The sequence below is a fragment of the Pezoporus wallicus genome, unplaced genomic scaffold (assembly GCF_028554395.1).
Source record: "Pezoporus wallicus isolate ANWC-B61680 ecotype Strahan unplaced genomic scaffold, APGP_CSIRO_Pwel_v1 contig_3077, whole genome shotgun sequence".
Classification (NCBI taxonomy): Eukaryota; Metazoa; Chordata; class Aves; order Psittaciformes; family Psittacidae; genus Pezoporus; species Pezoporus wallicus.
In genome coordinates, this window is record NW_026641756.1 from 10,199 (window position 1) to 82,287 (window position 72,089).

Sequence of the window (72,089 nt, forward strand, 5' to 3'; positions counted from 1 at the left end):
TGCTGTGGTATGGAATACCCCTTTGGCTATTTTGGGTCAAGTGTCCTGTCTCTGCTTCCTCCTGGCTTCCCCTCATCCCTGGTAGAGCATGAGACTCAGAAAGTCCATGAGCAGAGTAAACAACTAAGTAATCTCAAGGGTACCCAAAGGCCATTCAAAACCTTCAGAACTCTCAAATGATGATGTAAATAGTCTGGTGGGGAAGCTGGGAATGTGAGGAAATGTCTCCTTCATAGGTTAACTACCCGAGGAGGGGAAAATAAATGTGTAATTGCTAACTACTTCCATTATATACCTCCCAAAGTATAGAGGTGATGACCACACTGGGAATGCAAGCCAGATCAGTTTCATGTTCAATGAGTCTTTTGTATTATAAATCATTACCACAAAGTACAGCGAAACAAGAACCTTAGCCCAAGTCTCCCAGCCAATAAGCACTAAAACAGCAAATACAGGCTGTAAGTAAGGTACAACGTGATGAAACTCTGAGATCAAGAGCAACAACTTTGAGAGCCAATAAATCAGCATTGTGACGAGTGACTATTAATCTGAAACAATTAAAGTTTATCACAAATACAATTAGACACACTAAGGTCAGATCTGTCATTATCTCAATCCTTCATGCCCCACATTGGGTGCCACAAAGAACTGTCGTGGTTTAAGCCCAGCTGGTAAATCAGAACCATGCAGCTACTCTCTCACTCCCCCCCCTCTTCTTCCTCCCCCCACTCGTGGAGGGATGGGGAGGAGAATCGAAAGAATGTAACCCCATGAGTTGAGATAAGAACAGTCCAGTAACTAAGTCATAACACAAAACCACTACTGCCACCACCAATAATAATAATGATAAGGGAAATAACAAGGGAAGAGAATACAACCGCTCACCACCCACCGACCGATACCCAGCCTGACCCAAGCAGTGATCTAGACCTCCCGGGTAACTGCCCCAGCTTATATACTGGGCATGATGTGCTGTGCTATATCCCTTTGGTTAGTTTGGGTCAGGTATCCTGTCTCTGCTTCTTCCCAGCTTCCCCTCCTCCCTGGCAGAGCATGAGACTCACAAAGTCCTTGGTCAGAGTAAACATTACTTAGCAACAACTGAAAACATCGGTGTTACCAGTGTTGTTCCCAGGCTGAAAGTCAAAACCACAGCACTGCATCAGCTACTAAGAAGGAGAAAAATGAATGTTACCGCTGAACCTAGGACACATTTAAATGTTTCAAGTACAGCTTTTCAGCAAACAGAAAAGCCAAACTCAAAATACAAAGCAGCCCACTTGGCAGTTGCATGTAGGAAGCACATATTCACTCACTTGTTTCAAGGGGTTCATGTTGGTGTCAGCATGACCCTTTCATTTTTCTTGCAGAAGAAGATTTACAAGTACAAGAAGGTGCTCAGTAACCCCAGCCGCTGGGAGGTGGTGTTGAAGGAGATCAGGTCACTGGTGGACATGACGCTGACATCTCCGCTTCAGGATGACTCCATTCACCAAGCACCACTTGAGATTGTCTCAAAGCTGTTCTCAGAGGTATGACCTCAGTAGTGATCCTGCAAGACACTGTCCATTTAGATGAGAGACAAACAATTAAAAGTTTGTGGCGGATTTTGTTTTAACTTGGGCTTTCAAAATTCTGCCTTTGAGTCTGCTCCTGACTTCTGCTGACTTGAGTGGAATTTGTAATTGCTGGGGAGAAGGAGAATTTGACACTTATTAGGTAGATTTCTAGAAACAAAGCAAAACACATTTCTCTTGAGGCTTTCTGTTTGTTTTTGTTGATTGTTTGTGATAAATTTATCATGGATCTGATTCAGATCTTATTTCAAGTCAGTGACAAACCTCCCTTGGACTTCCATTGGCTTTGTTTCCATGACTGATAATTCTTGTAGAAATAATGAATATACCAATAAATTTATTATGCAGCTACTTATTATTACCAGTTCTGTCAAAAAAAAAACAAAAAAAAAGTTGTTCTTCAGAGGTTCAGCAGTATCTATCCTCCTTTTATGGCATCTATTTGAAATAATTAACTTTTCATGGACAGGAAATGTAATGCCAAGCAGGTTTTTCATGTCAGTTCTGATGTACAAAGATTTGTGATAGCAAAAATGTTGCTAGCTGCTTTTCTTGCAGTAAGCAAAGATCTTAGCAACTCACAACTCTATAACCTCTGAATGGATCATGCTGCTGAGAAAGCCAAAAGCAATCTCTTTTACTCATGTGGTAGCATAGGTGACTTCCAGTAAATTTATTGGCTTTCACTGGTTCTATGATTGAAGAAGGAATTTCAGAAAAACTGCAGCAGTTAGTTTGCCAACAAATGGTATGCAACACAACAATCCCATTATTAATTTTTGTAGGGAAAAAAAAACACAAAAAAATAAACCACACGCACACAAAAGATACAGCCTGTCGTAAGAAAACATTTTTGAGAAATGCATTGCTGCCTTCAGTTTTTCAAATTTTCAAATGATTGAGACCTACTCTGGCATCCTGGTGTTTGTACGCTCAGCTTTTGGATCCGAATGTGCTGAGGGATAAATGGAAGCTTGCACAAGGCCTCATATCAGAGAGTATACCACATTCTTTAAGAGAACGGTTTCAAGGCAATGATTTTCATTATGAAAATAAGCATTTGCAGTCTTGAGCTTTTCTGCTTGTATCGGGTGGTAGCCAAGAGGACTGTGTATGCTGATGTGCCAACTGAGAGTACTCTTTGCTTAGTCATTTCTTCTGCTCAACTCTTTCAGAACAACTTAACCACTCAAGACCATGAGAACATTATTGTGGTGAGTATCTTTCTGAGAAAATCCAAGGACAAATCTGTATTGTTTGTTAATACTTCTGTTAATGCTTGCCTCTGCCCCAGTGAAGCAGGCAAATATGAAAATGTTTCCACCAATGCTGGTGAACTTCAGCAGGATTGCACTCATTTGTTCTACTGGGATTTCTGTGGTTTTGTCATTTCTCTTTTATTGTTTCATAAATGAGTAACAATATCATTTCCTTGTCAAGAACAGCATGTTGAGGGTTAATGGCCTCCTTACTAGGCTCCACAGTGCAATGTTCACATCTATATATGAACCTGAAATAGTCAAAAAAAATCATAGAATCATAGAGTAGTTAAGGTTGGAAAGGACCTTAAGATCATCAAGTTCCAAACCCCTGCCATGGGCAGGGACACCTCACACTAAACCATATCACCCAAGGCCTCGTCCAACCTGGTCTTGAACACTGCCAGGGATGGAGCATTCACAACCTTCCTGGGCAACCTATTCCAGTGCCTCACCACCCTTTCAGTAAAGAACTTCCTCCTTATATCCAATCTAAACTTCCCCTGCGTAAATTTTAACCCGTTACCCCTTCTCCTATCACTACAGTACCTGATGAAGAGTCCCTCCCCAGCATCCCTATAGGCCTCCTTCAGATACTGGAAGGCTGCTATGAGGTCTCCACGCAGCCTCCTCTTCTCCAGGCTAAACAGCCCCAACTTTCTCAGCCTATCTTCATACGGGAGGTGCTCCAGTCCTCTGATCATCCTTGTGACCCTCCTCTGGACTTGTTCCAACAGTTCCATGTCCTTTTTATGTTGAGGGCACCAGAACTGCACACAATACTCCAGGTGAGGTCTCACAAGAGCAGAGTAGAGGGGCAGGATCACCTCCTTCGACCTGCTGGTCATGCTCTTTTTGATGCAGCCCAGGATACGGTCCCTCTGGATGGCAGTCCTTCCCTCCAGCGTATCAACCGAACCACACAGCTTGGTGTCATCGGCAAACTTGCTGAGGGCACACTCAATCCCACTGTCCATGTCAGCGACAAAGATGTTAAGCAAGACCGGTCCCAACACCGATCCCTGAGAGACACCACTCGTTACTGGTCTCCAGCTGGACATTGAGCCACTGACCATGACTCTTTGTGTGCGGCCATCCAGCCAGTTCTTTATCCACCGAGTGGTCCATCCCTCAAATTGATGTCTCTCTCCAATTTAGAGACAGTAGTGTGGGACAGTGTCAAAAGCTTTACACAAGTCCAGGTAGATGACATCAGCTGCTCTACCCCTGCCCATCAGTTCTGTAGCCCCATCATAGAAGGACACCAAATTGGTCAGGCAGGATTTCCCCTTAGTGAAGCCATGCTGGCTGTCACCAACCACCTTGTTGATTTTCATGTGCCTTAGCATGCCTTCCAGGAGAATCTGCTCCAAGATTTTGCCAGGCACAGAGGTGAGACTGGCTGGTCTGTAATTCTTGAAAATGGGGGTTATATTTCCCTTTTTCCAGTCATCGGGAACTTCACCTGACTGCCATGATTTCTCAGATATGATGGCCAGTGGCTTAGCAACTTCATTCACCAGCTCCACTAGGACCCACAGATGGATTTCATCAGGACCCATGGACTTGTGCCCGTTCAGATTTTTAACATGGTCTCAAAACAGTTCCTCTCCTACAGTGGGCGCATGGTCTTCATTCTCACAGTCCCTGCATCTGCCTTCCAAGACTTGGGTGGTGTGGTCAGAGCCTTTGCCAGTGAAGACCGAGGCAAAGAAGTCATTCAGAACCTCAGCCTTCTCCAAATCCTGTGTAGCTAGTTCTCCCGAGAGCTTCCAGAGGGGGCCTATGTTCTCCCTAGTCTGTTTTTTATTTGCTATGTACCTGTAGAATCCCTTCCTGTTATCCTTAATATCCCTAGCCAAGTTTAATTCTAACTGGGCCTTAGCTTTCCTAACCTGGTCCCTAGCTTCCTGAGCAACATCCCTGTACTCTTCCCAGGCCGCCTGTCCTTGCTTCCACTTATTATAAGCCTCTTTTTTCTTTTGAATTTTCCTCCGCAGCTCCTTATCCATCCAAGGAGGTCTCCTGGCCCTCCTGCTGTACTTCCTTCTAGTTGGGATGCAACACTCCTGAGCTTGCAGCAGATGATCCTTGAATATCAACCAAGAGTCTTGGCCCCCCCCGCCCTCTAAGGCTATATCCCTTGGAACCTTACTGAGCAGGTTCCTGAAGAGGCCAAAGTCAGCTCTTTTGGAATCCAGGGCAGTGATCTTGCTGCACACTCTTCTCCCTGTCCTGAGGATCTCAAATTCTACCATGTCATGATCGTTGCATCCAAGGCTGCCCTGGAACGTCACATTTCCAATGAGCCCTTCCCTGTTAGTGAGCACGAAGTCAAGCATGGCACCTCTCCTTGTTGGCTCCTCTATTACTTGCAGAAGGAAGTTGTCTTTCACACAATCGAGGAACATCCTGGATTTTTTGTGCTGGGCCGTACCGTCCTTCCAACAGATGTCAGGGTGGTTGAAGTCCCCCATGAGAACAAGGGCCAGACTTGCCCTCTAAAACCCTTTGGCTTAGTAGTTTTCTGAGGGGCTAATGCTACCATATACAGAATGTCTCCATTGCTGATGGTATGTGAGCAAGTGATTGTTTTTGTAAGTGTGGATATGTGTATGTGTCATTGCAGTTTAACCCCCTGCTTAATTTATTTATAAAAATATCTTCCTCAACTTTTTTTAGTTTGCACTTTTTTAGACATAGAAATAAGTGAGTCATATGGCATCTCTTTGTGCAACAAAATATAAAATCTCAAAAATTTATCAAAAAGGTGGAACTTGGTTCCCCATCACTGTAATTTAATTTCAGTCCCTGGCAATGTCGTGGTTTAAACCCAGTCAGGCAACTTGTTTACTCACTCCCAGTGAGTGGTGCCGAGCTGACAACAATCAAGGGCCGTCCCCCCCCCGCACCGGGGCTTTCCCCTTCCCCACTCCCGGAGGAATGGGGAGGAGGATCGAAAGAGTGCAACTCCTACGGGTTGAGACAAGAACAGTCCAGCAACCAACGTACAACACAAATCACCACCGCTACTATCAACTACAACAATGATAAGGGAAAATAACAAGGGAAGAGAATACGATACCACTGGCCAAGAAACTAGTCCCACCCGGAAGCCCGTATCCTTCCTGGTAACTCCCAGTTACCCCCCACCCAGGGCATGACGTGCTGTGGTATGGAATACCTCCCTGGCTAGCCTGGGTCAGGCGCCCCATCTCTGCTTCCTCACAGCTTCCCCTCCTCCCTGGCAGAGCATGAGCCTCACAAAGTCCTTGGTCAGGGTAAACATCACTTAGCAACAACCGAAAACATCGGCCTCACCAACACTGTTCCCAGGCTGGAAGTCAAAACACCGCACTGCACCAGCTACCAAAAAGGAAAACCATGACTGCTACTGCTGAACCCAGGACATTATCCACCCCTTATTCCATACCATTCACGTCGTGATCAGATCCCACATTTTCAATACACCATCGCTCTCCCACATATATACATCCATATACATACAGACCAAGAGGAAAAAATCATTTTCTTAGTGCATGGACCAATCCCTATAATGCTGCCGAGTCCATTCGGTCCATGATGTTCAAAGTTCATTCTCTGTTGGGATGATGGCTGGAGGGAAGTCAGGGCCAGTCGCTGGTGACCTGGAGACATCTAGTTGATGGGCTATAAAAGCATTACACAGCAGGCAACAGCATACAGTTGAGTTCACAGGCTGTTTTCCCCTAATATCAAATCCCCTTGAGGTATAAATCGGACTTCCCCATCTTCCCGCATTACCCACCAAGTATATCCAGGTCCCTGAGTGTCCTGGGTTCAGCAGTAGCAGTCATGTTTCTCCTCCTTGGTAGCTGGTGCAGTGCAGTGTTTTGACTTTCGGCTCGGGAACAGAGCTGATAGAGATGTTTTGGTTTGGCCAAGGACTTTGTGAGCCTCATGCTCTGCCAGGGAGGAGGGGAAGCTGGGAGGAAGCAGAGACAGGACACCTGACCCAAAACTGACCAAAGAGCTATTCCATACCACAGCACGTCATGCCCAGGATGTAACTGGGAGTTAGCCGGAAGGGCTGGGAGACTGCAGGGTTGGAGGAGGTATCGGTCGGAGCTTGGTCGGGCTTGGGGAGCGAGTTATCGGTCAGCGGGTGGTGAGGTGTTGTATTCTGTTCCCTTGTTATTTCCTTTATCATTATTATCATTGGTGGTAGCAGTAGTGATTTGTGTTATACCTTAGTTACTAAACTGTTCTTATCTCAACCCGTGGGAGTTGCATTCTTTTGATTCTCCTCTCCCTCCCTCTGAGAGCAGGGGGAGGGCAAGAAAGGGGGGGAAGTGAGCGAACGAATTACCTGACTGGGTTTAAACCATGACACTGAGCAAAAGCAATCCCACGAGTGGGTTTGCCTTTACCTGAAGCAGGAATAACCCAGACTGTCTTCCCCAGCAAATTCTTCATATGCACCACGGGAACTTTGTCCCCCTCTACAATATGTAAAAGTTCTGACTGGGCTGGTCCAGCCCTGTTGGCAGATCCTCTGGTGTTGACCAACCAGGTGGCCTTTAGTAAGTGTGTATCCCAATGCTTGAAAGTTCCCCCACCCATTGCTCTCAGTGTAGTTTTTAAGAGCCCATTGTACCGTTCGATTTTCCCAGAGGCTGGTGCATGGTAGGGGATGTGATATACCCACTCAATGCCATGCTCTTTGGCCCAAATATCTATAAGGTTATTCCGGAAATGAGTCCCATTGTCTGACTCAATTTTCTGAGGTCCTGGGACAGTTTTTTCACAGCTGAGATGATGGAAGGGGTGAGATTGTCTTCAAACTCTCGGAGTTTATGAACCATTTCATCCACTGTTAGTGGTGCTATGTCATTCCAGGTTACTGTTGCCAGTGAATGGGCATATGATGACGGTGCATTCCGTGTAAGTTTTCGCCACATGGGTCATGTACATTCAACTTCATCTGGATCTATAGGTGTATCCCCGTTATTCCGCTTGATGTGATAGAGCATCTCTACGATGGTCGATTCCCTCAGAGACTGGATGCCTTTGTCTATAGTAGTCCACTTGGCCGAACGCTTCGTAACATCGTCCTTGTACGGAAACCTTTCTTTCACAGCTGCCAAGAGCCGCCTCCAAAGGCTGAGGGACTTTTTCTCTCTTGCAATTGCTTTGTCAATTCCCCCTTCTCTAGCAAGTGATCCCAGCTGCTTGGCTTCTGTACCTTCTAGTTCGTGACCATCGGCCCCATTGTCCCAGCATCGGAGTAACCAGGTGATGATGTGCTCCCCTGGTTGACAGGTAAAATCTTTTCGCATATTCCGCAGCTCGGTTGAGGTCCGAGGTCGAGAAGTTGCCTCTTCTTCTTCTTCTTCGTCATGTGATGATGACTCCTGATCAGATTCTGGACCGGGTGGTGAATTCATTGGTTCTTCATCTCGCTTCACCCTTCTTGCCTCCTTTTTGCTTGTTCTCTTGCGTACAGGGGCAACCGATATTGGTACGAATTGGTCCTCTGGTTTGGCTGCAGTGATTATCACTGTGGTTTGAGTAGCGACTGTACTTGTTGCTGGGGGTGGTGTAGCTACTGTGCTTGGAGCTGGGGTAACCGCGCTGTCTGTTGCAGTTGAAGTTTGAGCAGCTGCTGTACTTGCCGCTGGGGTAGCTGCGCTGTTCATTGCAGCCAAAGTTTGAGTAGCGACTGTTGCTTTGCCCTCAGATCCGCCGACATTCTTTTCCTTTTGAAGGTGCTGGATAGTGTTGAACAAGGCCCTGTAAGCATAGGCCAAGCCCCAGCACGTTTCCATGATTTGTCCATCTCTGGTATGGCCAGAATGACCACACACCTCATTTAAGTGTTTTACTAATTCTTCTGGATTTTGCAGTTGTTCGGTAGTGAAATTCCAAAGTACTGGAGGGGCCCACTGACCTAGATACTTGGCCATACAATCCCACACACCCTGCCCCTCATGACTGTCCAGCCTCAGGGAAAATCTCTTGGTCCTCCTACATCGTCATTTGACCCCAGACAAGACTCAAACCTGACTCTGCTTAACTCTTGAAATCAGTCATGGGCAAAACACACTCTGTATGCGTGTTAGCATGGTGATTCCCATCACCATCAGCAAACAAGTCTCAACAGCATTAAAAGGCCATTCAAAAAATTCAAAACTCTCAAATGTAAATGGTCTGGGGGGACGACTGGGAGGGTAAAAGGATGTCTCCTTCACAGGTTGAGCACCTGAGAAGGAGAAAAAAATGTGTAATTGCTAAGCACCTCCATCATTAACCTCCCAAAGTATAAAGGTGGTGACCACACTGGGAACATAAGCCAGATCAGTTTCATGATCAATGATTCTATTGTATTACAAGTCATTACCATAAAGTACAATGGGACAAAAACCTTAGCCCAAGCCCCACACTTGAAAAACACTAATACAGCAAATACCGGATGGGCGTAAGATATGATATACTGAAACTGTGAGATCAAGAGGAACAACCTTGAGAGCCAATAAATCAGCATTGTGATGAGTGACTATTAATCCAGTCAGATCTGTTCTTATCTCAACCCCTCGTGCCCCACGTTGGGCGTCAAAAAGAACTGTCGTGGTTTAAACCCAGTCAGGCAACTTGTTCACTCACTCCCAGTGAGTGGGGCCAAGCTGACAACAATCAAGGGACGTCGTCCCCCCCCTACCGGGGCTCACCCCTTCCCTACTCCCGGAGGAATGGGGAGGAGGATCGAAAGAGTGCAACTCCTACGGGTTGAGACAAGAACAGTCCAGCAACCAATGTACAACACAAATCACCACCGCTACTATCAACTACAACAATGATAAGGGAAAATAACAAGGGAAGAGAATACGATACCACCGGCCAAGAAACGAGTTCCACCCGGAAGCCTGTGTCCTTCCTGGTAACTCCCAGTTACCCCCACCCCGGGCATGACGTGCTGTGGTATGGAATACCTCCCTGGCTAGCCTGGGTCAGGCGCCCCATCTCTGCTTCCTCACAGCTTCCCCTCCTCCCTGGCAGAGCATGAGCCTCACAAAGTCCTTGGTCAGGGTAAACATCACTTAGCAACAACCAAAAACATCGGCTTCACCAACACTGTTCCCAGCCTGGAAGTCAAAACACAGCACTGCACCAGCTACCACAAAGGAAAAAACATGACTGCTACTGCTGAACCCAGGACAGGCAATTTCCAGATTTACCCAGTAGTCTTATATAGAACCTCACCACCACCTGATCTTGTCACATCCTTGTGACACTTTCTGCAAAATTACAAGGTGGCATGTAGCTGCCAGTAGGTGTGACTGCTGCTTGATATACCATTTTAGCCAGAATCAGCCACTGAAATAAGTTTCTGAAGTGGTATTTACTTCTCTTTGAGATCTGCTGCAGCTTTCATTTTACCCTAGTGCCAAGGGCAATTCAGGCCTCAGATACAACTACTTGTTTTGGGGGAAGGATTTTTTAATAAAAGATACAAGGTGACCCTGTTGTGAGCAGGAAAGTTGGACTAGGTGGCCTTCTTAAGGAGACAAGAGGGAGGGCAAAAACACAAAGCAGGCTGCCTTAGTAAAACTCCTGATGCCATTCAGATTAAATATCTGGTGTTCACTTGCTTAATACGGTGTCCTATCCACTGTATTTAGAGTCTTTCTTTTTAAATGGGAACTGAGAATCACTTTAGCTCATGACTTGAAAAGCCAGAAGGCAGTATCACAAAGCGATAATACATTATTCTAGTTCCATTTTCTAATTTACCAAGGAAATAACAACCACATAAGTTCATTACACCCTCAGTGGCATGTATGAGCTCTAATGTATTTACTGAGTGTAAGTACATTGGTTTGCGTAGCAACAAAGAAGGAATGGTTGATCTCAACTTGCAAAAAGTTAGATGCTTGATTTTGATAAATAGGTTCCACCAAGGTAAGAACAGTGCTATGGTACTTGTAGTGACTTATTTCTCACAAAAAGAGCTCGAACTCTTTCATAAAGGATGTAAGGATGTGTGTGGTTTTGTTTTTTTTTTCTTTTGGGGAGATGTTGTAACTGAAACAGAGAGTCTGATTCATCCTTGCAGTATTACATCCTGAAACAATTGGCCTGCTCCTTTTTTTATTTAAGCCATTATAAAAATTGTGCTTCTTTTGCTGTGTGTTATATATTACACTGATATAGTTAAAGGCAAAATTTCACAAAGAATTCATAGCAAAGGTGTGCTTGAGCTTACATGCAAAATAAACACACATGTAAAATAAACACACAGCCCATCTCTAATTTCTCTATTGGTGCTTTTGTCATTCCTTTTTAAAAGTGAGCTGCTTTTTTTTTCCCTCAAGCAAAATATTTCCCTGCAAGATGCTTACTCCAGTTGCAATCCTCTAAATTGTTCTCTCTCTTTCTTTTTAAAGACAACTGCACCTTTGCTGGAAAACAACCATCCTCCTCCTGACCTCTGTGAATTCTTCTGCAAGGTATCAGAACAGCTTTGCTTTCTGAAACAATTTTCTATGAATGTAGTTCTTTGAGGGGGTGGCTGTTTTTTTTTTTTCCTATAGTGCCTTAACTCATGCCCAAATTGATTTCAGTTTTTGGTCAACAACCAAATGGTTAACAGCACCATTATGATAAATAGATCCATATGCTTCATGCATCAGACTGCATAGTCATGATGACCCGTTTTCTTTTAAAACTGCTGGCAAGTTTTAAAAGGGGTAGAAGTCTCAAAAATTCTACATTTCAGTGACTTTTGAGGAGAATGGGCAGCAGGGAAAGGAATTCATGTAGTTCATAAGCTCCCATGGTAATTTTCCATTAGAAGCAGCGTTAAAAGTACCCTAATCCCAGGAAAGATTAATTTAGCCCTTGGATTTTGTTAATTTTGGAGTAATCCATGCATGAGGTGCAAAACCAGGGGACACCCATTTTCATGATTTCCGCAGCTCACAAAATGACTTGTTACTCATTACAGCACTGCCGAGAGCGCCCGCGGTCCATGGTTGTGATAGAAGTGTTCACACCAGCAGTACAGAGGATTCTCAAACACAACATGGTGAGTGCACATGTTACAGGAACTTGGCTAGCTTGGAGAAGTTTGTCCTGGGTTCATCTGTAAATTATTTTTCTCCTTAGTAGCTGGTGCAGTGCTGTGTTTTGGCTTTAGTCTGAGAACAATGCTGATAACACACTGATGTTTTTAGTTGTTAATAAGAAATGCTTACTCCAATCAAGGACTTTTCAGTCTCATGCTCTGCCAGGGAGGAGGGGAAGCCGGGAGGAAGCAGAGACAGGACACCAGACCCAAACTAGCCAAAGGGGTATTTCATACTACAGCACGTCATGCCCAGTATATAAACTAGGGGAGTCACCCAGAAGGCCCAGATCGCTGCTCAGGTTGGGCTGGGTATTGGGCAGCGGGTGGTGAGCAATTGCATTGTGCATCACTTGTTTATTGTTGTTTTTTTTCCTTTTCCTCTTTTAGTTTTATATTCTCTCCCCTTATTATTTCCCTTATCATTATTATCATTGGTGGTAGTAGTAGTTTTGTATTATACCTTAGTTACTGGAGTGTTCTTATCTCAACCCATGGGATTTGCATTCTTTCGATTCTTCTCCCAATCCCTCCAGGAGCAGGGGGGAAGAAGAGGGAGGAGTGAGCGATTGACTGCGTGGTTCTGAGTTACCAGCTGGGCTTAAACCACGACAGATGATTTTAATTGCAATACCAACTGTGGAATCACTCACGGTCCCTTTGCTGGATAAACTTCCCAGGTAGCCATTCAGTGCTATCAAAGAGTGACACTTAGACTTGAAGATGTGGTTCTGCCTAGGCATTTTTGGTAATTTTCTGTAGCTGTAAAACCTTTGAGATGTTTATATAGGTTGTGCTATAGAAGTGCCTGAAACCAAAATAAATAACAAGGTTTCAGTGATTTGGGAGTGTATCCTCCCTTTTACAGACCTCCAGTTTGTTACCCCTTGTGGCATTTCTTTAAATTTCAGTTGCAATTTATTTTTTCAGGATGACTCTTTTTCCACAGCCAGCTGCTTGAGAGATAACTGGGAGGGCTTGTTTGTCCTCAGTGGGCCTTGTTCACCACTTTAAATTTATCTTTGAGGTTCAGTACCACCTGTATAATAAGGTTACACCTGTGTAAATGTGAAGAAATGTGCTGGAACACTTTTACATCTAAAAATATCAGGTGATGTGAGGAGATGCGGGATTTTAGTTAGCAGGTGCTTTTCTGACTGGAGGATTTGAAGAAAGTGAGCTCACCTGTCAAATTCACATTGTCGCTGGAATAAAACCCCTGGAGAAAGAACTGGTCTCTAGTTTCATACTTGATTGCTTATTCATTGCATGTCAGAAACATTTTCTCAAAATCCAGAATAGATAGAATGTAAAAAATGGAAGTAAAAAATTATTTTTAGTTGCATTTCAAAAAAACTTGGAGTTATGAGTGTAAGCAAATTTGCAAGACAATAAAAATTTCATTTCAAAATAAAGGTGTGAAGTGAAGTGTATAAAAGAAATATAAGTGCAGATGGGGTTTTGTTTTGTTTCATTAAAAGTGTCTTTTGTTTCAAGGTGGGTATAGGGGAAAGAGGAGAATTGGCAAGCATGCCATTATTAGTGGGAAGAACATTACTTCAGCATGGAGTGATACTGTGCTCTTGAAGCTGTCAGCATAATACAAAGTGAATTTGGTTGTGTTTGAGTTTATTTCTTTTGAAAACCCACAGTTTTGATGTCCATTGCAGCCATGTTTCACTATCTTCACCAAGTCTCTGCTTTTTGGACAGGATTTTGGGAAGTGCCCTCTGTTGCGGCTGTTTACTCAGGAGTATATTCTGGCTTTGAATGAGCTGAATGCTGGAATGGAAGTGGTGAAGAATTTTATTCATAGGTTAGTTACATTTAATTTATGGTGCATTTCCAGTCCTATTTACATGCTGGGCTTAAACCACGACACTGTTACTTCTCACAGTCCTGCTCATCTCTTTTCTTGTTGTTAAGAGTAGTCGGTGCTTTTTGGTACTGGCAAACAGCAAATAAATTAGAAGAGTCCATGAGGCAGTGTTGCTGAAGTTTCTTTTTTATTATTTTCTTTTTTATTTTAAAACTAAAACTAATTCTCAAAATATGGCTGGTGTTTTCTGCCTAGTTACACACCGGAAGCAAATGAACTTGGCTGTGTGTACATTCTTTTTATGCATTTAGACTCAGAGCCTCTCCAAAGAGATTCCCATTAACTTGAGACCACATAATGCTCAGTCATGGTGAAATTTTGGGGGGGGACTGTAGAGATACATTTCATAAACAAGGCCATTGGGTAGGGATTTACATGGTTAAAATAACTCTGTTATGGCCCTTCTGAAGTTTCCCAAGCAGTCTATCCAGTTCTGGCATCCCATTCTGTCTGACTGCTTTTGCCCACAGAAATCTTTACAATTATTTTACCTTGGGTTTTGTTTTTCAGCATGCATGGTCCAACTGGACAATGCCCCCATCCCAGAGTCCTGCCAAATATTGTAGCCGTCTGCTTAGCAGCCATTTATTCATGTTACGAGGAATTTATCAACAGGTTAGTATGAATTCCCAGTTGACTGCATGTTACTCACTTCCAAACTCATGGCATCTGTAAACAAGATCAGTATGCGCATGGGTGTGGGTATGTGAGAGCGTGTCTTTTCATTGCTAGCGTTACATGTGGGAGTTCTGGTCAATCACATGCATGTTTTTGGAGATATGTGATTATATTTCAAGCTCTGTGCTTGAAAACCTGAAAGATGCTGAACTTTCATTCACTTGTACTCACTGCGGTATGTTTTGGGGCAGTGAGCATGACAATCTTTTATTGCACATCTTTAGCTCCCATGCTGGAAAATAGGGTCAGTGCTGGTGCTGCAAGGAGCTCAGCAGTTACTGCAAGCTGCAGTAACTTCCAGGATGAAGTTCACCAGCCAGATGTTCAACAGACCAGCATGCTGATCTTGACCACTGTTGAGATATTTCTCTAAGGCAGACTGCAGCCATAACCATCCTTTTCAGGCCAACAGCAGATGAAAGTGCTCAATAAGAGTCTTTGTGAAGTAAGCACTACCCAGAGCAGTGTCCAGTTTGCTCCCTTTCTGGCATATGAAGTGTATGTTACACCTAAAGCAAAGGGAAAGGTTAGATCTTGAAGGAGGGGTGGTGTGAAATCCCTGTGTATCTACAGCTTTGAATGTGAGCTGGTTTCACAATGCTGTCTCCATTATTGTGGAAAATTTGATTCTTGACTTACCATAAAATAGATGCCACAGGTCTTGAGACACAAGCCAGTTTCCAGTAGACACTGAGGGTTCCCCTCTGCTATGTTTTCTGTTTGTTTATGCCTATCTGACTTTCCTTATTGTAGAGCATGGACAGGGGCTGCTTAATGTCTAACAAAAATTCCAGACGCAAGGGCTGCAGACAAATGTCTGGCCATGTACTGTAGACAGATACATAATTGGACATGGATTCTGTTACAGTTTTGCACAATTTGGATGGGAAAGTTCACCTTTATACTAAACTGGCATGTCAATTAGAGTAATGAAAAGCTTGAATCTTTGTAGAACAGGGGCTGCAGAACAGTCCTATTGGAGCCTTTTAATATTTTTGATTTATTTCAGTAATTCAATTACATGGAAGAAAGCAATTCAGTGGGCTGGGGTGAAATGCAGTGAGAAATTGCAAAAGATCTTGGCTTCTCAGTGTTGAACTCTCTCTCCTGCTCTCTGCTGCTATGTCTGTCTATTGAAATTATTTGTTTACATTTTAAATTCAGCCGAGACAATTCACCGAGCCTGAAGGAAATCAGGAATGGCTGCCAGCAGCAATGTGACCGAAAGACTAATCTGCCACTCCGCCTTCTTCACACAAGTCCTGACCTGGTCTCTCAAGAGGCCATCTTGACTAAATCCTGTCTCAAACCAGTTATTGTCACTTCAAATGAAATTCATGTGGAAGTGGAGTACAACAACACAGCTAATCAGAAGATGATAGCCAACGTTGGCAATGACAGTGAGTCCAACCTGATTGACTGCTTGATGGTCAGTCCTACCTGCAGCACCATGAGCATTGAGCTGAGTGCCCAGGCAGACAGGATCCTTGGATGTTATGTTGAAATACTCAAGATGCTGTGAGTAACTATTCTAAACAGTTTTTTGAACAATGTCATCTTAACAATGGGGGCTTTTCCCACAAACCTGTCATCTTCAACATCCATGGCCAGCAAGCACATGGTTATAAATCTTAACTCCAGCTCTGAAGAGTCCAGCCTTTGAAAGAGACATCTGGCGCTGCCAGTATGTTCTAAAAATAGCATTAGGAAGATGCAAATGGAAAGCTTATTTGTACAGTGAGCCTCAGGCATATTGCAGAAGATGAGATGTTGTTGCCAGTGGTTTCTGTTTTGTTCTTTCCCATCAAAAAAAAAAAGTCAGCTTATCTCTAGAAAAAGACAGGCCTGTGCTAGGCTCAGTGCCTGTGCAGTGATAGGCAGTGCTGCTCCCCTATCTTCAGCAGGAGTTGGATGAGGTCAGCATCTTGTCTTCCACTTAGGTGTTTTTCCTTCATATGTTTGTAGAAGTTTTATGACTTGTTTGGATTTACTTGTATTAGAGTGGAGCCTCTGTTTGTCAACCAGTTGCTTTGATTCAGCAGACCTGTATTAGTGAACAAATGCTCAAATAACCTTTACAAAATGATGGCTCCATAGTTTCCCGGGAAGCAAATCCTCTGAATATCTTGAAGAGGAATATAAAATAAAAAATTCTTCAGGAAAAGCTTGGTTTTCTCCTGGATAAACAAATTAAAAGGAGAATACAAAATGTGGACTGCAGAATGGAAGCTTCTAATAGAAGTGTAGTAAAACAACCCCAAAACAACTCTGTTGACTTTGACAGCCAGCTCTGCTACTGAGTTGCAGTATGCCTTTGGGCAAAACTGTTATATATCTACATTAATTATTTTTAAGCAATGGAGGATTTTGTGAAAGTTTTGTCCCATGTTTCAATTTTTTTTCAAGATATATAGTACCAATCTGTAACACAATTCGTTAAATCACTGCAGGGCTGGCTTTCAAATACATCCATAACAGCCACACACTCAAAACTGTAGACAGGGCAGATGAATCTAAGATACTGTTCCTATTAGATTCTTGAGCAGGAAGTTGCTTGAAAGCTAATTTTATGGGTTTGGGGTTTTGTGGGGGTTTTTTTTTGTTGTTGTTTTTGGTGGTGGTGGTTTTTTGTTGTTTTTCTGTTTGTTGGGTTTTTTTTCCTGGCCTAGCCTAGCCTCTTCTGCCTTTAGAAAAGTTTTATCATTAATGTTTTCTTCCTACTGGCATGTTCTGCAACTCTTTTCTGTGGTGATACTACAGAATTGGTGCAACTCTCCTCAGATTGCCTTGCCAGGATCCACAATCTGCTTGAGAAGTCACAACCTGTGAGAATACAGGATGGTTTCTAAGGCAGAGCCACTGACTTGGGTTCCCTTTCATTACTATTCATTCTTTGATTTTCTTCGGACCTGAAAGCATTAATGCAGAAATGAGTTCTGCTCCATATTCTGCCACTGGCTTGCTGGGAGGTTTTAGATAAATTGTTTCTTTTTGTGCCTCAGTTTCCTTATCTTTAAAATACAAGTAAAGGTTTTGAGTGGTCATTTTTAAACTCCTAAACCAGTGATAGAAAAGCATTGTAGAAGGGCTGGTAGTTATTAACAAAAAAGCAAGGTAATGCTGTTGCAATGCTTATTCCTTGCACGCTCAAATTCTTCTTGAAGAGTGGCTTTTAGGTGTCAGACTCAATATCATCATCAAAACAAGGGAGTCACCAACAATAATATATTTTTTACATAATTAACTTAGGACATCAAGGAATAATTTATTTCGGCAGATTTTAATTATTGAAAGTCTAGCAAATAAGGATTCTTAACAGTACCTTCAGCAGAGGACATTTTATTGTTCACCTAACTCCTACACAGCCCTCCTCTGGACTTGTTCCAACAGTCTTTCTTATGTTGAAGACACCAGAACTGCACGTAGTACTCCAAGTGGGGTCTCACAAGAGCAGAGTAGAGGGGAAGAATCGCCTCCTTTGACCTGCTGGTCACGCTCCTTTTGATGCAGCCCAGAATACGGTTGGCTTTCTGGGCTGAGAGCTCATGCTGCCGCTCATGTTCAGTTTCTCATAAACCAACACCCCTAAGTCCTTCCCCACGGGGCTGCTCTGAATCACTTCTCCGCCCAACCTCTAGCTGTGAAATCTTTTGGTTCATCACATTAAATTAGAGGCTCTGAGAGCTGCTTAGTGCTGTCTAGTACCTACTTGCATGTTAATGTTTCAATGTATTAGAGAATTTCTTGTACAGCCAAACTTGTGCACAACTGTGGTTAAAGACATTTGCAGTAAAAGGGGATGTGTGTCCTCTTCCTTGGACTGGAACAGGCCTCCACTGCTCACAGAAGGTGTGATAGCATAAGAAACAGCAAATGCAAGTTTGCCCAAGGAGCCGACTCTACCCTGGTCCCACAGACCCCAGAGAGGGGTCCAGGTGTTTGGGCATCTAAAAGGACCCTTTTCTGTTCTCAGCAGCCAGGGCAGGGCCTTTCTACGCTTCTACCTTTTCTTCTTTTGGAAAAACAAACAAATCCTGCTCAAAGGTGGCTGAACACGAAAAGACACCTCACTGTTTTGCAGAGAGCAGGTTTATGCCTTCTATGACATGGGGTCCAATAAAGCTTTTTCTCTCAGCCTGCCCTGTAGCCCTGAGTGAATTGCATCTTACAATTCAGAGGAGTTGGACCTAGAGCAAGGGAATAAAGGGATAAGATACAGTCCTGGGTTCAGCAGTTGCAGTAAGTTTTTTCCTTCTTAGTAGCTGGTGCAGTGCTGTGTTTTTGACTTTCAGCCTGGGAACAACGCTGATAAGATCAATGTTTTTAGTTGTTTTTAAGAAATGATTACTCTGACCAAGGACTTTCTGAGTCAGGGAGGAGGGGAAGCCAGGAGGAAGCAGAGACAGGACACCTGATCCAAACGAGATGAAGGGATATTCCATACCACAGCATGTCATGCCCAGTATTTAAACTTGAGGGAGTTACCCGGAAGGGCTAGATCACTGCTCAGGTCAGGCTGGGTATCGGTTGGCAGGTGGTGAGTGGTTATATTCTCTTCCCTTGTTATTTCCCTTATCATTATTATTATTGGTAAGATAACGACAGACCTGACCAGAGTGTGTCTAATCGTATTTGTGATAAGCAATCATTATTTCAGATTCATAGTCACTCGTCACAATGCTGATTTATTGGCTCTCAAAGTTGTTGCTCTTGATCTCATAGTTTCAGCATGTTGTACCTTACTTACAGATGGTATTTGCTGTTTTAATGTTTATTGGCTGGGGGGCCTGGGCTAAGGTTCTTGTTTTGCTGTACTTTATGGTAATGACTCTTAATACAATAGGCTCATTGATAATGAAACTGATCTGGCTTGCGTTCCCAGTCTGGTCTTCACCTCTGTACTTTGGAAGGTATATAATGGAAGTGTTCAGCAATTGCACATCTTTTGTTTCCTCCTAGGGTGGTCAACCTATGAAGGAGACATTCCCTTACATTCCCAGCTCCCCCACCAGAATATTTACAGCATCATGAGAGTTCTGAAGGTTTTGAATGGCCTTTGGGTACTCTTGAGACCTGTCTGATTGTGATGGGGATCACCATGTCGGCACACATTACAGAGTGTGTTTTACCCATGGCCATTTCATCTGATCTCTAAAGTAAAGCAAAGTTGGGTTTGGGTCTTGTCTAGGGTTACACGACGATATAGGAGGACCAAGAGATTTTCCCTGAGGCTGGAAAGTCATGAGTGGCAGGGTGTGGGGGATAGTATGAGCAAATATCTAGGCCAGTGGGCCCCTCCAGTGCTTTGGAATTTCACCCGTGAACAACTGCAAAATCTGGAAACACTAGTAAAACACTTAAATGAGGTGTGTTGTCATCCTGGTCATACCAGAGAGGGACAAATCATGGCAACGTGCTAGGGTTTGGCCTACGCCTACAGAGCCCTGCTCAACACTATCCAGCAACTTAAAAGGGAAAAAGATGATATAAAAAAGGAAAAAGGGAAAAAGGTTAATATAACCCCATTTTCAAGAAGGGGAAATTGGATGACCCAGGGAACTGCAGACCAGTCAGTCTCACCTCTGTGCCTGGCAAAATCTTGGAGCAGATTCTCCTGGAAGGCATGCTAAGGCACATGAAAAACAAAAAGGTGCTTGGTGGCAGCCAGCATGGCTTCACTAAGGGGAAATCCTGCATGACCAATTTGGTGGCCTTCTATGATGGGGCTACAGAACTGATGGACAGGGGTAGAGCAGTTGATGTCATCTACCTGGACTTGTGCAAAGCGTTCGACACTGTCCCACACAACATCCTTGTCTCTAAATTGGAGAGACATCAATTTGATGGATGGACCACTCGGTGGATAAAGAACTGGCTGGATGGCCGCACACAAAGAGTTGTGGTCAGTGGCTCAATGTTCAGCTGTAGACCAGTAACGAGTGGTGTCTCTCAGGGATCGGTGTTGGGACCGGTCTTGTTTAACATCTTCGTCACTGACATGGACAGTGGAATTGAGTGCACCCTCAGCAAGTTTGACAATGACGCCAAGCTTTGTGGTTCGGTTGATACGCTGGAGGGAAGAAATGCTATCCAGAGGGACCTTGACACGCTTGTGAGGTGGGCAGATGTCAGCCTTTTGAAGTTTAACCATGCCAAGTGCAAGGTCCTACACCTGGGTCGGAGCAATCCCGGGCACAGCTACAGGTTGGACAGCGAAGAGATTCAGAGCAGCCCTGCAGAGAAGGACTTGGGGGTGTTGGTTGATGAGGAAATGAACATGAGCAGGCAGTGTGCACTCACAGCCCAGAAAGCCAACCATATCCTGGGCTGCATCAAAAGGAGCATGACCAGCTGGTTGAAGGGGGTGATCTTGCCCCTTTACTCTGCTCTCGTGAGAGCTTATTTGGAGTATTGTGCACAGTTTTGGTGTCCTCAACATAAAAAGGACATGGAACTGTTGGAACAAGTCCAGAGGAGGGCCACGAGAATGATCAGGGGACTGGAGCACCTCCCGTATGAAGACAAGGCTGATAAAGTTGGGGCTGTTCAGGCTGGAGAAGAGAAGGCTGCGTGGAGACCTCATAGCAGCTTTGCAGTATCTAAAGGGGGCCTATAGGGATGCTGGGGAGGGACTCTTCATTAGGGACTGTAGTGATAGGACAAGGGGTAACGGGTTAAAATTTATGCAGGGGAAGTTTAGATTGGATATAAGGAGGAAGTTCTTTACTGAAAGGGTGGTGAGGCACTGGAATGGGAAGCCCAGGGAAGTTGTGAATGCTCCATCCCTTGGAATGTTCAAGCCAGGTTGGACAGATCCTTGGGTGACACGGTTTAGTGTGAGGTGTCCCTGCCCATAGCAGGGGTTTTAGAACTAGATGATCCTTTCCAGTCCTAACTATTCTATGATTCTATGATTCTAAGATGTCTCTGGATTTGATGGCAAAGCAACAGACAATGCAGCCACTCCAACTCCAAGTACAGCAGCTACACCTACACCAGCAAAAAGTACAGCAGCTACTCAAACCCCGACAGCAACAGACAGAGCAGCTGCTACTGTTACTCAACCCCCAAGCACAGCGGATTCACCAACCCCGACAACAGATGGGGCTGACGGTCGCAAACTAGAAGGTAGGGAAGCTAAGAAGCTGGTATCTCTTGCTAGGGAAGTGGGAATTGACAAAACAATTGCAAAAGAGAAACAGTCCCTCAGCCTTTAAAGGCTGCTCTTGGCAGCTATGAAAGGAATGTTCTATACAAGGACAATGTTATGAGTCGTTTGGCAAACTGGCCCAAGACAGCAAAATACATAGTCTCTCTGAGGGAATCAGCCATTGTACAGATGATCTATCATAGGTCAGATGCTGGGAATGCATAGATAGATCCAGATGAAATCAAATGTAAATGATCCATGTGGCAGAAATTTACATGGAGTGCACCATCTTATGCCCACTCAATGGAATCAATAACCTGGCATGACGTAGTTCCACCAACAGTGGATGAACTGATCTGTAAACTCTGACAGTTCAAAGACAATATCACCCCTTCCATCATTCAGCTTTGGATAAACTGTCCCAGGAGTTCAAACAATTGAGAGATGATCTGTCCAATCTATCTGCTTCCCCATGTGTAGCAAGCCATGTCTCAGCTATTAACAAAAGGCATCCTACTGCTCGAGAGAGAAGATACAGGAGGTACATGCCACAGGCCACCCTATGGTTTTACCTGCGGGATCACAGAGAAGACATGACAAAGTGGCATGGAAAACCTACTCAGCTCTGGAGGAATGGGTGCATGAATTGAAGAGGAGAACAAAGGTCAAGGCTGATCCTCCCATGAAAGCTGTGGCTTCAGTCTCTGGTGATCAGTTTCCCAGATGGAGTGAAAGAGCTGATTTTACACCATCTCCTGTGATAAAGAAGACTAATCTCTTTCTACAAGACTTAAGTGACCAATGTTGTGATCACTATTAGAGGGGCCCTGCCGCTAGCCAGGTGGAGGTAGGGGACAATCGGATTTACTGGACTGTGTGGATCAGATGGCCTGGCACATAAGGCCCACAGAAGTATAAGGCTCTAGTAGATACCAGTGCACAATGTATGCTGATGCCATCAAGATGTCAAGGGGTGGAACCCATCTCTATTTCTGGAGTGACACGAGGATCACAGAGTTGACTGTGCTGGAGGCTGAAATCAGCCTGACCGGGAGGGAATGGCAAAAGCACTCCATTGTGACTAGTCCAGAGGCTCCATGCATCCTTGGCATAGACTACCTTAAGAGAGGGTACTTCAAAGACCCAAAAGGGTACTGATGGGCTTTTGGTATTGCTGCTTTGGAGACTGAGGAAATTGAGCAGCTATCCACCTTGCCTGGTCTCTCAGAGGATCCTTCTGTTGTGGGGCTGCTGAAGGTTGAAGAACAACAAATGCCAATTGCTACCACAACAGTGCACCGGCAGCAATATCGCACCAACCGAGACTCCCTGATTCCCATTCATCAGCTGATCCGTAGACTGGAGAGCCAAAGAGTGATTAGTAGGACCCGTTCACCCTTTAACAGCCCCACACGGCCAGTGTGAAAGTCTACCAGAGAGTGGAGACTAACAGTAGACTATCGTGGCTTGAATGAAGTCACACGAACATTGAGTGCTGCATTACCAGACATTCTAGAACTTCGGCATGAACTGGAGTCAAGGGCATCAAGTGGAATGCCACAACTGATAATGCCAACGCATATTTCTCTGTTCCTTTGTCAGCAGAGTGCAGGCCACTGTTGCTTTTACTTAGAGGGGTGTCCAGTACACTTGGAACCAACTCCCCCAAGGGTGGAACCATAGCCCAACCATCTGCCATGGACTGATCCAGACTGCGCTGGAACAGGGGGAAACTCCAGAACAGCTGCAATACATTGATGACATTGATGTTTGGGGTGATTCTGAGGAAGAAGTTTTTGAGAAAGGGAGGAAAATAATCCAAATCCTGGTAAAACTCAGTTTTGGTATAAAACGGAGTAAGGTCAAGGGACCTGCACAGGAAATTCAATTTTGGGGAATAAAATGGCAAGATGGGTGTTGCCAGATCTTCACAGATGTGATCAAAAAGAAAACAGCATTAACGCCACCAAATAATAAGAAAGAAACACAAGCTTTCTTGGGTGCCGTGGGGTTCTGGAGATTGCACATCCCAAATTACAGTTCGATTGTAAGCCCTCTCTATCATGTGACCCAGAAGAAGAATGATTTTAAATGGGACCCTGAACAACAACAAGCCTTTGAGCAAATTAAACGAGAGAAAGTTCATGCAGTAGCCCTTGTACCAGTACAGACCGGGCCAGATGTAAAAAATGTACTGTACAACGCAGCTGGGGAGAACGGTCCTACCTGGAGCCTCTGGCAGAAAGCTCCAGGGGAGACTCGAGGTCGACCCCTCGGCTTTTGGAGTCGGGGATACAAAGGATCTGAGGCCAGCTATACCCCAACTGAGAAAGAGATACTGGCAGCCTATGAAGGGGTTCGAACTGCTTCGGAAGTGATTGGCACTGAAGCACAGCTCCTCCTGGCACCCCGTTTGCCCATGCTGGGCTGGGTGTTCAAAGGCAGGGTCTCCTCTACATATCATGCATCCTATGCTACATGGAGTAAGTGGGCTGCACTAATTACACAACAAGCTCAAATAAGAAACCCCAGTCGTCCAGGCATTCTAGAAGTCATCATGGACTGGCCAGAGGGCAAAGATTTCGGAATGCCACCAGAGGAGGAGGTGGTGCGTGCTGAAGAGGCCCCACCATATAATAAACTGTCAGAAAGTGAAAAGCAGTATGCCTTGTTTACTGATGGCTCTTGCCGTATTGTGGGAAAGCATTGGAGATGGAAGGTAGCTATATGGCGTCCCTGACAAGTTGCAGAAACTGCTGACGGAGAGAGTGAATCGAATCAGTTTGCCGATGTGAAAGCCATCCAGCTGGCCTTGGACATTGCTGAAAGAGACAAGTGGCCAGTACTTTATCTCTATGCTGACTCATGGATGGTCGCTAATGCCCTATGGGGGTGGTTGCCACAATGGAAGCAGAGCAACTGTCAACGCAGAGGTAAACGCATCTGCGCTGCTGCACTGTGGCAAGATATCGCTGGCTGGGGGCAGAACCTCGTGGTGAAGGTCCGCCATGTAGCTGTTCATGTGCCCAAGAGCAAGGCCACTGAGGAACAGGAGGACAACCAACAAGTGGATAAAGCAGCTAAGGTTGAAGTGGCTCAGATGGATTTAGACTGGCAACATAAGGATGAATTCTTTTTGTTCCAGTGGGCCCATGACATTTCAGGCCATCAGCGCACAGATTCAACATACAGATGGGCTCCTGATCGAGAAGTGTACTTAACAATGGACACTATTGCCCAGGTTATTCATGACTGTGAAACATGTGCTGCAACTAAGCAAGCTAAACGGCTAAAGCCTCATTGGTATGGAGGACAACGGCTGATGTACAAATATGGGGAGGCCTGGCAGGCTGACTATATTACACTCCCACCAACACGCCCAGGCAAGCGCCATGTGCTTACCATGGTGGAAGCAACCACCGGGTGGCTGGAAACATATGCTGTGCCCCACACTTCAGAAACAGATTTTGTGGAGACACGGCACCCCAAAGAGAACTGAGTCAGACAATGGGACTCATTTCCGGAACAACCTTATGGACTATGGACACTTGGGCCAAAGAGCATGGCATTGAGTAGGTATATCACATCCCCTACCATAGAATCATAGAATCGTTAGGGTTGGAAAGGACCTTAAGATCATCAAGTTCCAACCCCCCTGCCATGGGCAGGGACACCTTACACTAAATCATATCACCCAAGGCCTCGTCCAACCTGACCTTGAACACTGCCAGGGATGGAGCATTCACAACCTCCCTGGGCAACCTATTCCAGTGCCTCACCACCCTAACAAGAAAGAATTTCCTTCTTATAGCCAACCTAAACTTCCCCTGTTTACGTTTTAACCCATTACCCCTTGTCCTGTCACTACAGTCTCTAATGAAGAGTCCTTCCGCAGCATCCTTATAGCCCCCCTTCAGATACTGGAAGGCTGCTATGAGGTCTCCACGCAGCCTTCTCTTCTCCAGGCTGAACAGCCCCAACTTCCTCAGCCTGTCTTCATATGAGAGGTGCTCCAGTCCCCTGACCATCCTCGTGGCCCTTCTCTGGACTTGTTCCAACAGTTCCATGTCCTTTATATTTTGAGGACACCAGAACTGCACACAATACTCCAGGTGAGGTCTCACAAGAGGAGAGTAGAGGGGCAGGATCACCTCCTTCGACCTGCTGGTTAGGCTCCTTTTGATGCAGCCCAGGATATGGTTGGCTTTCTGGGCTGCGAGCGCACACTGCCTGCTCATGTTCATTTTCTCATCAACCAACACCCCCAAGTCCTTCTCTGCAGGGCTGCTCTGAATCTTTTCTCTGCCCAACCTGTAGCTGTGCCTGGGATTGCTCCAACCCAGGTGTAGGACCTTGCACTTGGCATGCTTAAACCTCATGAGGTTGTCATCAGCCCACCTCACAAGTGTGTCAAGGTCCCTCTGGATGGCATTCCTTCCCTCCAGCGTAACAACCGAACCACACAGCTTGGTGTCATCGGCAAACTTGCTGAGGGCGCACTCAATCCCACTGTCCATGTCAGCGACAAAGATGTTAAACAAGACCGGTCCCAACACCGATCCCTGAGGAACGCCATCCTATGGGAAAAACAAACAGTACAATGGCGTGTTAAAAACTACACTGAGAGCAATGGGTGGTGGGACTTTCAAACACTGGGATACACACATACCAAACGCCACCTGGTTGGTTAACACCAGAGGATCCGCCAACACGGCTGACCTAGCCCAGTCAGTGCTTTTACATACTGTACAAGGGGATAAAGTCATCATAGACTGTCCAGAGGGCAAAGATTTTTGAAGGTCACCAGAGGAGGAGGTGATGAGTGCTGAAGAGGCCCCACCATAAACAGTCAGGAAGTGAAAAGCAATATGCCTTGTTTACTGATTGGACCTGCTGTATTGTGGGAAAGCAACTGAGATGGAAGGCAGCTGTATGGAGTCCTCAACGACAAGTTGCAGAAACTGCTGAAAGAGAGGGTTAATAGAGTCCGTTTGCCAAGGTAAAAGCCATCCAGCTGGCCCTGGACATTGCTGAAGGAGACAAGTGGCCAGTACTTTATTCTGACTCATGGATGGTGGCAAATGCCCTGTGGGGGTGGTTGAAGCAATGGAAGCAGAGCAACTGGCAACACAGAGGTAAACCCATCTGAGCTGCTGCACTGTGGAAAGATATTGCTGCCCGGGTGCAGAACCTGGTGGTGAAGGTACATCATGTAGATGCCCATGTACCGAAGAGTCGGGCCACTGAGGAACACCAGAACAACCAACAAGGGGATAAAGCAGCTAAGATTGAAGTGGCTCAGATGGTTTTAGATGGGCCGGTGGGCCCATGACACTTCCGTCCATCAGGGCAGAGATGCAACATATAGATGGGCTTGTGATCGAGGGGTGAACTTAACAATGGACAATATTGCCCAGGTTATTCATGACTGTGAAACATGTGCTGCAATCAAACAAGACAAGCGGTTAAAGCCTCTTTGTTGTGGAGGACAATGGTTGAATCCTGGAGAGTCAGGGGGTGATCAGCAGGACCCGCTCACCCTTTAATAGCCCCATATGGCCAGTGCGAAAGTCTAATGGAGAATGGAGACTAACAGTAGACTATCGTGGCCTGAATGAAGTCACACCACCATTGAGTGCTGCTGTACCGGACATGCTAAAACTTCAGTATGAACTAGAGTCAAAGGCAGCCAAGTGGTATGCCACGATTGATATTGCCAATGCATTTTTCTCCATTCCTTTGGCAGCAGAGTGCAGGCCACAGTTTGCTTTTAATGGAGGGGTGTCCAGTTCACTTGGAACCGACTGCCTCAGGGGTGGAAACACAGCCCTACCATTTGCCACAGACTGATCCAGACTGCACTGGAACAGGGGCAAGCTCCAGAACACTTGCAATACATTGATGACATTATTGTGTGGGGCGATACAGCGGAAGAAGTCTTTGAGAAAGGGAGGAAAATAATCCAAATCCTGCTGAAAGCTGGTTTTGCCATGAAACGGAGTAAGGTCAAGGGACCTGCACAGGAGATTCAATTTTTGGGAATAAAATGGGAAGATGGACGTAGACAGATCCCCACAGATGTGATCAACAAGATAACAGCAATGTCTCCACCAACTAATAAGAAAGAAACACGAGCTTTCTTGGGTGCAGTGGGGTTCTGGAGAATGCACATCCCAAATTACAGTTCGATTGTAAGCCCTCTCTATCATGTGACCCGGAAGAAGAATGATTTTAAATGGGGCCCTGAGCAGCAACAAGCCTTTGATCAAATTAAATGAGAGATAGTTCATGCAGTAGCCCTTGGACCAGTCCGGACCGGACCAGATGTAGAAAATGTACTGTACACTGCAGCTGGGGAGAACGGTCCTACCTGGAGCCTCTGGCAGAAAGCTCCAGGGGAGACTCGAGGTCGACCCCTCGGCTTTTGGAGTCGGGGATACAAAGGATCTGAGGCCAGCTATACCCCAACTGAGAAAGAGATACTGGCAGCCTATGAAGGGGTTCGAGCTGCTTCGGAAGTGATTGGCACTGAAGCACAGCTCCTCCTGGCACCCCGGTTGCCCGTGCTGGGCTGGATGTTCAAAGGCAGGGTCTCCTCTACACATCATGCAACTGATGCTATATGGAGTAAATGGGCTTCACTAATTTCACAACGAACTCGAATAGGAAATCTCAGTCATCCAGGCATTCTAGAAGTCATCATGGACTGGCCAGAGGGCAAAGATTTTGGAATGTCACCAGAGGAGGAGGTGGTGCGCACTGCAGAGGCCCCACCATATAATAAACTGTCAGAGAGTGAAAAGCAGTATGCCTTGTTTACTGATGGCTCTTGCCGTATTGTGGGAAAGCATCGGAGATGGAAGGCAGCTGTATGGAGTCCTGGATGACAAGTTGCAGAAACTGCTGACGGAGAGGGTGAATCGAGTCAGTTTGCCGAGGTGAAAGCCATCCAGCTGGCCCTGGACATTGCTGAACGAGAAAAGTGGCCAGTACTTTATCTCTATACTGACTCATGGATGGTGGCAAATGCCCTGTGGGGGTGGTTGAAGCAATGGAAGCAGAGCAACTGGCAACGCAGAGGTAAACCCATCTGGGCTGCTGCACTGTGGAAAGATATTGCTGCCAGGGTGCAGAACCTGGTGGTGAAGGTACGTCATGTAGATGCCCATGTACCCAAGAGTCGAGCCACTGAGGAACACCAGAACAACCAACAAGTGGATAAAGCGGCTAAGATTGAAGTGGCTCAGATGGACTTAGATTGGTAACATAAAGGTGAATTATTTTTGGCCCGGTGGGCCTATGACATTTCAGGCCATCAGGGCAGAGATGCAACATACAGATGGGCCCGTGACTGAGGGGTGGACTTAACAATGGACACTATTGCCCAGGTTATTCATGAGTGTGAAACATGTGCTGCAATTAAACAAGCCAAGCGGTTAAAGCCTCTTTGGTATGGAGGACGATGGTTGAAGTATAAATATGGGGAGGCCTGGCAGATTGACTATATCACACTGCCACCAACCCGCCAAGGCAAGCGCCATGTGCTTACCATGGTGGAAGCAACCACCGGGTGGCTGGAAACATACGCTGTGCCCCATGCCACTGCCCGGAACACTATCCTGGGCCTTGAGAAACAGATTTTGTGGCGACACGGCACCCCAGAGAGAATTGAGTCAGACAATGGGACTCATTTCCGGAATAACCTTATAGATATTTGGGCCAAAGAGCATGGCATTGAGTGGGTATATCACATCCCCTACCATGCACCAGCCTCTGGGAAAATCGAACGGTACAATGGGCTGTTAAAAACTACACTGAGAGCAATGGGTGGGGGAACTTTCAAGCATTGGGATACACACTTACCAAAGGCCACCTGGTTGGTCAACACCAGAGGATCTGCCAACAGGGCTGGCCCAGCCCAGTCAGAACTTTTACATATTGTAGAGGGGGACAAAGTTCCCGTGGTGCATATGAAGAATTTGCTGGGGAAGACAGTCTGGGTAATTCCTGCTTCAGGTAAAGGCAAACCCACTCGTGGGATTGCTTTTGCTCAGGGACCTGGATATACTTGGTGGGTAATGCGGGAAGATGGGGAAGTCCGATGTATACCTCAAGGGGATTTGATTTTAGGGGAAAACAGCCAGTGAACTCAATTGTATGCTGTTGCCTGCTGTGTAATGCTTTTATAGCCCATCAACTAGATGTCTCCAGGTCACCAGCGACTGGCCCTGACTTCCCTCCAGCCATCATCCCAACAGAGAATGAACTTTGAACATCATGGACCGAATGGACTCGGCAGCATTATAGGGATTGGTCCATGCACTAAGAAAATGATTTTTTCCTCTTGGTCTGTATGTATATGGATGTATATATATGGGAGAGCGATGGTGTATTGAAAATGTGGGATCTGAGCACGACGTGAATGGTATGGAATAAGGGGTGGATAATGTCCTGGGTTCAGCAGTAGCAGTCATGTTTTTTTTTCCTTTGTGGTAGCTGGTACAGTGCTGTGTTTTGACTTCCAGCCTGAGAACAGTGTTGGTGAAGTCAGTGTTTTCAGTTGTTGCTAAGTGATGTTTACCCTGACCAAGGACTTTGTGAGGCTCATGCTCTGCCAGGGAGGAGGGGAAGCCGGGAGGAAGCAGAGACGGGGCGCCTGACCCGGGCTAGCCTGGGAGGTATTCCATACCACAGCACGTCATGCCCGGGGTGGGGGGTAACTGGGAGTTACCCGGAAGGACACGGGCTTCCGGGTGGAACTCGTCTTCTTGGCCGGTGGTATCATATTCTCTTCCCTTGTTATTTTCCCTTATCATTGTTGTAGTTGATAGTTGCGGTGGTGATTTGTGTACATTGGTTGCTGGACTGTTCTTGTCTCAACCCGTGGGAGTTGCACTTTTTTCAATCCTCCTCCCCGTTCCTCTGGGAGTGGGGGAGAACCCCGGTGGGGGGGGGACACGGACCTCGATTGTTGTCAGCTCGGCACCCCTCACTGGGAGTGAGTGAACAAGTTACCTGACTGGGTTTAAACCACGACACCGATGTATACCTCAAGGGTTTTTGATTTTAGGGGAAAACAGCCAATGATCTTAATTGTATGCTGTTGCCTGATGTGTAATACGCGACTAGCCCTGACTTCCCTCCAACCATCATCCCAACAGAGAATGAACTTTGATAGAACCGGACGAGTTCTGCAGTAAAGGAACGACCAGCATCAGCAGGCAACGATCCAATACTGCACACAGCCTTTCCTGCCCTGAAAGATTGTTACAAGAGATGGAACCTGACATCATGGATCGAATAGACTTGGCAGCATTATAGGGATTGGTCCATGCACTAAGAAAATAATCTCTTTCTCTTGGTCTGTGTGCATATGGATGTATATATATGGGACAGCGATGGTATATTGAAAATGTGGGATCTGAGCATGACGTGAATGGTATGGAATAAGGAGTGGATACTGTCCTGGGTTTAGGAGTAGCAGTCAATTTTTCTCCTTCTTGGTAGCTGGTGCGGCGCTGTGTTTTGTCTTTCAGTCTGGGAACAGTGTTGGTGATACCGATTTTTTCGGTTGTTGCTAAGTGATGTTTACCCTGACCAAGGACTTTGTGAGGCTCATGCTCTGCCAGGGAGGAGGGGAATCCAGGAGGAAGCTGAGACATGGCACCTGACCCAAGCTAGTCAAAGAGGTATTCCATAGCAGAGCACGTCATGCCTGGAGGGGTTACTGGGAGTTACCCGGAAGGACACAGGGTTCTCTGGGTTGGACTCATTTCTCGGCGCATGGTATTGTATTCTCTTCCCTTGTTATTTTCTCTATCATTGTTGTCGTTGCTGGTAGAGGTCGTGATTTGTGTTGTACATTGTTTGCTGGACTGTTCTTGTCTCAACCCGTGGGAGTTGCACTCTTTCAATTCTCCTCCCCATCCCTCTGGGAGTGGGGAAGGGGATAGCCCCTGGGGGGGGGCTCAATTGCTTCCAGCCTGGCACCACTCACTGGGAGTGAGTGAACAAGCTGTCTGGCTAGGGTTTAAACCACGACGCAAGCCAATAGCGGCAATGGCCTAAAGTCACAGTGTTTGCGGATTATTTAATTATTATGTTTGGCCAATGTTCTTACTTTCCCCTTGTCGTGGTTTGAACCCAGTCAGGCAATTCGTTCATTCACTTACCCCCCCCCCCCCCCTTCTTGCTCTTCCCCTGCTCCCGCGTGAGTCAAAAAGAATGCAACTCCCACGGGTTGAGATAAGAACAGTTTAGTAACTAAGGTATAACACAAATCACTACTGCTACCACCAATGATAACAGTGATAAAGGAAATAACCAGGGAAGAGAATACAACACCTCACCACCAGCCAACTGATAACTCACCCCCCAAGCCCGACCAAGCACCGACCCATACCTCCTCCAACCCTGCAGTCTCCCAGCCCTTCCAGCTAACTCCCAGTTACATCCTGGGCATGACGTGCTGTGCTATGGAATACCTCTTTGGTCAGTTTGGGTCAGGTGTCCTGTCTCTGCTTCCTCCTGGCTTCCCCTCCTCCCTGGCAGAGCATGAGGCTCACAAAGTCCTTGGCCAAACCAAAACATCGCTATCAGCTCTGTTCCCAGGCCGAAAGTCAAAACACAGCACTGCCCCAGCTACCAAGAAGAAGAAACATGACTGCTACTGCTGAACCTAGGACACCCCTAAAAAAGGTTTTTGGGCAAGTAAATCTATGTGTAGCAGCAAGCAACTGCTCTGACAGCCTTCACCCTCCTGGTACCCTGACCTCCAGCCCAGCACACTGTGCTGCTCACCTAAAAGTGCAAATCCTGCAAAACTCAGAGCCAGTGAGTAAATCAAGAAATCATTCTCCCCCTCTGCTTTTATAAGTCCAGTCCTGGGATTTATGTTGTGTGATGAGCATGAGCGTTCAGCCCAGCAACCTTTGAAGAGCTCCAAAGGAGTTTGTCACAGGTGCTCCCTCCTCTTCCTGGCATGCCCTCTTTGTCTGGCTCATTGCAGTGCCTGTTACTTGCAGCCAGAGCTAATCTATCTCCCTTTCTTTCCCCGCTCCAAACACTTCTGTCTTGTATTAGAGTTTTGAATGTATTGAAAAACAAAACCAAAAAAGAAAAAAGTGACTGTCTGAAGTGAAAGAAGAGTGCAGATGAGATGAGCACAGACAGGGAAGATGATTTTGAAAAGGGAATAGGGAGGAGGAGAAACACCATAAGCTTTTAATAAGCAGTTTAGTTTTATTCTTGTGCCATGTTTTTTTCATGTTTACTAGCTCAGATTGAAGGGATTATAGGCTGTGTAGGTTTCATGTTTGGGTCCCATTCATGTGACCAAACTATATATTTCATAGGACATGGTTTTCTTCTCCTCCTAGGAAAACAGGCTATAGTTTATTTTCACTGTCCTCTCACAGACCTGCTCTGCAAATGGATGCCATATATAACTCCCACTTCAAGAAAAGTCAGAGTGTGATGCTGTCCAGTTCTGTCTGCAGTTTCACTTGGTCTTAGTCTATTACAAAGCAGCTTTTTTCTTCCTCTTGAAATTTCCTTTGAACATCAGCCATGAAAAATTGATTGGTTCACATTATTACTAATCACAACTCCACAGATTGCTCAAGGAGGAATTTTAGTGGTGTAACACTTAACCTGAGATGTCACAGGAACTAAGCCTCCAAGTGGGTCTCAGCTTTTAAGCTTCTGCTAGGAAAGATTTGTAGGTACTGTATCTCATGTGATGTGAAACGCCTTTAACACCTTCAAATTTCCTAACTCAGCCTTTTCTCTCCTGCTCAAAAATCTGTTCTTAAAGTTGTTTGCATCTATCAATAAAAATGTGTTGGTTTTAGAGTAAAATCAGCCACTGGTTTAGTAGGAATTCCCAGAGGATAAGCATATTAAAAAAAAAACAAAAAAGACTGTTCATTAGACTTGTCAGTTCTTTGAGGACCCAAACATCAGCACTGATGTTGCTTCTTAAGAATACCCTACTCATGCACATAAGTATTCTTTGTGTCCATGAACATGCCATTGAGGACTGTACAACATAATGTGTATTATTAGTTTATAGAACTTTCTGCTTTATGTGGTTCAATAAATGGATGAGACTTCTGGAAATGCATCCATCTTCAGTTTCTTTGGGCTAGAATCTTCTCTTTGCAAAAAAACCATAATTATTTTGGAATGGTTCCTGTGCATATACTGTCTATTCCTAATGCTATCAGTAGTTACTGTCCATTTGAGAACATCACCCTTCCTAAAGAAACACCATACTTTTGTGCCAAGTTTGCAGTAAGCTGCAACCAATAATCTGTTTTTTAAAACTGAAATCCAAAGGGTAGCAGCAGTAAGAGGGGATGGTAGGGTCTTCTACATTGTCTTCTACAGATATCCTAAGGTGCTTTACCCCATGAGATTTACTACTCTTACTTCCATGTGTACTCAATAGTAGTGAGTACACATGGAGTGATAATGGCCTCGCAGGTGGTGTTGGGATCTGGGTTTTGGCTGGTGGGTTCTGTGCCCTGTTTTGGTTCTGACTTGCCCAATTCTTTTATCTTCTGTGTTCTTCATCCATCCTACAATGATTGTACCCTTCGTGAAGTGAATTGGTAGGGCAGTTAATTAGTGCTAACTAACCACTAAATGTTTGAGATAATTTAAAGGAGAGAGGTGGCAGTGTGCAAAGTGCCATTCCTGCACAAGAAGCCGTACTGCTCCACCACATGTGCTCAAGCAGCTGGTATTTTGCAGGTAGATTGAGATGATATGCTGCCAGTTCAGTTTGCACTGAAAAACGCATGCAAAATGTTCTCTTTATCCTAGTTCACATGAGCATCCCCTTATGGATGCCTCCTCATAGAAGGACAGGTCTGTATATTGACAGCAGAGATAAAAACAAAACGCATCAGCTGGGAACTGTGGTGCTAACACAGCAGAGGAGAGACACTTCATACTGGGTCCACTGGCCTGTGCTTATTCTCATTTATCCTCTTTCACTCCTAATAATTTTCACAGTGCTTCCTTCTCTAGTCTCTCCTCTTAAGCTAAAGACTTTGTACTGTTTAAATTGACCCATTCCTTTGTGCCAAGGTCAAAATGGATTGGGGAGGATGCCTTTGTTTTTACAAATGAGCTTATGTCTTATAGCAAAACCAAACAAAAAATAAAAATTCCAATTAAATGCAGAGCAGAGCTGTGAATAGCAATGGCCTGGTAATTGCTGTACCAACTTAGATGAAAGTATTACTTAGTGATTAAATGTCAATAGGTTTCATAAACAGCAAATGTCTTTAAGCTGACATAAGGAAGGCCTCTCTGGAGGTCATTGTAAATACCAGATTTATTGTTCCTCAGTGGAGAATGTGCTGAAAATAGAAAGGGAAATGTCACTGCGGGGTTTTTGAGTGTCTTAGTAAAACAGAAGGGTTGTTGGTGCCTACACTAAGAAGTTTATAACTCCTTGAACTAACTGTTGATAAACCATATTTAAAACTTGGTAACCTGTTAACAAAATGTTAATTTTTCAGGTCAGATTATGATGACTGGAGACTAGCCCTGGCCAGCTTGCTTCAACCTATCCCATTTCCCAAGGAGTAAGTTTCCACTCACTTAGTATTTACTGGATTATTCTTGTTACTGTTGTTTTATGGTGAAATATAACATCAAGCAAAAATTGATGGTAATAGAAGCTTTGTGCCTCTAGTATTGATTTAAAATTGAAAGTTGATTTTGGCTGAGGCAGAGGGACATCTTTATCTTCTTCCACCATTTCTATTAAGATGATCCTGAAGAGAAAAATGGTTAACTGCAGACAAGCAGACAGTAAAGGAAGGAAAGCTGGTGTGAAGAAGAGTGAAGTGAGTGATTTAGTGGAGGAGGATGCTTTACTGGTGTCACAGAGACTCATATCATTTGTATTTTGCATTAAATGAAGAAGCTAACCTACAGATCAGCCAAGCTTCCTTGGAAACCTATTACTGAATAGTAGTGCTTATAAAATGCAGACCTCTGTGGACAAACATTACAACCTGTAATTGTACAATTTATTAGTTTATCACATCCCCTAATGAGCTGATGTCTTAAATCAGAGAGGTCTAATCCTCCATGCCAGGTTACCTGGGTTACAACAAGAACTTGGAGATAGGCAACAGAGACATTTACCTAAGTCAAACATGTGTCCTGGGGAAAGTGTAAAACATACCACAACTCAAAGCACTTCACAGAATGACTGTTGATTGCTTTATTAATGCATGATGTTAATTAGTTGTGACCACACCTTAATTGCACTGTAATTAAAGAATTCACCTGACTTCTAGGTAGCCAAAATTCTGTTTGTAATGATATCGTTCTATTGTGAGTCTTCTACTTCTTTCTGACTCAGAGCTTTCACTGATGTTAAAGTCTTTAGACAGGACTCAGGAAAAACTACAAGATTTGTTCCAAATGATATTTTGTTTTTCATTCATTCCCCCTTCCCCCCCCCCCCAATTAATGCAAGAAACTTTACCTGTTACCTGATCTTTTGGGAAGGATTATTATTCTTGTCTTGTGTGCTGCAGTTGCTTAGCAAATCCTTTTATTATGTGGAAAGTGGTTGTGTTTCGGTTTGCTTTGTTTTTTCTTCTTTTTCTTTTCCTCTTCTCCTCTCCTTCTTCCAAATCCTCACACTCTTCTGTTTTAAATTTCAGGACTCTTGCACACAAGAAATTCACAAAGTAAGTTTTTGGGGCTTGTTTGTTTTATTGAAGGAGGGTAATTACTTAAAATACTTGTACTAGTAAGTAATAGAAGTGGTACATTACTCAATAATGTGTCTCTAATATTTTTTACCTGTGAGGGGCTGTAAGCACATTCTGTTAGTAATAAAAGGATGTAATTTTCTTTGTAATTTACTGTGACAGCATGATCCCAAGGACTAAAGGCACTGCGTGCTGATAGGATTTACAAACATGTTTGTCTCTGAACGTCTCTGAAAACTTTTCTAGGCTATTGTGAATATACGCTGTACTTGGTAATCACTTTTAGACCTCACATTTGCTTCTTGTGGAAGCAATTCAACTTGTTTCTCTCTGAAGTGCATGCATATTTATTGTTTAAGGTGTAATCATAGAATCATAGAATAGTTAGGATCAGAAAGAACCTTAAGGTCATCTAGTTCCAACACCCCTTCCATAGGCAGGGACACCACACACTAAACCATGTCACCCAAGACTCCATCCAAACTGGCTTTGAACACTGCCAGGGATGGAGCATTTACCACTTCTTTGGGCAACCTGTTCCAGTGTCTCACCACCCTCACAGCAAAGAACTGCTTCCTCATATCTAACCTGAACTTCCCCTGTTTAAGTTTGAACCTGTTACCCCTTGTCCTATTGCTACAGTCCCTAATGAAGAGTCCCTCTCCAGCATCCTTGTAGACCCCCTGAAACAGAACTGAAACTGAAACTTCCACCCCCCACTCCGGGAGTGGGGAAGGAACAACTAAGCACTCCTGGGGACTCCAGGAGGTGGCTGGGAAGGGCAGGTCCCCCAGGGACAAGAAGTTAGAGGAGACAGAGAAGGAACAGGGCACTGCAGGGCTCCTTGCTGTCCCTCTGGGAGCTACTGGCATAGGACTAGGCTTGGCAGGAGGGTGCAGGCATAAAGTTTGCTTTTACTTGGAGGGGTGTCCAGTTCACTTGGAACCGACTGCCCCAGGGGTGGAAACACAGCCCTACCATCTACTATGGACTGACCCAGACTGCACTGGAACAGGGGCAAGCTCCAGAATACCTGCAATGCATTGATAACTTTATTGTGTGGGGCGATACAGCGGAAGAAGTCTTTGAGAAAGGGAGGAAAATAATCCAAATCCTGCTGAAAGCCTATTTCGACCTAAAATGGAGTAAGGTCAAGGGACCTGCACAGGAGATTCAATTTTTGGGAATAAAATGGCAAGATGGACGTAGACAGATCCCCACAGATGTGATCAACAAGATAACAGCAATGTCTCCACCAACTAATAAGAAAGAAACGCAAGCTTTCTTGGGGGCAGTGGGGTTCTGGAGACTGCACATCCCAAAGTACAGTTCGATTGTAAGCTCTCTTTATCATGTGACCCGGAAGAAGAATGATTTTAAATGGGGCCCTGAGCAACAAGAAGCCTTTGAGCAAATTAAACGCGAGATAGATCACGCAGTAGCCCTTGGACCTGTCCAGATGTAAAAAATGTACTGTACACTGCAGCTGGGGAGAATGGTCCTACCTGGAGCCTCTGGCAGAAAGCTCCAGGGGAGACTCGAGGTCGACCCCTCACCTTTGGAGTCGGGGATGCAAAGAATCTGAGGCCAGCTATGCCCCAACTGAGAAAGAGATACTGGCAGCCTATGAAGGAGTTTGAGCTGCTTCGGAAGTGATTGGCACTGAAGCACAGCTCCTCCTGGCACCCCAGTTGCCCATGCTGGGCTGGATGTTCAAAGGCAGGGTCTCCTCTACACATGATGCAACTGATGCTACATGGAGTAAATGGGCTGCACTAATTACACAACGAACTCCAATAGGAAATCCCAGTCGTCCAGGCATTCTAGAAGTCATCATGGACTGGCCAGAGGGCAAAGATTTCGGATACACACCAAAGGCCGCCTGGTTGGACAACACCAGAGGATCTGCCAACAGGGCTGGACCAGCCCAGTCAGAACTTTTACATATTATAGAGGGGGGCAAAATTCCTATGGTGCATATGAAGAATTTGCTGGGGAAGACAGTCTGGGTTATTCCTGCCCAGGATACTGCTGGCTTTCTGGGCTATGAGCTCACACTGCCAGATCATGTTAAGTTTCTCGTCAACACCCCCAAGTCCTTCTCTGCAGGACTGCTCTGAATCTCTTCTCTGCTCAACATGTAGCTGTGCCTAGGATTGCCTCAACCCATGTGTTGGACCTTGTGCTTGGCTTGCTTTAACTTAATGCGGTTGGCATTGGCCACCTGTCAAGCATGTCAAGGTCCCTTTAGATGGCATCCCTTCCCTCCGGTGTATCAACTGAACCACACGCCTTAGCATCGTTAGCAAACTTGATGAGGTTGCACTCAATCCTACTGTCCACGTTGCTGACAAAGATGTTGGACAGGATCGGTCCCAACACTGATCCCTGAGGAATGCCACTCATTACCCATCATTGGACATTGAGTGGATATTGAGCTGGTGACTACAACTCTCTCTGTGTGGCCATCCAGCCAATGTGACACTTGCATGAATACTGCAACCAGCAACTGCTTATTCTTGTCCTTTTAATTTTTTTTTTTCCCCAGGGAGCTGAAATATGTGATTCAGAGATTTGCAGAAGACCTGAGGCAAGAAGTAAGTCTATTGACAGGTTACACAGAGTATTGATTTGAGGAGTTGCAAGTACACTTGTTCAGAAGCTCTCTCCTCCAGTAGTTTGTTTCAAAACATGGTGTGGCTTTGTTGTGCTTAAGTCTCTTAGGGAGTAATAGCCATTCAGGGCACACGGTGTTAACAGGGATGGTTTCTTGCCTTATGTGTAAACATGTGTTGTGACCTCCTTGTCTGGCATCAGTTGAAGTCCTTCCTCTGCAGTAAACTGCAACCAGCAAGATTTTCCCATTCTGAATCTCTCAGAGCTTTTCATCTTCTGTACAAAACAAAAAAATAAGGAAAACAAAATCCATGGATCCTTACAGCTTATGAAATAACAGGCTTTATTTAGCTTCTTTTCAGTCACATTGTGTGCAAATGGTCATAATTCCCATGAATTAGCAGGAGAAAGGGGGTGGGAGGTTATTCCGGAGTTTGAGAATTCCAGGTAAGAGAAAACGAGAGACATATAGAGAACTCACAACTAGTTTATTATTATAGGAAAATACAGAGATAGTAAAGGATACAGTAAAGGATACTTCTGATGTTTGGTTATCTTACCAACCCCAAGGACCCTGTGAAGACGATCAGGAAACCAGCTCTGAGAATCATCATCGCAGTGCGAGGTGGTAGGCTCAACCTTAGCGGGCATCCCCGTGGATGCAATGTTGACCTGGGTAGTATGAGGTTCTGCCTCCCCCGCATTGCATGAGTCTCAGGCTTTTATACTGACAAAAATGCACACTCATTGCAATGCAGGGGGCCAGCCTACATCAGAAGAAGTGGCTAGCAATATCTAGAAAAGTCTCCAAGGGTCGAGACTTTTCTGGGGAGTTCTAAAGCGGCACTTTTTGGGTAGGAACCAAAGCTGGACCTTCTGGAGAGCAGCCAAAGCAGGACTCTCCAGGGAGGAGCCAAAGCAGACAAACAGTAATTTTCTATCTTTGTGCATTTCACCACGGACCATTATCTATTGTCCCTGACACAGAGGTGTTTTACTGTAAAGAGTGCGTAGCTGTAGCCTCATGGTGGCTGACTGCTTCATAGCTGCACGTGTAGTTTGTTCAACATCGGCAGCTGGAAAAAAAACTTAATTATGACTCCTGTATTAAACTGTGGAAACAGATACATTAATCTCCACAGTGGGCAAAATTTAGACTAATGGTAGCTCACTGATGCCAGTTCTTCTGTGCAACTTCTGTCTTATATATCCCTGTTAAATTTTCCTTGTGGATTTCCTTCACCCTGACTCTGGTCACATTTTATGATAGCAGGAGTAATAAGAATTTTTAATGACTGGAAAGAGCAAGCTGTTAGCCACTGCATTTGGTGTGCAGATCACATCGAAGTATAGACACACATGGCTGGAGGATGGGGGGAAATTGGCAGAAGCTCAGAAATATGAGTCTTTTTGTTTTGTTTTCATTTGTGGTTTGTTTTTGTTTCCTTTTGGGGGGATGTTGTTTTTTGTTTTGATTTTTCAAGTTGAAGGAGCTGTTCTAGATTAGAGTGATTTTGTGTTTGATTTGTGTAAAGGGAATTAAAAAGGCCATGCAATGAGCGATGATACTGCTTCCCTCCTTGTTTATACTGCAAAAAAGGAGTTTGTGAGTGGAGACTTGCCTGCAGCTCTGTAGATTGGAATATTAGCCATGAATTTCTAACAGTCCCTGGTTTTGTAGTGACTTCTTTTGGCCAAGCGTGGGAGATACTGGTGCTTACTGGCAGGAACTGTAACCTTCTCAATGTCTTCACTTTTTGGCAGGTCCACTCATGCTTGCTGAGTGTGCGGGCTGGCAAGGATGGCTGGTTCCAGCTCTACAGCCCTGGAGGAGTGGCATGTGATGATGATGGAGAGCTGTTTGCCAGTATGGTATGTGTCTGCAAATTGTGAGTTTAGTAACTTCTTTGTAGTAAGTAGCTAATGCATAGTTGGCAGTAAGAAGCCTTACTTGTTTTTGTCAAAAATTCATCAAGATCATGGTTCTGCAAACCACAAGTGTTCGCCAGGAAATCTAAATCTTTGTATTGCCAAATCCACTGAACTTCCTTGCAGTCACAATTTGGTTAGCATGTTAGCTTTCTCTTGAACTTGGTGTGTTTTTTTCACTGGTAGTGTAACGCACAGAACCATGCATGTATATATATGCATGTGCATATGCATTTATGTATTTTTGTATTTATAAATACATGTGTTTGCGTGTCTGTATGTGTGTCTCAGAATATGGAATACTGGGAGACAGGGGAGACAGAGTGTTCTGCACATCCACACCTATAGTTTTCATTTATAGGCTACCCTGGAATTTAGAAACAAGAGTAATATTGAATTAATCAAAGGATAGATAGATAGATAGATAGATAGATAGATAGATACATACATAGATAGATAGATACATAGATAGATAGATACATAGATAGATAGATATAAAAAAAATGTTAGCAGTTTCTCTGCCCAATTACATTAGAAACCAGCATTCCATTTCCCGTAGTTCTTTTGTAACTCTTAGAAAGACTAGACAGAAAATAGCAAGTTTTAATCACTGATGCTGCCACTGTCTTCCCCTGCAGCCTGAGTCAAGTCACATAGGTCTCACTGTGAATTAATTCTCCATATAGCAAATAAGATGGTAATTATATTAATTCCTTTCCCTGGTAAGGGGAATAACATTTTTTGAATGTTAGTAATTTTAAAATGGGTGTTGGGTGTACAGTGAAGTGACTTTCAGGGGGACCTACACTTTTTGCATCTCCCCCATGCTGAACATTTTGGGACATAAAGAACGTGCATGTCTGTTTATACACTTAAATCCAGATGGATGGATCAGATACCTTTGAAACAGACAATGGACAAAGACTGTTCACAAAAGGTTTCATCCCTTTTCACTGATGTCCTGGTTCTGTGTCTTTTATATTTGGAAAGAAAACTTCTTCAGAACTATATAATTTCTCCTGAGAGCTTTTGTGGTCCAGGATACTTATGAGCATCAGGAGATGTCATGCATGAGAGCACAATGCTAACATACATCAATATGCAGTACTCTGTGCCCTTTGTAAGGATGTTGATAAATACTTAAAGAGCTGCTACCTGCTAACCTTAAAGTTTGAAAAACATCCTGTTCAGACATGGACCTTGCATTAAGTGGTATTGTCAGTATTTTCCATCACTCAAGAAAACCTCCTAAAAAGCTTAATGATAACTGCATGAAATGAAATCCTTCTTGGCTTGAAGCTTACTGTTTTTAAAGGCCACCTGAACTCATGGATGCTTAAGAAAAAAAGATTTTGTGTTTTTTTCTAAAGGTCTTGATGGCCGTGAAGCCATGAGGAAGAAGAATTGCATTTCAGCACATGATCTGCATAGAACTGACCCCACCATGGTGTGCTTGCGATATTTTCAGCAGTATTGAACATAGTCCAGGCAATACCATGAACCAGGGGAACCACAGAATGTGTTTACAAGCTTATTGTAAAGTAGTGCTGCTGTTGAGTCTACATAATGGAGCTCTTACTGCCCAGGTCATTGGAAATTACAAATTCTCACATAGTGCTCTGCCAGGAAGCTGTCTGGGCCATAAAATAGGACTTTAGCTAGGAAACTGAAATTCTCTGCAGCTAATCTCTAAGGCTTTTAAATGGGAAAGAATATTGCCAACATCTTTTGTGAGAAGAGACTCTTACATTTGATTTGTATAAGTGGCTTTGTATTTCTGCCATAGGTGTTACTATGTGATATCATCCAATGCTTTCTGGAGCCTAGGAGTCTGCGGGACACTTTTGTTAGCTAGTGGACTCAAGATTTTTACTCAGGCAGTGTTCTCAGCATTTCTTTCCTTTCAGGGAAAACTGAAAACTGAGCAAAAGGGAAAGCAAGATAATGACCCAAGAGCATGTAAAAGCGCATGAAGTCATCTCTGACTTAGGGCTCAGGACTGCTTTCTTAAGACATTCCTTCCTTTCCTAGTCAGTTCCTGTCTGTTCATTCTGAACAGGTGATTTTGTCTGTCACCACCCTTTAACTGATGCTAGTGAAAAAGCCAGCAGATTGCCAGCACCACTGCTTTTTACCTAGACATCCAGCCCACACAACCCTTGCTCACCAGCTGGCATTTCCAGAGAAACTGAATTGAAAACAAAATCTCCTGTGGCTCCCCTGGGGGTGAGTTTATCATGTTACTAGGGATGGGGGCAATTGCACAGCTGCTCTGATGTTTCCTAGGGAGACTATATCAGGCCTCTGGGCTGTCAGCTGAGCTCCTTCATAGAGGAAAACTACCCGCTCCCTCAGATCCCACTAGGCATCACTTCCAATAAAGCTGTCGAGAGACTGCAACCGTAATCATAATGAGAGACCCCTTTTCTTTAGGTTTGTCACAAATACTTGTATTTGTTTGACTGCCTAACAACGTCCCTTCCAGAGGTATATGTGTTTCTTAGGCTTACACCTCTAATTTTAGCTCTGTTTCTCAAATAGGTTCATATTTTAATGGGATCCTGCTATAAAACAAAGAAGTTCCTGCTTTCACTGGCTGAAAATAAATTAGGACCTTGCATGCTACTGGCCTTGAGGGGTAACCAGACAATGGTAGAGGTAAGCCCTAAACATATGTGGTCATGTTTTACGAGCAGTATTCAGATTCGGTTTCACACTGTCTTCCTGGAATTAGGTCTAGTGGAAATAGAGAAGCCATGTTCAGGTTTGTGTCATATCAAACACTATCAGTTGTGTTTCTCTTCATTAAGTGGAATGGAATATTGTTGTTCTGTAGGTGTCAGTGCGTATTACATGAAAAGTGGGTGCAAGAAGTTTTGGAGAGAGATTGCTCTAATGCAGTTGGAGAGGCTAAGATGAGAAATAAATGGCCATGATGATGTAGGCTGTGGAGGGGGGTCAGAACTCAGAACCACAAGGCTTTTCCGTGACTAAATACCTAATGCTTGTCTTGCCACCTGCAAAATGAGCAGTGCATAAGTAGTGCATTTACAAAATCTTATTTTCTTACATTAATAAACATTTTTTGTGCTTATGATTGGTTATTTTTGTTGCACTAATAGTTTATACATAATTTTTCTGGGTTTCTTTAAAGATGTTTCTTGATAAATGCCATCATACATGGAAATAGTGAATGGTTAAATAGGTGGAAGGAGTTACAATTTTTCCTTAAGTTATATCTGTGAGTGCTAATTTAATCCAGTAAATAAAAGTGTGTTGCATGAATTTGAATATAATGTTGCTTGATTTTTTTCATTAAAAATAATTAGAATGATGGAGGGAATAATAGCTTTGCATTTTAATTGCAATGGCATGATGTGTAGCTGAAAAGGCAAGGCAGCATGAGGGGGGGCAGCTTGTGTCTGAAGCCCATGCAACCCACTAGAATCATTCCCTGGTGTCTAACTTGCTCCTGGCAGCCCCTTGCCCAGGGGTGAGTCAGGCATATTCCCAATGAGATGGAGGGTGTCCTGGCCATAGCAGCAAGCTCCCAGCATCACCTTCTCTGAGAGCCTCCCTGACCTTTCCTCATTCTGCCTCATAGACAGGATACACTTCACCTGCATTCTGCTTGCCCAGAAACCCCAGCATTTAGGGACAGAAAATCCAGCAGTTAGGGAACTGCTTGGCTCTGCTGCTCATGTGTAATATCCCAAGTATGCCAGAGAAGGGCCACAAGGATGATCAGGGGCCTGGAGCACCTCCCGAATGATGACAGGCTGAGAAAGTTGGGGCTGTTCAGCCTGGAGAAGAGAAGGCTGCATGGAGACCTCATAGCAGCCTTCCAGTATCTGAAGGGGGCCTATAGGGATGCTGGGGAGGGACTCTTCATTAGGGACTGTAGTGATAGGACAAGGGGTAACGGGTTAAAACTTAAACAGGGGAAGTTTCGATTGGATATAAGGAAGAAATTCTTTACTGTAAGGGTGGTGAGGCACTGGAATAGGTTGCCCAGGAACGCTGTGAATGCTCCATCCCTTGGAGTGTTCAAGACCAGGTTGGACAGATCCTTGGGTGATACAGTTTAGTGTGAGGTGTCCCTGCCCATGGCAGGGGGGTTGGAACTTGATGATCTTAAGGTCCTTTCCAACCCTAATTATTCTATGATTCTATAATCTGCAGTCTTGTCAGTGTACCTGGGAAATACTGGATCGATTGTACCTGTTCTGAAGCAGGCTGTGGCATGAATCCATCTTCCAGGACTGACACAAAGTAACTGCACCTCTCAGTCAGAAGGAATGAGCACTAATGGAAGACAGGATAGATAGTCTGACTTTCAGACATTAGAGTTCATTCTTTACAAATAAAAATTGGTTTCTTGTGTTGGAAGGTCAGCAAAGGTTGTTATGATCCTCTAATCCAGTCTGCATAATGTGTGCTCTAAGAACTTCTCCAAGTAATTTAAACTAGCATGCCCAGTGTAATTAGGATGCTTGGAAGAAACTGAATCTAAGTACTGCTGTGATCATTCTTCTTTCATTCTGCCGCTAGATTTTGTGTTTGATGCTGGAGTACAACATCATTGATAATAATGACACCCAGCTCCAGATCATCTCTACCCTGGAAAGCACGGACATGGGAAAGAGAATGTATGAACAGCTGTGTGACAGGCAGAGGGAGTTAAAAGAGCTGGTATGTCACCCTGCATGCAGTATTGCCATAGCACATTGTGGTCTGTCCTCTCCAGAAATGGAGATACAAAAGAAAGACAAGCAGGGTGTGAAATTTCCAGCGAACAACAGGATGGGAGCAGTATTTGGTGGATTTTACTGTGAATATATACACTGTGATATTTACTCGTGTCTAATCCCATACTATGTTTATGAATGATATTCAATAACCTGCTTAGACTCTGTGTGAAAGAATAAAGGTGAAATCCTGCTGTCTTAAGATCTTAAAAGTAAGCTTGTCAAATTCTGCCACCTTTTGACATATGAGTAGCAAATGGTTCTAGTCCTGGCCAGCTTTGACATTCACAGCAGTTCACTGAGATGGTCTTTTAGGTCTAGTTCTCAGAACTAGAGCCTATGAGAAAAAGATCTCCCCCCCCCAATGATAAGATCTACAGGTTGAAGATAGATGTGCTTTCATTAGCGCTTTTTCACCTATGCAAACATACCCACAATCTTTATCAATCTTTATCTTCCCTCTTTCACATTTATATTTGTCTTCTTTAACCCCTGCTCCCACCCTGAAAAGTATATGCTTTTTTTTTTGAAGGTGTTTTTTAACACATGGTTTTATCAACTGTGCAGTCTCAACCCCTTTGCTATCTTAGTCCGGCATTTTAAGGCTGTTTCGTTTAAAGTGAAAGTAGCCACGTAATGGCAGGCTGAATCAGGCGAAATGCTGACCCATGGCATGAAGACCACTAACTGCAGTTAGTGGATGTCCCCTGGGTAGCAATAGGCCTGCATCTAGCACACTCAGGAAAACATCTGTCAGTGCAGAAAGAGCAGGGACAAGGTGGAAGGGCTGACAGGGAGATTTGAAATTAGAGCAGGGTTCACCCTAGTGAAGAGTTTGCTGTACTTCAGTTGGTCTGAAGCATAGAAAGGCAACTTGTTTGAACAAAATATCTTCTCTTTTACAGCAAAGAAAAGGTGGTCCCACAAGGTTAACACTGCCATCCAAGTCCACAGTAAGTTAATCACATCAATAGAAAAACAAGCTTTATCTTGCCATATTTAAACACTTGGTTTATGTTTGCCATGTGGCACAGTGGTTTTGGTCAGTCAAGAGGGGAGCCATGCCACTTGCTCTGTCACCATAACTGGAGTTTACACAAGTAAGGGCATATTTCTGCTCTTGGATCTGTGCAGCAGTTTCCAACACAAGTCCAAGCATCAGGCTGTCAGGTTTATACTGGTGTGCAGATTTGGAATGGTAGATTTGAGGGAAGAATTTTGCATTAAAAAACAGACTTCACAATGTCCAGTTCTGGTTCTTAGACATGAAAGTCTGAAAGAGACCCATCATTGTTGCAGTTAAGCCTGGTGTAAAAACCAGACTAACTTCACTGAGGCCAAGTAATGATCCTGAATATGGTTTTGATTTAGAACTTGCAGTGGAATCTTCATTAAGTTAAAGGGCCTACTGAAGCCTTCGTGTCTTGTAAAGATACACACACAAAGAAAATTTTTGTCCTAATGTCTGGATAAATTTTCCCCCAGGTATGTGAAGCAACAATGCCACAAGAGCCCAGCTGCTTGCCAAACAAACAGAAACTTCTCTGTGTGGTTCTCTATTACTGTAAACAAGTCTTATAATTGTGCAACTCCTGCTGGTTAACAGTATCAGTGACACCACTGCAGATTGCAGGCTGAGGAGTCAATAATCTTGCTTATCAATCTCTTGTTTGCTTTCAGGATGCAGACCTGGCCTGCTTGCTAAGCTCAGGATCTTTTGGAAATTTGGAAAACCTCAGCCTAGCCTTTACCAATGTGACAAGTGCTTGTGCTGAGCAGCTCATTAAACTGCCTTCACTCAAGCAGCTGAACCTGTGGTCAACTCAGGTAAGTGCTTTGCGGACTGAAACTTGGAGCAAGAATTAGATAACTAATTCTGAAATTTCACATTACATCAGCACAAGAAGAGTGTGTGAAGAGGCTTGCTTAGAATGAGTTTGGTTTTGTGCTATTTTTACAGGGCCTTTCTATGGTCTAGCTCATCTTGGAGGCTGATTTTTCTTTTCTATCTTTTTTTTTTATTTTTTTAATTTTATTTATAATTATGAAAGAGTTGCTGCTTGGCTTGAATGTTCCAATTAGGCACTGTTGATACTGTGTACTCTGCAGTACACGTGCTGCTGTTTGTCTGAGAAGTGCTTATGCTTTCACCCATTTGGGATGAAAAAAATGGACCTGTGCAGCTCATCTGGTCAAGTAAAACACAGAGTCTGTGCAGTGCAGGCAGTGAATTGCTCTGAATGCTGATCAACCAGAATTTCTTTAAAAACAACAGCAACAAAAAGAAACTCAAACAATGAATAAGTAGAAGGAAACTATAATGAGAATGGGGTTGTTTTCTAAGCAAAAAGAAGCCAAGTTAACTGAATAAATTGTTCAGTTGTTAATTGAAAGAGCTTTTAAAATTAAATTTTTTTCTACATTTCCCTGCTGGTTTTGGTCTCTGAGGTTCTCCACTGAACAGGTTTTCCCCGTTTTCTGTTAGCACCTGTTTGTAGTGCTCGCTGAAAATATGTTTATTCTCAGCACAACCACAAAAAGCAGCATTTTTTTTTCCCACTCAAATGTCATGTAAATAATCTTGTTTTGTTTCCCTAACTACTTTTGTATTCTAAAAAATTCCTCTTTTTGTGTGGGGAATATGAAGTACAATCTGTTTGCTTGCTTGTTTTAAGACTGTCTTGTATATCTTCCAGATTTGTTCTAACAATGTAACTTTTGTATTTGAAAACTTTTATGCTTCTTGCTCAAAATGAGTTTGATTTCACTGGACAAAGAGTCTGCTTTTTTATAATCTTTTTTTTCTTTAGTATTAAAAAAAAAAAGAAGACAGTTTAGATTCCATTTATTTTGTGATATCCTGGTTTCCATTAATCTAGAATTTAGAAACAGCAGAAACTAAGTGGGTCAATAGAACAATTACCAACCAATAGTACATTGTTCTTGAGACCAACATAGCTAATTAATCCCGCTTGCATTATGCTCTTGTTTTGTGATGTGGTTTGGAACTGGCCCAGACCATCATAACCATCTTGTATAGCTTGAGTAGGACTGCTCTCATACAAAGTCCAGGCTTCAAAGGCACCATTCTAATTAAATGGTGGCCTGCTGTTAAGTGTGCCCAAGTCACTTAATTTTTCTGTTTCCCATCTGCAAAATGGGGATAAAACTATTTGCTTTCTCTCCTGTCATTAGAGATTATGGAAAACAATCAAAGTGTGGCTTTGAGGGCTCATCTGTGAATCTCATTTCAATGTGCCCTGTTTGCACTGAGCTACTTGCACATGATATTTGTGCATTGTTTGAAAACTCTGTTTGTGCCCCACAGTTTGGAGATGCAGGGCTGCGGCTTCTCTCTGAACACCTCACGATGCTGCAAGTGCTCAACCTCTGTGAGACTCCTGTCACGGATGCTGGGCTGCTGGCACTTAGTTGTAAGTGACCAAAATAAGCTACAGAACAAAATGACATGGGTTCAGAGGAATTCACGTGGGTTCAGAAAGAAGATTGATTTCTCAGCTGCCACAGCTCTGCTTCTGCAAGGAGTTAGAACAGGCTGTGGTTGTGTTTGGGTTTAAGCTTCCCTCCTCCCTGCCCACTCAAGTGGCTGTTAATCTGCAAGCAGGGGAAACAGGAGGGTGATCTGAGCCTGATGATGCTCAGTGGCCTCCTGTGGGCTTTGCTGTCCCAGGCAGTACTCTGGCTTCTGCCTCTGACTTTACCAGTGGCACTTGTCTTGATCTCACATAGTGACCTGTTGCCCTGGGACTTCTCAGCTTTTTTTCATGCACACTGTCCCCTTGCTTGGGTGGGAGTCTGACCTTGTGATGGAGGAGGGGAAGATTGCAAAACCTTGTAGCAACATATTAGTGAGTTTAGCAACTGTGAGCAGCAGGTTTCATACCCTCTCTGGCATTTTTTTGGTCCTTCTTTTTTTGGGAGGTGAAACTTGCTATTCTTAATTTAAATAGGGTGAGGCAGAGTGGAGCCATCTAAGCAGCATTCAGGATTCCCTCATGCACTGAGAGCTGCTCAACGTGCCAGAATGAAACCCTTTCCTGCATCCAACAGTGTATTATAAACCTCACCTGCTGGATTTTCAGGGCTCCTTTAATAGGCTTGATCCTACACAGACATGCCAGACAGGCCAGTAGTTATGGCTCATCTTAGGAAACTATTCTGCTAAGTACTGGAGCCTAAAATTGAAACTGGGGGAGGGAGGGGAGAGGGAGGACTGCTAGGTCAGCATGGCCCCTCTGTGCACCATGCAGAGCACTGAGAACGGGCACTATTCAGAATAATGTGCAGGAAGCTGATTATGAGTTGACTAAACTCCTTTGAAGTCAGTGGACTTAAGCATATGCTTAATGGCCCTTCCTAAATAGGGACTTTTTCCTGGATGTGGGCCCAAACGGCTGTTTATCCATTTGTACTTCTATATTTTACACTATTCAGCTTTTTCCTGAGTGTACTGCACAGTCATGTCTTGTTTATGCTTTGACCTACCGTAAGCTTGATATTTTAAGAAAATGCAGCATGATGATAAATATATGTGTTTTCTCTTATAGCCTTGAAGAGCCTGTGTAGTTTAAATATGAACAGCACCAAACTTTCAGCAGATGCCTACGAAGATCTCAAGGTATTTCTGAATTGCATCCACTAAAGCTGAAAAGTAGGTGGTCCAGGAGGACTTGCAGGTTTAGCAAGTGCATGGTGGTAGTGTCTAGGGCAGAGAGAGCTGGCTCCATGGAGTAGGTAGCATGAAAGTCATCTGAAGAGGGTGAACTGGATTATATTGGGAAAATAATTACTGAAAACAGCATTGTGAGGTTGCTGGCTTTGATGGACTGTCGTAGTTTAAGCCTAGCCAGCAACTCGGCCACACAGCCGCTCGCTCACTCCCCCCCCCCCCCACCTCCCCTCACTCCCAGAGGGATGGGGAAGAGAATCAAAAGAATGTAACTCCCACAGGTTGAGATAAGAACAGTCCAGTAGCTAAGTCATAATACAAACCACTACTGCTGCCACCAATAATAATAATTATAAGGGAAATAACAAGGGAAGAGAATACAACTGCTCACCACCCTCTGACCGATACCCAGCCCAAAATGATCAGTGATCTAGCCCTTCTAGGTAACTGCCCCCAGTTTATATACTGGGCATGATGTGCTGTGGTATGGAATACCTCTTTGGTTAGTTTGGGTTAGGTGTCCTGTCTCTGCTTCCTTCCGGCTTCCCCTCCTCCCTGGCAGAGCATGAAACTCAGAAAGTCCTTGGTCAGAGTAAACATTATTGAGCAGCAACTGAAAACATCGGTGTTATCAGTGTTGTTCTCAGGCTGAAAGTCAAAACCACAGCATTGCACCAGCTACTAAGAGGGAGAAAAATGACTGCTACTGCTGAACCCAGGACATGGACTCAGGAAACATTTAATATGCTGAATAGATGAGTATGAGATGGAATTAGAAACTTAATCTTTTTGCCAGTGCTATCAACAGTAAAGGTTTCTTAAGTAGGAGCATATTGGTTGTTTTTGATGAGTATACAGAGACAGGTAAAATCTAGTGCAGACCTCCACAGCCGTGTCCTGTACTGTTAACAAGACAAAAAGTAATGTGTCTGAACAGCATTACAGAGTCATGATTCAGAATGCCAAGGGAGAATTATAAGCATTGGGGAAGGTGCAATTTTCTCTTTGACACCTCTTGGGCTGGAATTGGGCTTAAAATAGGAATGCCTGTGCTAATGCCCAGTTCCCGAGTTTGTCATGTGAGATTTATACTGTGAATTTACAACTGCTTTGGTAAAATGGTGTAAAGCACTAGGATGTAGCTGTGGGAGAGGAGCGGTCCAGGTGGTTTCAAAGACTGCCTGAGATGCATTGGCTTTCATGACTTCACATGGACTTTGTCTTCACACTACAGTTGTGTGAGTCACATCTCCCAAAGTCTTACCTTATAAACTCAAGGGCTCAAGATGAAACTCAGTATTATATTGTCTTGTGTGCTGAAACCTTAGATTGTGCCAGGCTTACAACCTTGGGTTGAGTTTCAAACTTGAGGCAAGTCCTGAAGCTGCTCTGCTTTCAAAATTCACTGCAAACATCTCTCCGGTTCTGGCTGTGGAGCCGGAGCTCCCCTGGGGACTCAGTTGCAATGCTGCTAGCATGGATTTTTCAAGATCAAGTTTTCAAAACTTGTGTCACAATTGTATATGCAAAGAAGTCACCTTTGGAATTAACAGCTGGCTTGCAGATGAGTTCACACAATGGAGCTTGTGTCAGGCCTCAAGTATTTACAGACAACCAAGGTCAATGCTGTATTTGGCCCAGGGCTCTGAAATCAAATCTATTGAAAGGATCCCCCAGTCCTACCCCTGCTTCTGAGCCCCTTTGCCACTAAGTTCATACTGAAACTCATATTTTCCTAACTGGTTTCCTCTGCTCTGGTATTGCATTAACAGTCCTTAGCAGCAACACAGGAAAGTGACTTGCCAGGGCAAACAGCAAAACTGGCTGTGAGCAAAGTCCCAATGATTGCAGAGAATTAAAAAAGCCGAGGAAACGGGCATGTGTCACTTTTTCCCCCCCTCTCAATTGAGACTTATCTTAATGGCCATTTGTTTTAGAGCTCTGTGTGTGTTCAAAAGGAGGGTAATAGTGTCCCTGGGGCACATGGTTGTAGGTCTGTTGGGAACAGCTTAGACTTCAAAGAATGTGTTTTTGATAAAAATCTCTCCTTCTTCTCCCCTTGGTCTGCGAGAGCATTTGGGGCACATGCCAGTGATGACATTTCCTTTCGGCTCCATCCCCCATCCCACTAAACACTTGCACACACACAGACACCCACATATGTACCAGGCCAGCTGAACCAGACAATAAACTCACACTCACTATTGAAGTCATTATTGCCTAACTGAAAAATTATTTGCTGGTGGTGTCTGTAAGATTATGACTAGCTCTTATCAAAATAAGTATGCACATAAATCAAGGAGTGAGGTAATAATGACTCCTAGAAACTCCTAACTCCTCAATTATGCCCTAGCCTAATTAAACATGTTTATTTGTTCTGAGAGAATTAGCCATATGATTATGGTCAGAGAGCATAGAAATGGAATCGATGAGTAGGAATACTGCAAACAGCCGATTGCCATCTGCCTCACGCAGGGTAATTCAGGAGCAATATGTCCAAATGCAGTGGAGTTACGTAAAGGAGACCACAAAGACACCAGAAGTTGCTAACACTCAATTTTTTTTTTAAGTCAATCACTGACTGAGTGTGGAGGCTGAAGAAGTAATGTGGAGGTTGTCTGCTGCAGTTTGAGTCCGCTGCCTTCATAGATGGAGTTTGACAAACAAATTTCCTAATTTTCATGGAATTGTAGAATTACAGACTGGTTTGGGTTGGAAGTGATTAAAGCTCATCCAGTTCCAACCCCCTGCCATGGGCAGGGACACTTTCCAATAGACCAGGATGCTTAAAGCCAAATTTTGCTAAGTATTTTGTATAAACAACAAAGATTATTTTTTTTTTTTAATGAAGGCTCCACACTGTGTCCCTTTATTAACACCTGTATGCTCCAGCTCACTGCTGAGCTCAGCACTGGTTCTCTGCAGGGCTGAGGGTGTAGTGCATCTCCCTGCAGTTTGTGGCCAATAGATCAATTCTCCCAGGTTGCTGATAGTATGGATTTGACAGGAACTTTTTTCCCGAGTCCTGAACATGTCATTGATTCTGCCCTTTTCCTACCCTCCTGCACAGGCAAAACTACCCAATCTGAAAGAAGTGGATGTCCGCTACACCGAAGCATGGTGAACTCTCCCTGCCTCTGACTCTTCTCTTTTGCTTCTCATGGGAAGAAAAAGATTTTTAAGACAAACAGAGAAAAACAAACCGGAAAATAACTTTTGGCTAATCCCTGTAGAGCAGTGAATCCTGGGACTTGGTGGCAGGAGTCATGGTTGTGAGGGAGAGGAGTGCTGGTATGTGTGTCGGGGGGGATGGGACAAGCCTGAACCCTGCTGTATTCTTTCAGCTTTGTGATTTCAGAATCCACATAATTTATATTGGAAAGAAAAAAAAAAAAAGACTTTGCAGCAGCAAGAGGATTATAAAGAGGAAAAAAACACCTTTGAATTTTATTTGCCTTTCTTTTTTATGCCATGTGGAGAAAAGAAAAAGAATAATTCATTTGTCATTATTTCCCTGGTTTTCCTTGGCTGGCACCCAGCCAGTCAAAACTCCTCCGTCACCAGTTTTGCTCTGGAAAATTCAACTTACAGAAATCTCAAGAGAAAAAAACAAAACCAATATGATTTTCACTTTCCCCTGTATCCTTGCAGTTGTTATGCAAAGTAATTTTGTTGTACATAAGATTTACATAATGCACCTATTTAAGAAAATGGTTCACAGGTCTGTGACCTGTCTTCTATTTATGAATTGTTATTTCTTTTACCCATTTTTTCATATAGTACTGTATGAACTACTTTGCTGTCTTATTTTATATTTTTTTAAACAAATTGTCCTCCTTGAAGAATTGTCTCTCAATAACACATACTGTATTATACACCCTTTCTGTCATGACATTCATCGCATTGTCTTTTTGATTTCAAAATGCCTCAACTGTTATCAAATAGGAAGGAAAATATCTCTCAAGGGGTATGGTTGTTAGGGGAGGGGTGCAGGGATTAATAAAAGTCACATTTCCTTCTGAAGCCTGAAAGCTTTCTTTAGTCTTTTAAACCTTGTCAGGTTTAAACATGGGAGATAGGGGCAAGATGCTGTTTACTTTGCCAATGGGGTATTCACCTAACTCTGTAGATTTTAAGAGTTGCCTCTGCTGTTTTCTGTTTATGTCCAACATTTCAGAAAGAGAAAAAAATGCTCTCTCTCCATATTGTGCATCAGCTTATTCTGTTCCCCTCCCTGTTCTGTGCATGCATTGTTCTGCACATTTGTCTGGGGAGACTGAAGAAATAGCGTTGTTGCTTATCCAATAGCTCTGACGTGTCTGTAAATGTGACTGCTATATTTTTCAAATTCCACAATTGCTTAGAAGATGATTTTTTTAATAATTGTGGTTTCTTTTATATCTACTCTGTTGACTTTTTTTTCATAATGAGCCTTCATTGTACAAAGCTGCTTATTTAAAAAACAAACCAAAACAAAAAGATGTTTTTCCTGTTTAACACCTTTATTTTATTCTTCAGCACCTCAAGGTTTCACATACAGCCAATGTAATTTTTTATATATAAATAAATATATAGTTAATCAATGAAGCCAAGCTTTTGGGTTTCATTGTTTTGGTTTTGCTTTTGCTTTTTTTTTAACCTTTGTTGCTGCATAGACAACCCTGCCCAAATCATGGGGTTTTCCCTTTTTTAAAAAAAAATAAATGAAATAGGAAAATAGGAATTGACTCTTAACTCATGTAGTGTGCCAGTTTATTTCCCCCTTCAAATCCCAAACTATATGAGGATTAAGTATGGAAAGAAAAAAAAAAAGAAAAATTAAGCCAAATTTTTCCTTAGCACTGTTGCTTTTACCAATAGTTTACTACTACCATTCTGTAGTTGTGTAAAAAGAGATGTGAAATAATTTCAGGCAAAAATAAACTTAAAGTGAATGTGTTTCAGCTGCATGCTTTGTGTTTTCTTTGAAGGAAGTTTTCTCTGGCCTGGTGACATGGAGATGCTGTGGGAGGTGCAGACACCAGAGCTGGAGGACAATGGCTTCCCAAGGACAGGGTCTCAAAGAGCTGCAGGCTCTCACAGCTTGCTCCATGCTGCTGTCCCACTCTGTGCACCTCGGTGTGCCTCAGACCTGCCCCTTTCCTCCATCTGCGAAGCAGGGGCACCAGCAGGCAGCCAGAGTGGGTGTTTTCCACCAGTCACCAGGTTTTGAGGTCCCATCACCTGGAAGGGACAAGGAGGAGGAGGACAGCTGAGCCTCTGTGCATCCGGTTCTTATATCCCTACCCAAGACTGTTTATCTCTGCACTGTTCCTAATCCTTCACAGGCTCAAGAAGTCCTTGCACTGGCTATTAAAAGCTGCATTGGTGGTTTGGTTTTTGTTTTTCTCACTGGTTGCCTGAAGTCTGAAGTAGTACTGGGAATGCTGGGGCATTTCCAGACTCGAGAGGGGGTATTGTTTGTTAAGATGCATTTCAGGGCAGAATCCAAATGGAAGGACCTGATGCATTTGCAGTCTGCTCACTGTACTTGATAAAACACACAGGTGTGCAGGCTGAATGCCAGCAGAAAATCCAGCTGGAGCTTCACAAATCTGCTTCAATCATCTAGATAATTAATAAACTTCTTTAGCTTTTAAACAAATGGGACCCACTTGAAACCAATTCCTGCAGATGTTCTGAGAGCCACCTTTGTCATGTTACCTAGTTCCTATGCTCTTGTTTTTATCTGTATTTCTGTCCTGTTCCGCAAAGCAGACCTTAGAACACAGAGAAACACAAGATTTTTACTGTGTTTCCAGCCAAGGTAAGAAGTGCTCACAGCATGGCCCTTAATAAAAACAATAAACCATACCTTTATTTTTTACCTCACTAAAACAAGACATCTGGAACTGAGGCCATCAGGCTTTTTGAGCAGACACTGCTGTGTATGGGCTGTCCTCCCCTGGGAGGCCATCCTGGACCCTGAAGAGCCAGAAATACTCCTGTAATGTTGCATGAGTGTCCTGGGTTCAGCAGTAGCAGTCATTTTTCTCCTTCTTAGTAGCTGGTGCAATTCTGTGGTTTTGATTTTCAGGCTGGGAACAACACTGATAACACCAATGTTTTCAGTTGTTGCTAAACAGTGTTTACTCTGACCAAGGACTTTCTGAGTCTCATGCTCTGCCAGGGAGGAGGGGAAGCCAGGAGGAAGCAGAGACAGGACACCTGACCCAAAATAAACAAAGGGGTATTCCATACCACAGCACATCATGCCCAGGATATATAAACTGGGGGCAGTTACCCAGAAGGGCTAGATCACTGCTCAGGTCGGGATGGGTATCAGTCGGCAGATGGTGAGTGGTTGTATTCTCTTCCCTTGTTATTTCCCTTATTATTATTATTATCAATAGCAGTAGTGGTTTGTGTTATACCTTAGTTACTGGACTGTTCTTTTCTCAACCTGTGGGAGTTACATTCTTTCCATTCTCCTTCCTATCCCTCCGGGAGCGGGGGATGGGGGGGGGAGTGAGTGAGTGGCTGCATGGTTCTGAGTTACTAGCTGGGCTTAAACCATGACAGTGAGGAACCGAGAAGTTTCCCAAGGAAGGAGAGCTTTAGGCTTCCATGAAGTGTAGGCACAGGTTGGACACAGCTGCTTTTCCTCCTGCGGGTGATGGCCCCTGCCCTGCTGCTCCAGGCTCTGCCTCTCAGGGAATCTGAAACAGTGGTTGGGTTCTGCAACCTCAGCTGTCTCATCAGCAGTGGAAGGAGCTTGGACATCCACAGTTCGCTGGTTTCGCTGGAATGCCATGTTGGTGACTTGGTGTGAGCAGGGAACAGGCATCTGTGAGCCCCCCTGGCAGCACCAGTCTTTCCTTGTGCATTGACCTCCAACAAATCACTGCTTTGTGCTTTGTTCCCCTCCTCCCGACTCAGCAAATCCTCGTCCCTCAATGGCAGCAGGCTGAATAAAACTGGAGTGAACTCAAACATGATCAGTGTCTTGTTAAATAAACTGGTACCTGTGGTCTGTCTCACCTCGCTGGAGTCCTGTCTGGGCCATAGCAGGTGCCTCTGGCCTCCAGCCCATGGCAGTTACAGAGCAGCATTAGAGAGTAGAAGTTCCTAAGGACTGCACTGGACCAGGAATTCTCATATCATTTACAAAGGGGAGGATTAGCCGTGGGATAGGAAGAATTGCTGTATCTTGGCTTGTGCTCACAAAGCTTTTCTTGATTTTTTTTCTACTATGGCACCTGGCCCTGGTGGTTTCACCTGGATAATGATGCCTTCCTGCCTTTCAGCTGCTGCTTGCTCATAATATGAGCCATGAAAAAGATACCCCATTTGTGAGTTTACTGCAGCCCATCTTCCCAGGGACTGTGAATACCAGGGGTTTGTCTAACCTACAGCTTTTGGTTTTCAACCCAAACTAATGCAATAGCTTTGATGCAAGTCCAAAGAGCATGAAGAGCATAAAGCTGCAACACTGCCTGTTTCAGGAGTATTTTTCTCATGTCCTCGTTAAAACTCTGCAGTTGTCCTACCTTCCTATTGCTTCTTCTACTGCTCACAGCTACGTTTTGAGTTTCAGAAGACCAAACGTAGAGATGAATCTCACAAAGTACCAGGTGCCTCCAGTTTCCTGCTGGGTGGGTGCAGCTTGTTGCTCAGAGTAAAATATATGCCTAAAATCCTGACAATTCAACATGGATTTGCTTGGAGGGGAGTGCTAAAACAGCTGCTGACCTGAAGCACCATGTGGCTGTAATTTTACCAGGTAAGAGCTTGGTATGTCATGTTCATATGGTGCTTTCACACAAGGTTATCTACAAGTCTTGTCTGTGAAGACCTGAGGGCTAGTTGTGGGATCTCATGGGAGATGTGGTAGATGGCACCAGGGTGTGGAGCATCTGGTCTGTCCTTGGGGCATATCTGCAGATTGCTTGGCGCCCTGTTGAGGTCTGTGGGTATTCTGATCTCCTGAGAGAGAGCTGCATGTCCCCAGAGTGGACAAGCCTTGTCAACAGGCTTTGAGCAGGTTTGTCTCCATGTCAGGGCCACCCCTGTCAAGCAGGGGAGAGGCTCCACCTCTGAGCCTTGTCACTGAGCACGGAAAGTGTCTCTGATATTCTTCACTTCTTACACTTTCCAGAGAGCATCAAAGCCTCTAAAGACCCCCAAGGATTCTGAAAAGGTAAAGACCTCTTGGAAATATAAATAAATGCAGTAAAGGTATGAAATAGTAATGATGGGCTCAAAAGTAAAGCAGTGCCACCCAAGACTTCTTGTCTTCTGGACAACAGCAGGAGCTGGGGTTGTTCCTTTCTTTGGGATTTCCACTCCCCTGATAGCTGGGAGCAGGAATAACCTCCTATCTTATATGTACAAGGATTTCTAATCCACAAAAGGAGCTTCTTGAAACTTTATATGCATCTATGAGCAATAGGACCATAATGCTACCACCATTCTCACACTAAAGGCAATGCTGACCTCTCCCACCTCCGTAAAGCCAACCAGCTGTACCTCTTAGAACACATCAGTCAACTATATTGCTGTGACGCGGAATGGACTCAGTCAAAGATCAGTGTGATCAGACTACAGCAGTTTATTATAAAGCATTAACTTCTTATATACATTTGCTCACACTGATCTGACACATTATGATTGGATATATATCCTTAAGAACCCTAGTAACTAACATATAATTGGTCAAGCACAAGTATGAGAACTTGACCTCGAAAGTTTGCCAACAGTCCATGATTTCACAACTCAGTAAATTCCATCTTATTCTTATCTTGCTTGCTTAAGCTTCCTCGGGCCTCTCATAGCCTTGATGTATCTTTCGGGGTTATTCAGAGTTCATGTACCAAATATCCATTCTCCTGTGGGAACACTGTCTCCACATTGCTGTCTTGAATTTTTAATGATTTTTTAAAACTAAATAGAGTACATATATAAAAATATTTTTTTTAAGTGGATGTTATCATGCAGTTTTTTCCATTTTCTTTTCTATTGACTGGAGAGCATCTTAATTAAATATTTGAGATAAGCCATTTTTATTAAAAACAGGTCTTGGAATATCCTTTTTGTCAGTAATATTAAACATGCAGGTATTTTTCCTTCCTGCTAGTCTGGTATTTGCTTTTTTATTGCTTTTTTTTTCTTGTTTTAGACCTCACTTTTATGCTTTTCACCTACCAGGTAGAACAAGTTCTGTAAAATATTTGTAATTTTAAAATAGGCCCTATCAAATTTTAAATATATTCACACAAAACCTACAAGTCAGTGCTTTTGTATTACATTTTATTAAGTTCTTTTAAAAAGAAAACTTTGTTTTGAATTTGTGGTCAGAGACCTGCTGTCTGTCTCACTTTAATGAAAGTGTTGCTCATGTCTTTGGTATGCAGCATACATTGTTATATTTAAAATAAAGAAACTTGGCTTAAGGGAACTTTTCTTTCCATATTATACCAATTATGATGACATTAAGGCTAATTAACGTGTTGACTCATTTACCAGATGCTTTGAGGTCTTGGAGCTCGGTTTTGTTATTTACTGCTGCTCTGAGAGGCAGGGTTGTGAATCTTGAAAGTTGCAGAAACACATTTATCAGAATGCTCTGAATATAAGTTTAACCATCATGTTAGAAAAACACAAGTTTTGGTTGACCATTGTTTGTAAAAGAGAAGAGGTATTTTAAAACTGTTCTATTGACTAGGAATTTATGTCATTCTCTGATTCTGTTTTACCAGCCACCTCCCTTCTGTTGTGGTTTAAAACCAGCCAGTAACTCAGAACCATGCAGCTGCTCACTCACTCCCCCACAGCCCTTCCTTCCCCCACTCCTGGAGGGATGGGGAGGAGAATCAAAAGAATGTAACTCCCATAGGTTGAGATAAGAACAGTCCAGTAACTAAGGTATAACACAAACCACTACTGCTACCACCAATAATAATAATGATAAGGGAAATAAAAAAGGAAGAGAATACAACCGCTCACCACCTGCGGACTGATACCCAGCCCAACCCGAGCAGCAGTCTAGCCCTGCCGGGTGACTGCCCCCAGTTTATATACTGGGCATGACGTACTGTGGCATGGAATAACCCTTGTGCTGGTTTGGGTCAGGTGTCCTGTTTCTGCTTCCTCCCGGCTTCCCTTCCTCCCTGGCAGAGAATGAGGCTCACAAAGTCCTTGGTCAGACTAAACATTTGAGCAGTAACTAAAAACACTGGTGTTATCAGCGCTGTTCCAAGGCTGAAAGTCAAAAGCAGGGCACTGCATCAGCTACTAAGAAGGAGAAAAAATGACTGCTACTGCTGAACCCAGGACAGTATCCACCCCTTAATCTATACCATTCACGTCATGCTCAATAGGCCATTACTCTTGTATATATGCATATATATATACATCCACAGAGAGAGAGATATCATTCCTTAACGCATGGAGCAATCCCTGCTGAATCCATCCGATCCATTATGTCGGGCTCCATCTCTTGTAACAGTCTTTCAGAGCAGGAGAGGCTGTGTGCAGTGTTCACTCTCGTGAATAACCTGGGCAATAGTGTCCATTGCTAAGTCCACCCCTCGATCATGAGTCCATCTATATGTTGCATCTCTGTTCTGATGGCCTGAAGTGTCATGGGCCCACCAGGCTCAAAATAATTCACCCTCCCCTAAAGCAGTTTTTGCAACTTGTTGCTGGGGACTCCATACAGCTGCCTTCCATCTCCGACGCTTCCAAGATGCTGGTGGGGCCCAGTGGACTAGATACTCGCCCATACTGTCCCACACACCGTGCCACTCATGACTGTCCAGCCTTGGGGAAAATCTTCTGGTCCTCCTATATCGTCATCTAACCCTAAACAAGACCCAAACGCAATTCTGCTTAACTTTCGAGATCAGACAAAATGGTCGTGGGTAGAACACAGTCTGTATGTGTGCCAACATGCTGACCCCCATGACAATCAGCAGGTGGGTCTCAAGGGTACCCAAAGGCCATTCATAACCTAAAGAACTCTCAAATGATGTTGCTTTATTTATCACTGGGGCTGGTGTGGCTGCTGTGCTTGCTGGCTCTCTCACCACCAGCTTCTCCTTTTCTGAGTTTAGATCTTCCTCCTCTGCCTTGCTGGAAAGTGCTGCGTGGTCTCCTGAATCCTCCTGGGGCTTGGGCTCTCGGGGCTCTGTGGGCAGCTGCCGGCAGATGCTCTCGGCCACTGCAGGGCTGTGGTCCACAGTGGGACTCGGCTCCTCTACTACCTCCTTCCACTGCTCAGCAGCCGCCTCTTTCCCAGCCTCTGGCCCCGCTCCCGCCACCGCTTGGTCCCCGGAGCCACTCTCCCGGGCCACTTCGGCCGCCGCCGGCTCCTGGGGCCGCTCCCCCTCTGCTCCCCACGGCATCACGAAGACAGAGGTGAGGACGAGGGCCAGGATAGTGTAGAGCAACGGGACGGCCAGGTACAAGTCCACAGCCACGTCCATCACACCCTGCTACCAGAGCCAGCCTGTATTACAAGTCATTACCATAAAGTACAGCGAAACAAGGACCTTAGCCCAAGCCCCCCCATCCGATAAAAACTAACACAGCAAATACCGGCTGTAAATAAGTTACAGCATGCTGAAACTCTGAGATCAAGAGCAACAATTTTGGGAGAAAATAAATCAGCATTGTGACGAGTGACTATTAATCCGAAACAATGAATGCTTTTCACAAATACGATTAGGCACACTCAGGTCAGATCTGTAGTTATCTCAACCCTTCGAGCCCCACGTTGGGTGCCAAAAAGAACTGTCGTGTTTTAAGTGCGCTCAGTAACCCATGCAGTCCGCTCGCTCACTCCCCCACCTTTCTTCCACCCCCTGCTCCCGGAGGGATGGGGAGGAGAATCAAAAGAATGTAACTCCCACAGGCTGAGATAAGAACAGTTTAGTAACTAAGGTATAACACAAACCCACTACTGCTACCACCAATAATAATAATGATAAGGGAAATAACAAGGGAAGAGAATAGAATACCACCCGTCAATAACCAGCCCGACCGAGCAGCGAATCTAGCCCTTCTGGGTAACTCCCTGTTTTCATCCTGGGTGTGACATGCTGTGGTATGGAATACCTCTTTGGCTAGTTTGGGACAGGTGTCCTGTCTCTGCTTCCTCCCGGCTTCCCTTCCTCCCTGGCAGAGCATGAGGCTCAGAAAGTCCTTGGTCAGACTAAACATTTGAGCAGTAACTAAAAACACTGGTGTTATCAGCGCTGTTCCCAGGCTGAAAGTCAAAAACACAGCGCTGCATCAACTGCTAAGAAGGAGAAAAAATGACCGCTTCTGCTTAACCCAGGACACTTTGATACACCACAAATGGTGCCCGAACAGGAGGAAATCAGGCTAAATCGTCAGAGTCAGCGACCAGTAGCGTAGCTTGGCTGAACTAAGAGGAGTCCGGTGGGGGAGCACCGAAGTTGTCCAGACACAAACCTTTTACCTGGGAGAGGTGAAGAGTCCGGTGTGGGAGCGCCAAAGAGGTCCGGACATAAACAATCACCTGGAAAAGGTGAGCAACCGGGAATGGGACAATGGGAGTCAATATTACTAAGGAGGAAGCCTCCGTTTTATGGATGCTTTCAGTCCTTCTTACGAAGAAGGGAGCAACCTTTAAAGAGACAGACTTAAATTTAATGTTGAAATGGTAGAAGATGTGTTATCCAGAGATTGGTGAGTCCATCATATTTGAGGTCTTTGTGGGATGATGCAGGAGTTAAACTGTGGGACTCAGCCACAAAAGGCAATGACACTGCAAAAAATTTGTTAGTCAGTTGGAGAACTATTGTAGAAATGCTAAAGTCAAAAAATGAGATACTGGAGCCCAGTGCCCCAACCCCCACCCCCCCTGAACCTCCTCCGGTTGCCACCGAAGCTGCGAATACTGAGGACAGGGATGAAGATGACCCTTCTACAGACTCTTATGAAATGCAGTATTGGAAGAGTGTGGGACAGCAGTTACAAACTGTACAATCCGATGACCGTGATATTAATTCTGATTATTTAATTATTTGGCACATCGTTTTTGCTGTGTTGCGCTCTCTTCATCCGTGGGTAGCGAATGATAACCTTTCACAAACTGACTCAATTACAGTACTCTCAGATCACCTGAAACCTGTGGGAGGAAATGTTTTAATTGCACTTGATAACGCTGACATGGCTGATACAAATGAAACTCTAGAACACATTTATGAGGAGCCTGTGCACGTTCATCAGACTGCTGTTGCTGCTCCTGCGGTTCTGACACCTGATAATTCTGATGCTGACCTGGATAGCCCTTTTGACCCAGGGCCTATTGATATGGAAAAGGAGCCTGATTTATATCCCCCAGATCCTCATGATAAATGGGCAGCTGTAAAGGGAGAAGCGAGAGGGGTGGGGGATGCAGACGTATTGCGTGCTTTCCGTGTGGGGTATGTGCCAGATCAAGACCCACGGTGGGAAGGTCTCTCGTATGCTCTTATCAAAGATATCAGGTGAATTGTGACGGACCATGGACTTGGGGTTCTGTATGCAACTCATATGATACAGTCTCTCTGTGATACTCATGTACCAGAAGTTGGCAAATACAAATATGTCCATGTTTCTATTGACCCTTGAAGACCTTTATAGATATTGCTGGCCATTTCTTCCAACGCAGGCTGGCCACCTATGTCAGAATGAGTATGCATTTTGGTCAGTATAAAAACCCGAACCTCATGCAATGCGGGCAGGCAGAACGTTGCCTCCGTGGAGACGCCCACTGAGGTTGAGCCTGCCACCTGGCACTGCGATGATGCTGCTCAGAGCTGTTTTCCTGATCTTCTTCACAGGGTCCTTGCGCCATGTTCTGGACGTAGGGCCGTGTAGCGGGAGTAATGATTGTCTGGACTTTCTGTTAAAAAAAAAAAGCCCTCTCGATCTAATCAAGTATTGAGGCAGTTTGTAGAGACACCACAAACAAAGCCTAAAGAGTGCCTGCAACATGCTGGGCGCATGGGAGGAGCCCTGCTTAGTGTGTTTAAAGGAACCTGGGGGTGAATCCAAGACTTGGAGGAACAGGTAGATTGGTTGAAACAAAAACTGCTAACTGAAAAAGCGAGAGGGGTAGCGTAACCACAAGCTTTACTAGCTGCCACCCAAGCAGCATCAGGGTGGCAGAGAAAAAAAAAAGAAAAAAATAAATGGGTAATGACACAGCAAACTCCTTGACTGTTAACACTGTGCAGTTTGCTTCTGTAGCTGCTTCACATTCCTTTTTCATCAAAATGTCCCTGCTTTAAGGAATCACTTTAACCTGTCTACTTCTCAAGAACTGATAACCTGGAGGAAGGGGGTATATTTGTGTCCTCCTACATACAGGTCCATGGTGGCTGCCTGCAAAGTTTGTCAAGCCTTGCCACAAGCTGGACAGATGAGTAGAGGAACCCGATGCCTCAGCTACAGGAGATGACCGTGAATACCCCAAGCAGAATGAGAGAGAGGAAGAGAAAAAGGAATGATTGCAAAACATCACTTGGGGGCAACTGAAAAGTAACAGCCTGAATATGTGTGCTTGTAACGTAGCTATTACTAGAGGCTGTGATTTTGTGTATAAAACCACCTGTATTTACTAGCCAGTTGCTAATAAGAAACTGCACCTTGTATTGTATGGATTTGTCACTTGCAAAAGAGATGTTAGAGCATGCAAATTTGCAGCAGCTGCTAGAAAATGCTAAGGTAAAAGCTGGAAAGATTCTAATACAATGGTAGTGTTATAAAGCAGGTAATGGAACAAATTAAGAGGGTGGGAGAACTCCACTGGTGGGAAATTTTCTTTGGCTAGTCCCCTGCTGCCATCAGCATCTTCAACATGCTGCTGCACCCTGTAGTAGTTACTCTGCTAATGTAAATCTGTGTGTGCCTTGCTGTAGTAGCGACTTGTTCCTGGATGAAGCAGGCAAAAGTCTGCATTGACAACAAGGTGCAAGGACTGAAGTTGGCCAAATGCCTGCAACCACAGTCAAGGGCAAGAGTGGGTTGGCCTCTGTGTTTGCCACCAAGAAGAACCTTTAGCTCCACTGGTGGCTGCAACCCAGCAGGCGTGGAGCGGTGGGAACTCATGCCATGCCAGACCTTGATGTGAGGGATGGCCTCCCCAGTTATCAGAGGGCCATCCAGGAGAGAAGGGCAGGCCCAGCAGCCTGTGGTTGGCATATGTTGGAGATATCATCTAGTCCAAATCCCCTGCTCAAGTAGGGTCATCTAAAGCAGGTATTGATAGTAGATATATAAAGCAAAAAAGGGGAATGCAAGGATATTCTCCACACGAACAGTTAGCAAAAGCGCAATTTGTACTATTTTTTTTTTAAATTTGTCTAGTTTTGATTCTCTTTCTGCAATACATTGCTTGCGACGACTGACAGACGATTCCTTGCCCAAACCACCGGTTCCATATGAGGACCTAATCACTTTGTTTGATTGTTACAAACCGATATTCAAGACAGAAAGTGTAGAATTAAGCATTTTATAGGTTGGTTTTTATTTGCTGTAATGTCAAGACTTCACCAGAACCGGAGTCCGTCTTCGATGTGCCACATATATATATATATATATATATACACACACATCCACCCCCACACAGAGAGATATCCTTCCTTAGTGCACGGCCAAATCCCTATAAAGCTGCTGAGTTCGTCTGGCCCATGATGTCAGGCTCCATCTCTTGTAACAGTCTCTCAGAGCAGGAGAGATGGTGTGATCAAGGACTTTTTCAGTCTCATGATCTGCAAGTGAGGAGGGGCACCAGAATCTGGGTTGAAGCAGAGACAGGACACCCGACCCAAAGTAGCCAAAGGGGTATTCCATGCCACAGCACATCATGCCCAGTATATAACCTGGGGGGAGTTGCCTGGAAGGCCCAGATCCCAGATGCAGGAGTGTGTACTTCTTATTTTCCATAATGCAGTTGCATGTGGCTATAATTCTTATTTTCCATAATGCAGTTGCATGTCGTGGTTTAAACCCAGTCAGGTAACTCGTTCACTCACTCCCCCCTTCTTTCCCTCCCCTACTCCCAGAGGGATGGAGAGGAGAATCGAAAAGAATGCAACTCCCACGGGTTGAGATAAGAACAGTTTAGTAACTAAGGTATAACACAAATCACTACTGCTACCACCAATAATAACAATGATAAAGGAAATAGCAAGGGAAGAGAATACAACACATCACCACCAGCCGACCGATAACTCGCCCCCCCCAGCCCGACCAAGCTCTGACTGATACCTCCTCCAACCCCGCAGTCTCCCAGCCCTTCCGGCTAACTCCCAGTTACATCCTGGGCATGACGTGCTGTGGTATGGAATACCTCTTTGGTCAGTTTGGGTCAGGTGTCCTGTCTCTGCTTCCTCCCGGCTTCCCCTCCTCCCTGGCAGAGCATGAGGCTCACAAAGTCCTTGGCCAAACCAAAACATTGCTATCAGCTCTGTTCCCAGGCCAAAAGTCAAAACACTGCACTGCACCAGCTACCAAGAAGGAGAAAAAATGACTGCATCTGCTGAACCCAGGACAACTAAATTTACTCTACTTTTGTATTTAAGTAACTCAGAGTGGATGTCTTTTAGCCTCGTGAATTTTGTTTGTAGTCTGAATTCACATCTATGATGTTTTCCTTTGTGGAGAGCATTAGACTTGGTTATAGCTCAAGATGAAAGTGTCAACCTCCAATTTAGTCACATGTCATCTCCATCCTCAGCCTGGTTCAGTCTCAGCCTTCTTAAAGCTGCTAATTTCTGTCTCCAAATAATGTCAGTGTATATTAATGAATGTCATTAATTGATTTAAGTGGTTCATGAGACAACTAAGATCTCAAGGAGCCAAAACTTCAAGTATAATGACATAGAAACTGCTGATTGTCTATATCTGACTTGGGTAGTGGCCTGAGTCATCTCTGGGAGTGGTCTTATAACTTTGCATTCCAGATAGAATCATAGAATCATAGAGTCATAGAATCATAGAATCATATAATGGTTAGGGTTGGAAAGGACCTTAAGATCAAGTTCCAAACCCCCTGCCATGGGCAGGGACACCTCACACTAAACCATATCACCCAAGGCCTCGTCCAACCTGGTCCTGAACGCTGCCAGCGATGGAGCATTCACAACCTCCCTGGGCAACCTATTCCAGTGCCTCACCACCCTAACAGGAAAGAATTTCCTCCTTATATCCAATCTAAACTTCTCCTATTTACGTTTTAACCCGTTACCACTTGTCCTATCACTACGGTCCCTAATGAAGAGTCCTTCCCCAGCATCCCAATAGGCCCCCTTCAGATACTGGAAGGCTGCTATGAGGTTTCCACACAGCCTTCTCTTCCCCAGGCTGAACAGCCCCAACTTTATCAGCCTGTCTTCATATGGGAGGTGCTCCAGTCCTCTGATCATCCCTGTGACCCTCCTCTGGACTTGTTCCAATAGTTCCATGCCCTTTTTATGTTGAGGATGCCAGAACTGCACACAATACTCCAGGTGAGGTCTCACAAGAGCAGAGTAGAGGGGCAGGATCACCTCCTTCGACCTGCTGGTCACACTCCTTTTAATGCAGCCCAGGATATGGTTGGCTTTCTGGGCTGCAAGCGCACACTGCCTGCTCATGTTCATTTTCTCATCAACCAACACCCCCAAGTCCTTCTCTGCAGGGCTGCTCTGAATCTCTTCTGTGCCCAACCTGTAGCTGTGCCTGGGATTGCTCCGACCCAGGTGTAGGACCTTGCACTTGGCATGGCTAAACTTCATGAGGCTGGCATCAGCCCACCTCACAAGCATGTCAAGGTCCCTCTGGATGGCATTTCTTCCCTCCAGCCTATCAACCGAACCACACAGCTGCCATGGAGCGTCACATTTCCAACAAGCCTTTCCCTGTTGGTGAGCACAAGGTCAAGCATGGCACCTCTCCTTTTTGGCGCCTCTATTACTTGCAGAAGGAAGTTGTCTTCCACACAACTGAGGAACCTCCTGTATTGCTTGTGCCGGGCCGTCCCGTCCTTCCAACAAATGTCAGGGTGGTTGAAGTCACCCATGAGAACAAGGGCCTGTGAGCATGAGGCTTATCCTATCTGTCTATAGAGTGCTTCATCCGCAGGTTCTCCTTGATCATGCGGTCTGTAACAGATTGTCCTGGGTTCAGCAGTAGCAGTCACGTTTTTCCTTTGTGGTAGCTGGTGCAGTGCTGTGTTTTGACTTCCAGCCTGGGAACAGTGTTGGTGAAGCCGATGTTTTCGGTTGTTGCTAAGTGATGTTTACCCTGACCAAGGACTTTGTGAGGCTCATGCTCTGCCAGGGAGCAGGGGAAGCTGTGAAGAAGCAGAGACGGGGCGCCTGACCCAGGCTAGCCAGGGAGGTATTCCATACCACAGCACATCATGCCCGGGGTGGGAGGTAACTGGGAGTTAGCCGGAAGGACACGGGCTTCCAGGTGGGACTCGTTTCTTGGCCGGTGGTATCATATTCTCTTCCCTTGTTATTTTCCCTTATCATTGTTGTAGTTGATAGTAGCAGTGGTGATTTGTGTTGTACATTGGTTGCTGGACTGTTCTTGTCTCAACCTGTAGGAGTTGCACCCTTTCGATCTTCCTCCCCTTTCCTCCTGGAGTGGGGAATGGGAGAGCCCCGGTGCAGGGGGGGGGGGATGGCCCTCGATTGTTGTCAGCTCAGCACCACTCACTGGGAGTGAGTGAACAAGTTGCCTGACTGGGTTTAAACCACGGCCAGATCCCACAGTAATGTCTCCCATAGCTATAGTCCCTTTAACCCTGACCCACAAACTCTCTGTTGACTGCTCAGGTGTCCCCAGACAGAGATCCATACTCTCCAGCCTATCGCTAACATAAAGGGCAACTCCCCCTCCAGACCTGCCAGGCCTGTCTTTTCTAAAAAGCCTGTAACCTTCCATTCCAACACTCCAATCATAGGAGCCATCCCACCATGTTTCTGTGATGCCTATTATATCATACCCCCGCAGACGTGCACACATCTCTAATTCCTCTTGTTTGTTCCCCATGCTACGGGCATTTGTACAAAGGCATCTGAGCCGAGCTCCAAATGAAGCTGTATCATTGGCTGGAGCGGTTGGAATATATCTACATTGTTCCGAGCATTTATTATAGGTTCTGGCAACTGACTGTGGGGGTTGGGATGGAATGATGCCCCCTCCCCAACACATCTAGTTTAAAGTCTCCTTGACCAGTCTGGGAAGCCTCCTATCAAAACTTCTCTTCCCCTTCTTTATCATCAGGCCAGCTCCACCAGCCCCCACTAGACCTGGCCTACAAGCTTCCAGGTCCCGTGTTCAAGACACCCAAACCCCTGACTATGACACCACCCTTTTAACCAGTTATTAACCTGGCTAATCCTTCTGCTTTTTTTAGGTCCTCCCTGTATCCTGGGTAGGCAAAGACTATCTGAGCTCCAGAGCCCTAACCTACCACCTCCCCCAGGCCTCTGCTTAGTCCTTCTTTATGTTCCCCAGGCTGCTGCTATCCTGCTGTCTGTTGCCACATGTATCACCAGGAATGGAAAAGTGATAGTCCGTGGGACTTACTAGAGCAGGCAGCCTCTCTTCCACATCCCTGATCCGTGCCCCTGGTAGGCAGCACACCTCCCTTGAGACGGGGTCAGGCCGTGGACAAGTGCTTGTGTCCCTTTCAGCTGAGTCCCCTACCACCATGAACCACCGCGTTTTCCTGGCAGCACCAGTAGAGATCTTCTTTACCAGTGCATCAGCCAGCTGTTTCTGGCTCAGTGCGTTTCCTCATTAGCCCCCTGGAGGACAGCAAAGCAGTTCTGCCTTTGGAAAACAGATTTAGGAGGAAGCCCCTTGCTTTTGATTGTCCTTTTCCTCCTTTTTTTGTTGTTTTTTTTTCTTGTCACTAATTCCCAGCTTCCCAGCTTAACTGCCTCCTTCTTTCCTTCATGAGCTAGAGGGGAAGCTTGAGGCCCCTGCACAGTTTGGGCCGGGAGCAAGATTTCCTGCTTACTCTCAGCTTCCCTGACATCTTGCAGTCTATTAATAGCATCCCTCAGCTCAGCCACCTACTGCTGGAGGACCTCCCCCAGGGAGCACCGAGTGCAGCCCTGCCCATTGTGCACCATTCCCTCACAAGACCAGTGCAGGCACTCTCTACACTCTGAGCTCTGCAATGCAGCCTCCTCTCTCATCAGCACTGTCATTTCAAAGTCATTTTAATTAGGTGATGTGAGAGCAATTGTGTGATGTAGATTATTAGGGAAAAAAACAAATCCCATAAATCTTCAGTCACAGTGGGTTTTGTTGTTTTTTTTTTCTCATAGACCTTCAGCAACTGTGGACTGCATCACGAAGCTCAGAACAGGTTTGGATGCTGCTAAGAGAACCAGCAAAGCCAGGGGAGCATTCATCCTGCAGTGACTAGTGAAATGTGTGATGATTTGTGTGTGTATGCCTTAGACACTTTTTTTTTGGCAGTAAAAGTGTCATCTTCAGCTCTTTTCCTCCAATATTTTAATGGTCTGACATGGCCATTTATGCTTTTGTGCTGATGGACAGTTCGCATAATGGGCCTTGTCAATAGCTTTGTGTATTTGTTGTGGCAGTGTTGAGAGCCCTGTGGTACCCAGTTCTTGGGAAGGACAATACAGTTGCCATTCCTCTTTGACCTAGTATGCTTTTTTCCCCGGTAGGAAAACAGAATGGCCACAGCATTAGTCAAAACCATAGTATTTAATGTCTGAAAGAAACACTGCAGTTGTCTAGTTTGATGTCATGGAAACCTAATACAGTGAATTTTGCATTGACTTGCACTAGCTTTTTCATTCTGTTCATGAAAGTGTGAGGGAATAGATGACAAGTTTAGGATTTGAATCTCTTCTTTTATCATGTAATGAATGTTGTTGCAACTTCTTTTGTTGGCTTGTCTCAAATACATCTGCAAGATCTGGTCTAAATGAAGTGCAGCAACAGTTTTCCTAATGACTTGCCCTAGCTGCTCTTGTTACTGAAGGACAGAGTTATTTTTCACTCTCTTCTCAAAGTAAAAGCCTAGATGCAGCCACTAAAATAACCAGTTTGGTGCTTCATGATACAGCCTTTGTTCTTGAAAGTACAAAGGCTTGTATTCCTGAAGAGACTTCTCTGTATGCAATGTTGTTGAATCTTGTGTGTACAAAGCTGTATATTTAAAAGTTGGATGCTACTGCTTCCTAGGCTGACAATATGTTTAATTTGGTACTAGATCACACCACCCAGGACTACACTGTGTGGGCTTGTGTTTTAAGAAAGTGCTATTTAAATATTCAGTGACTTGCATTTCAGCACATCTGCGCCATAAGCTCATTCCTGCTACATCTTTACTGCTTCTCTTGCGAAGTCAAGCAGCAGGCTGGAACGAAAATGTGTTTCCAGCTCTGTGTAATAGCTTCTCAAATGAATGATATACTGGAAAGTAACTGAAAATAATTAATGAAAATAAAATTATAGAGGGGCTGATGACTACATATATCTTCCTTGTAACTGATCATGTAGAGACTGTGCTTAGATGAGATAAAAAGAAAATGGGAGATGACAAGAATTTCAGAGGTGTGGTTTGTCTGGCACTGGTGTTTCTGGCTGAGCTTGTAGTGCTCTGATATGCACAAGATATGCTCATAGGCAGTTGCACCTTTAAAAATATTGCTCTTTCTTCATGCCTAATCTTTGCATCACAG

The 72,089-nt window shown here is 44.5% G+C and overlaps 1 protein-coding gene across 1 annotated transcript; it reads left to right on the forward strand.

Annotated features, from left to right (window-relative positions):
• The first annotated feature begins 1,346 nt into the window (after positions 1-1,346).
• Positions 1,347-53,978, forward strand: LOC130607828 (C-Maf-inducing protein-like). The gene is made up of 18 exons (XM_057425260.1): positions 1,347-1,532; positions 2,753-2,791; positions 11,260-11,322; positions 11,820-11,900; positions 13,652-13,755; positions 14,329-14,433; positions 15,661-16,014; positions 35,179-35,244; positions 36,340-36,366; positions 38,939-38,987; positions 40,771-40,878; positions 43,477-43,593; positions 45,487-45,627; positions 46,589-46,636; positions 47,364-47,510; positions 49,012-49,117; positions 50,252-50,322; positions 53,444-53,978. Exons 1-18 carry the CDS (start codon positions 1,347-1,349, stop codon positions 53,495-53,497), a joined length of 1,866 nt encoding a protein of 621 aa, XP_057281243.1. The 3' UTR covers positions 53,498-53,978.
• The last annotated feature ends 18,111 nt before the right edge of the window (positions 53,979-72,089 follow it).

Coding starts and splice junctions, on each gene's coding strand:
- LOC130607828 (XM_057425260.1), top strand. CDS start 1,347: ATGACCCTTTCATTTTTCTTGCAGAAGAAGATTTACAAGTACAAGAAG. Junction 11,323..11,819: donor TCTGTGAATTCTTCTGCAAG/GTATCAGAACAG, acceptor TACTCATTACAG/CACTGCCGAGAGCGCCCGCG. Junction 47,511..49,011: donor TGAACCTGTGGTCAACTCAG/GTAAGTGCTTTG, acceptor TGTGCCCCACAG/TTTGGAGATGCAGGGCTGCG.